This window comes from Pezoporus flaviventris, unplaced genomic scaffold (assembly GCF_033815535.1).
Source record: "Pezoporus flaviventris isolate CSIRO_AGI_PZ_B2104156 unplaced genomic scaffold, CSIRO_AGI_Pfla_v1 ptg000103l, whole genome shotgun sequence".
Classification (NCBI taxonomy): Eukaryota; Metazoa; Chordata; class Aves; order Psittaciformes; family Psittacidae; genus Pezoporus; species Pezoporus flaviventris.
In genome coordinates, this window is record NW_026892651.1 from 102,675 (window position 1) to 173,882 (window position 71,208).

Genomic DNA, 71,208 nt, shown 5'->3' on the forward strand with positions numbered 1-71,208 from the left:
TAACCCATTTTTGCCAATTTCTAGCATTTTATAGCAGGTTTTTTCTTTTTCTAACCCATTTTTCTCAATTCCAACCCTTTTAAAGCCTTTTCTAAACCCATTTTTGTCAACTTTCAACTTTTTCGAAGCCATTTTTTTTTCTTTTCTAACCCATTTTTGTCAATTTCTAACAATGTTGTAGTAGTTTTTTGTTTTTCTAACACATTTTTGCCCATTTCGAATTCCTTTGAATGCTTTTTTAATTTTACTTTTCTAACCCATTTTTCTCAATTTCTAACAATGTTTTAGCAATTTTTTCTTTTTCTAACCCATTTTTGCCCATTTCTCAACACTTTTAAGCCGTGTTTGGCAATTTCTATCCCCTTTTTGCCATTTCTATCCCCTTTTTGCCCATTTGAAACTCATGGAAAGCCATTTTTGGTCATTTCTATCGTATCTTTGGCAAGTTTCAACAGGTTTTAAGCCATTTTTTTCCTTTTCTTACTAGTTTTTGCCCCATTTTTTCCAGTTTTCAGTCATTTTTTGGCCATTTCTAACCCATTTTTGTGACTTTCTCACCCATTTTAAGCCATTTTTCCCTTTTCTAACCCATTTTTGTCAAATTCCAACCCTTTTGAAGACATTTTTTTCATTTTCTAACCCATTTTTGTCAGTTTCTACCAATTTTTAGCAGTTTTTCTCCTTTCTAACCCATTTTTGTCAATTTCTAACAATTTTTTAGCGCTTTTTTTCCTTTTCTAACCCCTTTTTGCCCATTTCTAGGTCGTTTGAAGGCTTTTTAATTTTATTTTTCTAACCCATTTTTTGTCGTCTTCAAAGTCGTTTGAAGCCATTTTCGGATTTCCTTTTCTAACCCATTTTTGTCCATTTCTCAACGCTTTTAAGCCGTGTTTGGCAAATTCAAAACAATTTTTGCCATTTCTATCCCCTTTTTGCCCATTTGAAACTCATGGAAAGCCATTTTTGGTCATTTCTTTCGTATCTTTGGCAAGTTTCAACAGGTTTTAAGCCATTTTTTTCCTTTTCTTACTAGTTTTTGCCCCATTTTTTTCCTGTTTTCACCCATTTTTGTCAATTTCTAACCCATTTTAAGCCATTTTTCCCTTTTCTAACTCATTTTTGTCACATTCCAACCGATTTGAAGCATTTTTTCCTTTTCTCACCCAATATTGTCATTTTCTTGCAATATTTGAGAAGTTTTTTTCTTTTTTCTAACCCTTTTTTGCCAGTTTCTTACAATTTTTTAGGAGGTTTTTTACCTTTTCTAACGCATTTTTTCCCATTTCTAAGTCATTTGAAGCCTTTCTTTCTCTAACCAATTTTTAGCAGTTTTTTTTCTTTTTTCTAACCCATTTTTCTCAAATTCCAACCCTTTTCAAGCCATTTTTCCTTTTCTAAACCTTTTTTGTCAACTTCCAACCCTTTCGAAGCCTTTTTTTTTCCTTTTCTAACCCATTTTTGTCAATTTCTAACAATTCTTAGCAGTTTTTTCCTTTTCTAACCCATTTTTGTCAAGTTTGTCTTTGGCAAGTTTCAACAGGTTTTAAGCCAGGTTTTTCCTTTTCTTACTAGTTTTTGCCCAATTTTTTCTTGTTTTCAGTCATTTTGGGCCATTTCTAACCCATTTTTGTGACTTTCTAACCCATTTTAAGCCATTTTTCCCTTTTCTAGCTTATTTTTGTAAAATTCCAGCCGATTTGAAGCATTTTTTTCCTTTTCTAACCCATTTTTGCCAATTTCTAGCATTTTATAGCAGGTTTTTTCTTTTTCTAACCCATTTTTCTCAATTCCAACCCTTTTAAAGCCTTTTCTAAACCCATTTTTGTCAACTTCCAACCCTTTCGAAGCCATTTTTTTTTCTTTTCTAACCCATTTTTGTCAATTTCTAACAATGTTGTAGTAGTTTTTTGTTTTTCTAACACATTTTTGCCCATTTCGAATTCCTTTGAATGCTTTTTTAATTTTACTTTTCTAACCCATTTTTCTCAATTTCTAACAATGTTTTAGCAATTTTTTCTTTTTCTAACCCATTTTTGCCCATTTCTCAACACTTTTAAGCCGTGTTTGGCAATTTCTATCCCCTTTTTGCCCATTTGAAACTCATGGAAAGCCATTTTTGGTCATTTCTATCGTATCTTTGGCAAGTTTCAACAGGTTTTAAGCCATTTTTTTCCTTTTCTTACTAGTTTTTGCCCCATTTTTTCCAGTTTTCAGTCATTTTTTGGCCATTTCTAACCCATTTTTGTGACTTTCTCACCCATTTTAAGCCATTTTTCCCTTTTCTAACCCATTTTTGTCAAATTCCAACCCTTTTGAAGCCATTTTTCCCTTTTCTAACCCATTTTTGTAAAATTCCAACCCATTTGAAGCATTTTTTTCCTTTTCTAACCCATTTTTGCCAATTTCTAGCATTTTATAGCAGGTTTTTTCTTTTTCTAACCCATTTTTCTCAATTCCAACCCTTTTAAAGCCTTTTCTAAACCCATTTTTGTCAACTTTCAACTTTTTCGAAGCCATTTTTTTTTCTTTTCTAACCCATTTTTGTCAATTTCTAACAATGTTGTAGTAGTTTTTTGTTTTTCTAACACATTTTTGCCCATTTCGAATTCCTTTGAATGCTTTTTTAATTTTACTTTTCTAACCCATTTTTCTCAATTTCTAACAATGTTTTAGCAATTTTTTCTTTTTCTAACCCATTTTTGCCCATTTCTCAACACTTTTAAGCCGTGTTTGTCAATTTCTATCCCCTTTTTGCCATTTCTATCCCCTTTTTGCCCATTTGAAACTCATGGAAAGCCATTTTTGGTCATTTCTATCGTATCTTTGGCAAGTTTCAACAGGTTTTAAGCCATTTTTTTCCTTTTCTTACTAGTTTTTGCCCCATTTTTTCCAGTTTTCAGTCATTTTTTGGCCATTTCTAACCCATTTTTGTGACTTTCTCACCCATTTTAAGCCATTTTTCCCTTTTCTAACCCATTTTTGTCAAATTCCAACCCTTTTGAAGACATTTTTTTCATTTTCTAACCCATTTTTGTCAGTTTCTACCAATTTTTAGCAGTTTTTCTCCTTTCTAACCCATTTTTGTCAATTTCTAACAATTTTTTAGCGCTTTTTTTCCTTTTCTAACCCCTTTTTGCCCATTTCTAGGTCGTTTGAAGGCTTTTTAATTTTATTTTTCTAACCCATTTTTTGTCGTCTTCAAAGTCGTTTGAAGCCATTTTCGGATTTCCTTTTCTAACCCATTTTTGTCCATTTCTCAACGCTTTTAAGCCGTGTTTGGCAAATTCAAAACAATTTTTGCCATTTCTATCCCCTTTTTGCCCATTTGAAACTCATGGAAAGCCATTTTTGGTCATTTCTTTCGTATCTTTGGCAAGTGTCAACAGGTTTTAAGCCAGGTTTTTCCTTTTCTTACTAGTTTTTGCCCCATTTTTTTCCTGTTTTCACCCATTTTTGTCAATTTCTAACCCATTTTTGTCAATTTCTAACCCATTTTAAGCCATTTTTCCCTTTTCTAACTCATTTTTGTCACATTCCAACCGATTTGAAGCATTTTTTTCCTTTTCTCACCCAATATTGTCATTTTCTTGCAATATTTGAGAAGTTTTTTTCTTTTTTCTATCCCTTTTTTGCCAGTTTCTAACAATTTTTTACCTTTTCTAACCCCTTTTTGCCCATTTCTAAGTCATTTGAAGCCTTTTTTTCTTTTCCTTTTCTAACCAATTTTTAGCAGTTTTTTTTTCTTTTTTCTAACCCATTTTTCTCAAATTCCAACCCTTTGAAAGCCATTTTTCCTTTTCTAAACCTTTTTTGTCAACTTCCAACCCTTTTTTTTTCCTTTTCTAACCCATTTTTGTCAATTTCTAAGTTGTTTGATTTCCTTTTCTAACTCATTTTTGCCCATTTCTCAACGCTTTTAAGCCACGTTTGGCAATTTCTATCCCCTTTTTGCCATTTCTATCCCCTTTTTGCCCATTTGAAACTCATGGAAAGCCATTTTTGGTCATTTCTATCGTATCTTTGGCAAGTTTCAACATGTTTTAAGCCATTTTTTTCCTTTTCTTACTAGTTTTTGCCCCATTTTTTCCAGTTTTCAGTCATTTTTTGGCCATTTCTAACCCATTTTTGTGACTTTCTCACCCATTTTAAGCCATTTTTCCCTTTTCTAACCCATTTTTGTCAAATTCCAACCCTTTTGAAGCCATTTTTTTCATTTTCTAACCCATTTTTGTCAGTTTCTACCAATTTTTAGCAGTTTTTCTCCTTTCTAACCCATTTTTGTCAATTTCTAACAATTTTTTAGCGCTTTTTTTCCTTTTCTAACCCCTTTTTGCCCATTTCTAAGTCGTTTGAAGGCTTTTTTAATTTTATTTTTCTAACCCATTTTTTGTCGTCTTCAATGTCGTTTGAAGCCATTTTCGGATTTCCTTTTCTAACCCATTTTTGTCCATTTCTCAACGCTTTTAAGCCGTGTTTGGCAAATTCAAAACAATTTTTGCCATTTCTATCCCCTTTTTGCCCATTTGAAACTCATGGAAAGCCATTTTTGGTCATTTCTTTCGTATCTTTGGCAAGTTTCAACAGGTTTTAAGCCAGGTTTTTCCTTTTCTTACTAGTTTTTGCCCCATTTTTTTCCTGTTTTCACCCATTTTTGTCAATTTCTAACCCATTTTAAGCCATTTTTCCCTTTTCTAACTCATTTTTGTCACATTCCAAACGATTTGAAGCATTTTTTTCCTTTTCTCACCCAATATTGTCATTTTCTTGCAATATTCGAGAAGTTTTTTTCTTTTTTCTATCCCTTTTTTGCCAGTTTCTAACAATTTTTTAGCAGTTTTTTACCGTTTCTAACCCATTTTTTCCCATTTCTAAGTCATTTGAAGCCTTTCTCTCTCTAACCAATTTTTAGCAGTTTTTTTTCTTTTTTCTAACCCATTTTTCTCAAATTCCAACCCTTTTAAAGCCATTTTTCCTTTTCTAAACCTTTTTTGTCAACTTCCAACCCTTTCGAAGCCTTTTTTTTTCCTTTTCTAACCCATTTTTGTCAATTTCTAACAATTCTTAGCAGTTTTTTCCTTTTCTAACACATTTTTGTCAAGTTTGTCTTTGGCAAGTTTCAACAGGTTTTAAGCCAGGTTTTTCCTTTTCTTACGAGTTTTTGCCCATTTTTTTCTTATTTTCAATCATTTTGGGCCATTTCTAACCCATTTTTGTGACTTTCTAACCCATTTTAAGCCATTTTTCCCTTTTCTAACCCATTTTTGTAAAATTCCAACACATTTGAAGCATTTTTTTCCTTTTCTAATCCATTTTTGCCAATTTCTAGCATTTTATAGCAGGTTTTTTCTTTTTCTAACCCATTTTTCTCAATTCCAACCCTTTTAAAGCCTTTTCTAAACCCATTTTTGTCAACTTTCAACTTTTTCGAAGCCATTTTTTTTCTTTTCTAACCCATTTTTGTCAATTTCTAACAATGTTGTAGTAGTTTTTTGTTTTTCTAACACATTTTTGCCCATTTCGAATTCCTTTGAATGCTTTTTTAATTTTACTTTTCTAACCCATTTTTCTCAATTTCTAACAATGTTTTAGCAATTTTTTCTTTTTCTAACCCATTTTTGCCCATTTCTCAACACTTTTAAGCCGTGTTTGGCAATTTCTATCCCCTTTTTGCCATTTCTATCCCCTTTTTGCCCATTTGAAACTCATGGAAAGCCATTTTTGGTCATTTCTATCGTATCTTTGGCAAGTTTCAACAGGTTTTAAGCCATTTTTTTCCTTTTCTTACTAGTTTTTGCCCCATTTTTTCCAGTTTTCAGTCATTTTTTGGCCATTTCTAACCCATTTTTGTGACTTTCTCACCCATTTTAAGCCATTTTTCCCTTTTCTAACCCATTTTTGTCAAATTCCAACCCTTTTGAAGCCATTTTTCTCCTTTCTAACCCATTTTTGTCAATTTCTAACAATTTTTTAGTGCTTTTTTTCCTTTTCTAACCCCTTTTTGCTCATTTCTATGTCGTTTGAAGCCTTTTTTAATTTTATTTTTCTAACCCATTTTTTGTCGTCTTCAAAGTCGTTTGAAGCCATTTTCGGATTTCCTTTTCTAACCCATTTTTGTCCATTTCTCAACGCTTTTAAGCCGTGTTTGGCAAATTCAAAACAATTTTTGCCATTTCTATCCCCTTTTTGCCCATTTGAAACTCATGGAAAGCCATTTTTGGTCATTTCTTTCGTATCTTTGGCAAGTTTCAACAGGTTTTAAGCCAGGTTTTTCCTTTTCTTACTAGTTTTTGCCCCATTTTTTTCCTGTTTTCACCCATTTTTGTCAATTTCTAACCCATTTTAAGCCATTTTTCCCTTTTCTAACTCATTTTTGTCACATTCCAACCGATTTGAAGCATTTTTTTCCTTTTCTATCCCATTATTGTCATTTTCTTGCAATATTCGAGAAGTTTTTTTCTTTTTTCTATCCCTTTTTTGCCAGTTTCTAACAATTTTTTAGCAGTTTTTTACCTTTTCTAACCCATTTTTGCCCATATTCAAGTCATTTGAAGCCTTTCTTTCTCTAACCAATTTTTAGCAGTTTTTTTTTCTTTTTTCTAACCCATTTTTCTCAAATTCCAACCCTTTTAAAGCCATTTTTCCTTTTCTAAACCTTTTTTGTCAACTTCCAACCCTTTCGAAGCCTTTTTTTTTCCTTTTCTAACCCATTTTTGTCAATTTCTAACAATTCTTAGCAGTTTTTTCCTTTTCTAACCCATTTTTGTCAAGTTTGTCTTTGGCAAGTTTCAACAGGTTTTAAGCCAGGTTTTTCCTTTTCTTACGAGTTTTTGCCCAATTTTTTCTTATTTTCAATCATTTTGGGCCATTTCTAACCCATTTTTGTGACTTTCTAACCCATTTTAAGCCATTTTTCCCTTTTCTAACCCATTTTTGTAAAATTCCAACCCATTTGAAGCATTTTTTTCCTTTTCTAACCCATTTTTGCCAATTTCTAGCATTTTATAGCAGGTTTTTTCTTTTTCTAACCCATTTTTCTCAATTCCAACCCTTTTAAAGCCTTTTCTAAACCCATTTTTGTCAACTTTCAACTTTTTCGAAGCCATTTTTTTTTCTTTTCTAACCCATTTTTGTCAATTTCTAACAATGTTGTAGTAGTTTTTTGTTTTTCTAACACATTTTTGCCCATTTCGAATTCCTTTGAATGCTTTTTTAATTTTACTTTTCTAACCCATTTTTCTCAATTTCTAACAATGTTTTAGCAATTTTTTCTTTTTCTAACCCATTTTTGCCCATTTCTCAACACTTTTAAGCCGTGTTTGGCAATTTCTATCCCCTTTTTGCCATTTCTATCCCCTTTTTGCCCATTTGAAACTCATGGAAAGCCATTTTTGGTCATTTCTATCGTATCTTTGGCAAGTTTCAACAGGTTTTAAGCCATTTTTTTCCTTTTCTTACTAGTTTTTGCCCCATTTTTTCCAGTTTTCAGTCATTTTTTGGCCATTTCTAACCCATTTTTGTGACTTTCTCACCCATTTTAAGCCATTTTTCCCTTTTCTAACCCATTTTTGTCAAATTCCAACCCTTTTGAAGCCATTTTTTTCCTTTTCTAACCCATTTTTGTCAGTTTCTACCAATTTTTAGCAGTTTTTCTCCTTTCTAACCCATTTTTGTCAATTTCTAACAATTTTTTAGCGCTTTTTTTCCTTTTCTAACCCCTTTTTGCCCATTTCTAAGTCGTTTGAAGGCTTTTTTAATTTTATTTTTCTAACCCATTTTTTGTCGTCTTCAAAGTCGTTTGAAGCCATTTTCGGATTTCCTTTTCTAACCCATTTTTGTCCATTTCTCAACGCTTTTAAGCCGTGTTTGGCAAATTCAAAACAATTTTTGCCATTTCTATCCCCTTTTTGCCCATTTGAAACTCATGGAAAGCCATTTTTGGTCATTTCTTTCATATCTTTGGCAAGTTTCAACAGGTTTTAAGCCAGGTTTTTCCTTTTCTTACTAGTTTTTGCCCCATTTTTTTCCTGTTTTCACCCATTTTTGTCAATTTCTAACCCATTTTAAGCCATTTTTCCCTTTTCTAACTCATTTTTGTCACATTCCAACCGATTTGAAGCATTTTTTTCCTTTTCTATCCCATTATTGTCATTTTCTTGCAATATTTGAGAAGTTTTTTTCTTTTTTCTATCCCTTTTTTGCCAGTTTCTAACAATTTTTTAGCAGTTTTTTACCTTTTCTAACCCATTTTTGCCCTTATTCAAGTCATTTGAAGCCTTTCTTTCTCTAACCAATTTTTAGCAGTTTTTTTTTCTTTTTTCTAACCCATTTTTCTCAAATTCCAACCCTTTTAAAGCCATTTTTCCTTTTCTAAACCTTTTTTGTCATCTTCCAACCCTTTCGAAGCCTTTTTTTTTCCTTTTCTAACCCATTTTTGTCAATTTCTAACAATTCTTAGCAGTTTTTTCCTTTTCTAACCCATTTTTGTCAAGTTTGTCTTTGGCAAGTTTCAACAGGTTTTAAGCCAGGTTTTTCCTTTTCTTACGAGTTTTTGCCCAATTTTTTCTTATTTTCAATCATTTTGGGCCATTTCTAACCCATTTTTGTGACTTTCTAACCCATTTTAAGCCATTTTTCCCTTTTCTAACCCATTTTTGTAAAATTCCAACCCATTTGAAGCATTTTTTTCCTTTTCTAACCCGTTTTTGCCAATTTCTAGCATTTTATAGCAGGTTTTTTCTTTTTCTAACCCATTTTTCTCAATTCCAACCCTTTTAAAGCCTTTTCTAAACCCATTTTTGTCAACTTTCAACTTTTTCGAAGCCATTTTTTTTTCTTTTCTAACCCATTTTTGTCAATTTCTAACAATGTTGTAGTAGTTTTTTGTTTTTCTAACACATTTTTGCCCATTTCGAATTCCTTTGAATGCTTTTTTAATTTTACTTTTCTAACCCATTTTTCTCAATTTCTAACAATGTTTTAGCAATTTTTTCTTTTTCTAACCCATTTTTGCCCATTTCTCAACACTTTTAAGCCGTGTTTGGCAATTTCTATCCCCTTTTTGCCATTTCTATCCCCTTTTTGCCCATTTGAAACTCATGGAAAGCCATTTTTGGTCATTTCTATCGTATCTTTGGCAAGTTTCAACAGGTTTTAAGCCATTTTTTTCCTTTTCTTACTAGTTTTTGCCCCATTTTTTCCAGTTTTCAGTCATTTTTTGGCCATTTCAAACCCATTTTTGTGACTTTCTCACCCATTTTAAGCCATTTTTCCCTTTTCTAACCCATTTTTGTCAAATTCCAACCCTTTTGAAGCCATTTTTTTCCTTTTCTAACCCATTTTTGTCAATTTCTACCAATTTTTAGCAGTTTTTCTCCTTTCTAACCCATTTTTGTCAATTTCTAACAATTTTTTAGCGCTTTTTTTCCTTTTCTAACCCCTTTTTGCCCATTTCTAAGTCGTTTGAAGGCTTTTTTAATTTTATTTTTCTAACCCATTTTTTGTCGTCTTCAAAGTCGTTTGAAGCCATTTTCGGATTTCCTTTTCTAACCCATTTTTGTCCATTTCTCAACGCTTTTAAGCCGTGTTTGGCAAATTCAAAACAATTTTTGCCATTTCTATCCCCTTTTTGCCCATTTGAAACTCATGGAAAGCCATTTTTGGTCATTTCTTTCGTATCTTTGGCAAGTTTCAACAGGTTTTAAGCCAGGTTTTTCCTTTTCTTACTAGTTTTTGCCCCATTTTTTTCCTGTTTTCACCCATTTTTGTCAATTTCTAACCCATTTTAAGCCATTTTTCCCTTTTCTAACTCATTTTTGTCACATTCCAACCGATTTGAAGCATTTTTTTCCTTTTCTCACCCAATATTGTCATTTTCTTGCAAAATTCGAGAAGTTTTTTTCTTTTTTCTAACCCTTTTTTGCCAGTTTCTAACAATTTTTTAGCAGTTTTTTACCTTTTCTAACCAATTTTTTCCCATTTCTAAGTCATTTGAAGCCTTTCTCTCTCTAACCAATGTTTAGCAGTTTTTTTTTTTTTCTAACCCATTTTTCTCAAATTCCAACCCTTTTAAAGCCATTTTTCCTTTTCTAAACCTTTTTTGTCAACTTCCAACCCTTTCGAAGCCTTTTTTTTTCCTTTTCTAACCCATTTTTGTCAATTTCTAACAATTCTTAGCAGTTTTTTCCTTTTCTAACCCATTTTTGTCAAGTTTGTCTTTGGCAAGTTTCAACAGGTTTTAAGCCAGGTTTTTCCTTTTCTTACGAGTTTTTGCCCAATTTTTTCTTATTTTCAATCATTTTGGGCCATTTCTAACCCATTTTTGTGACTTTCTAACCCATTTTAAGCCATTTTTCCCTTTTCTAACCCATTTTTGTAAAATTCCAACCCATTTGAAGCATTTTTTTCCTTTTCTAATCCATTTTTGCCAATTTCTAGCATTTTATAGCAGGTTTTTTCTTTTTCTAACCCATTTTTCTCAATTCCAACCCTTTTAAAGCCTTTTCTAAACCCATTTTTGTCAACTTTCAACTTTTTCGAAGCCATTTTTTTTTCTTTTCTAACCCATTTTTGTCAATTTCTAACAATGTTGTAGTAGTTTTTTGTTTTTCTAACACATTTTTGCCCATTTCGAATTCCTTTGAATGCTTTTTTAATTTTACTTTTCTAACCCATTTTTCTCAATTTCTAACAATGTTTTAGCAATTTTTTCTTTTTCTAACCCATTTTTGCCCATTTCTCAACACTTTTAAGCCGTGTTTGGCAATTTCTATCCCCTTTTTGCCATTTCTATCCCCTTTTTGCCCATTTGAAACTCATGGAAAGCCATTTTTGGTCATTTCTATCGTATCTTTGGCAAGTTTCAACAGGTTTTAAGCCATTTTTTTCCTTTTCTTACTAGTTTTTGCCCCATTTTTTCCAGTTTTCAGTCATTTTTTGGCCATTTCTAACCCATTTTTGTGACTTTCTCACCCATTTTAAGCCATTTTTCCCTTTTCTAACCCATTTTTGTCAAATTCCAACCCTTTTGAAGCCATTTTTTTCATTTTCTAACCCATTTTTGTCAGTTTCTACCAATTTTTAGCAGTTTTTCTCCTTTCTAACCCATTTTTGTCAATTTCTAACAATTTTTTAGCGCTTTTTTTCCTTTTCTAACCCCTTTTTGCCCATTTCTAAGTCGTTTGAAGGCTTTTTTAATTTTATTTTTCTAACCCATTTTTTGTCGTCTTCAAAGTCGTTTGAAGCCATTTTCGGATTTCCTTTTCTAACCCATTTTTGTCCATTTCTCAACGCTTTTAAGCCGTGTTTGGCAAATTCAAAACAATTTTTGCCATTTCTATCCCCTTTTTGCCCATTTGAAACTCATGGAAAGCCATTTTTGGTCATTTCTTTCGTATCTTTGGCAAGTTTCAACAGGTTTTAAGCCAGGTTTTTCCTTTTCTTACTAGTTTTTGCCCCATTTTTTTCCTGTTTTCACCCATTTTTGTCAATTTCTAACCCATTTTAAGCCATTTTTCCCTTTTCTAACTCATTTTTGTCACATTCCAACCGATTTGAAGCATTTTTTTCCTTTTCTCACCCAATATTGTCATTTTCTTGCAATATTCGAGAAGTTTTTTTCTTTTTTCTAACCCTTTTTTGCCAGTTTCTAACAATTTTTTAGCAGTTTTTTACCTTTTCTAACCAATTTTTTCCCATTTCTAAGTCATTTGAAGCCTTTCTCTCTCTAACCAATGTTTAGCAGTTTTTTTTTTTTCTAACCCATTTTTCTCAAATTCCAACCCTTTTAAAGCCATTTTTCCTTTTCTAAACCTTTTTTGTCAACTTCCAACCCTTTCGAAGCCTTTTTTTTTCCTTTTCTAACCCATTTTTGTCAATTTCTAACAATTCTTAGCAGTTTTTTCCTTTTCTAACCCATTTTTGTCAAGTTTGTCTTTGGCAAGTTTCAACAGGTTTTAAGCCAGGTTTTTCCTTTTCTTACGAGTTTTTGCCCAATTTTTTCTTATTTTCAATCATTTTGGGCCATTTCTAACCCATTTTTGTGACTTTCTAACCCATTTTAAGCCATTTTTCCCTTTTCTAACCCATTTTTGTAAAATTCCAACACATTTGAAGCATTTTTTTCCTTTTCTAATCCATTTTTGCCAATTTCTAGCATTTTATAGCAAGTTTTTTCTTTTTCTAACCCATTTTTCTCAATTCCAACCCTTTTAAAGCCTTTTCTAAACCCATTTTTGTCAACTTTCAACTTTTTCGAAGCCATTTTTTTTCTTTTCTAACCCATTTTTGTCAATTTCTAACAATGTTGTAGTAGTTTTTTGTTTTTCTAACACATTTTTGCCCATTTTGAATTCCTTTGAATGCTTTTTTAATTTTACTTTTCTAACCCATTTTTCTCAATTTCTAACAATGTTTTAGCAATTTTTTCTTTTTCTAACCCATTTTTGCCCATTTCTCAACACTTTTAAGCCGTGTTTGGCAATTTCTATCCCCTTTTTGCCATTTCTATCCCCTTTTTGCCCATTTGAAACTCATGGAAAGCCATTTTTGGTCATTTCTATCGTATCTTTGGCAAGTTTCAACAGGTTTTAAGCCATTTTTTTCCTTTTCTTACTAGTTTTTGCCCCATTTTTTCCAGTTTTCAGTCATTTTTTGGCCATTTCTAACCCATTTTTGTGACTTTCTCACCCATTTTAAGCCATTTTTCCCTTTTCTAACCCATTTTTGTCAAATTCCAACCCTTTTGAAGCCATTTTTTTCCTTTTCTAACCCATTTTTGTCAGTTTCTACCAATTTTTAGCAGTTTTTCTCCTTTCTAACCCATTTTTGTCAATTTCTAACAATTTTTTAGTGCTTTTTTTCCTTTTCTAACCCCTTTTTGCCCATTTCTAAGTCGTTTGAAGGCTTTTTTAATTTTATTTTTCTAACCCATTTTTTGTCGTCTTCAAAGTCGTTTGAAGCCATTTTCGGATTTCCTTTTCTAACCCATTTTTGTCCATTTCTCAACGCTTTTAAGCCGTGTTTGGCAAATTCAAAACAATTTTTGCCATTTCTATCCCCTTTTTGCCCATTTGAAACTCATGGAAAGCCATTTTTGGTCATTTCCTTCGTATCTTTGGCAAGTTTCAACAGGTTTTAAGCCAGGTTTTTCCTTTTCTTACTAGTTTTTGCCCCATTTTTTTCCTGTTTTCACCCATTTTTGTCAATTTCTAACCCATTTTAAGCCATTTTTCCCTTTTCTAACTCATTTTTGTCACATTCCAACCGATTTGAAGCATTTTTTTCCTTTTCTCACCCAATATTGTCATTTTCTTGCAATATTTGAGAAGTTTTTTTCTTTTTTCTAACCCTTTTTTGCCAGTTTCTAACAATTTTTTAGCAGTTTTTTACCTTTTCTAACCCATTTTTTCCCATTTCTAAGTCATTTGAAGCCTTTCTCTCTCTAACCAATTTTTAGCAGTTTTTTTTTTTTCTAACCCATTTTTCTCAAATTCCAACCCTTTTAAAGCCATTTTTCCTTTTCTAAACCTTTTTTGTCAACTTCCAACCCTTTCGAAGCCTTTTTTTTTCCTTTTCTAACCCATTTTTGTCAATTTCTAACAATTCTTAGCAGTTTTTTCCTTTTCTAACCCATTTTTGTCAAGTTTGTCTTTGGCAAGTTTCAACAGGTTTTAAGCCAGGTTTTTCCTTTTCTTACGAGTTTTTGCCCAATTTTTTCTTATTTTCAATCATTTTGGGCCATTTCTAACCCATTTTTGTGACTTTCTAACCCATTTTAAGCCATTTTTCCCTTTTCTAACCCATTTTTGTAAAATTCCAACCCATTTGAAGCATTTTTTTCCTTTTCTAATCCATTTTTGCCAATTTCTAGCATTTTATAGCAGGTTTTTTCTTTTTCTAACCCATTTTTCTCAATTCCAACCCTTTTAAAGCCTTTTCTAAACCCATTTTTGTCAACTTTCAACTTTTTCGAAGCCATTTTTTTTTCTTTTCTAACCCATTTTTGTCAATTTCTAACAATGTTGTATTAGTTTTTTGTTTTTCTAACACATTTTTGCCCATTTCGAATTCCTTTGAATGCTTTTTTAATTTTACTTTTCTAACCCATTTTTCTCAATTTCTAACAATGTTTTAGCAATTTTTTCTTTTTCTAACCCATTTTTGCCCATTTCTCAACACTTTTAAGCCGTGTTTGGCAATTTCTATCCCCTTTTTGCCATTTCTATCCCCTTTTTGCCCATTTGAAACTCATGGAAAGCCATTTTTGGTCATTTCTATCGTATCTTTGGCAAGTTTCAACAGGTTTTAAGCCATTTTTTTCCTTTTCTTACTAGTTTTTGCCCCATTTTTTCCTGTTTTCAGTCATTTTTTGGCCATTTCTAACCCATTTTTGTGACTTTCTCACCCATTTTAAGCCATTTTTCCCTTTTCTAACCCATTTTTGTCAAATTCCAACCCTTTTGAAGCCATTTTTTTCCTTTTCTAACCCATTTTTGTCAGTTTCTACCAATTTTTAGCAGTTTTTCTCCTTTCTAACCCATTTTTGTCAATTTCTAACAATTTTTTAGTGCTTTTTTTCCTTTTCTAACCCCTTTTTGCCCATTTCTAAGTCGTTTGAAGGCTTTTTTAATTTTATTTTTCTAACCCATTTTTTGTCGTCTTCAAAGTCGTTTGAAGCCATTTTCGGATTTCCTTTTCTAACCCATTTTTGTCCATTTCTCAACGCTTTTAAGCCGTGTTTGGCAAATTCAAAACAATTTTTGCCATTTCTATCCCCTTTTTGCCCATTTGAAACTCATGGAAAGCCATTTTTGGTCATTTCTTTCGTATCTTTGGCAAGTTTCAACAGGTTTTAAGCCAGGTTTTTCCTTTTCTTACTAGTTTTTGCCCCATTTTTTTCCTGTTTTCACCCATTTTTGTCAATTTCTAACCCATTTTTGTCAATTTCTAACCCATTTTAAGCCATTTTTCCCTTTTCTAACTCATTTTTGTCACATTCCAACCGATTTGAAGCATTTTTTTCCTTTTCTCACCCAATATTGTCATTTTCTTGCAATATTTGAGAAGTTTTTTTCTTTTTTCTATCCCTTTTTTGCCAGTTTCTAACAATTTTTTACCTTTTCTAACCCATTTTTTGCCCATTTCTAAGTCATTTGAAGCCTTTTTTTCTTTTCCTTTTCTAACCAATTTTTAGCAGTTTTTTTTTCTTTTTTCTAACCCATTTTTCTCAAATTCCAACCCTTTGAAAGCCATTTTTCCTTTTCTAAACCTTTTTTGTCAACTTCCAACCCTTTCGAAGCCTTTTTTTTTCCTTTTCTAACCCTTTTTTGTCAATTTCTAAGTTGTTTGATTTCCTTTTCTAACTCATTTTTGCCCATTTCTCAACGCTTTTAAGCCACGTTTGGCAATTTCTATCCCCTTTTTGCCATTTCTATCCCCTTTTTGCCCATTTGAAACTCATGGAAAGCCATTTTTGGTCATTTCTATCGTATTTTTGGCAAGTTTCAACAGGTTTTAAGCCATTTTTTTCCTTTTCTTACTAGTTTTTGCCCCATTTTTTCCAGTTTTCAGTCATTTTTTGGCCATTTCTAACCCATTTTTGTGACTTTCTCACCCATTTTAAGCCATTTTTCCCTTTTCTAACCCATTTTTGTCAAATTCCAACCCTTTTGAAGCCATTTTTTTCCTTTTCTAACCCATTTTTGTCAGTTTCTACCAATTTTTAGCAGTTTTTCTCCTTTCTAACCCATTTTTGTCAATTTCTAACAATTTTTTAGTGCTTTTTTTCCTTTTCTAACCCCTTTTTGCCCATTTCTAAGTCGTTTGAAGGCTTTTTTAATTTTATTTTTCTAACCCATTTTTTGTCGTCTTCAAAGTCGTTTGAAGCCATTTTTGGATTTCCTTTTCTAACCCATTTTTGTCCATTTCTCAACGCTTTTAAGCCGTGTTTGGCAAATTCAAAACAATTTTTGCCATTTCTATCCCCTTTTTGCCCATTTGAAACTCATGGAAAGCCATTTTTGGTCATTTCTTTCGTATCTTTGGCAAGTTTCAACAGGTTTTAAGCCAGGTTTTTCCTTTTCTTACTAGTTTTTGCCCCATTTTTTTCCTGTTTTCACCCATTTTTGTCAATTTCTAACCCATTTTAAGCCATTTTTCCCTTTTCTAACTCATTTTTGTCACATTCCAACCGATTTGAAGCATTTTTTTCCTTTTCTATCCCATTATTGTCATTTTCTTGCAATATTTGAGAAGTTTTTTTCTTTTTTCTATCCCTTTTTTGCCAGTTTCTAACATTTTTTTAGCAGTTTTTTACCTTTTCTAACCCATTTTTGCCCATATTCAAGTCATTTGAAGCCTTTCTTTCTCTAACCAATTTTTAGCAGTTTTTTTTTCTTTTTTCTAACCCATTTTTCTCAAATTCCAACCCTTTTAAAGCCATTTTTCCTTTTCTAAACCTTTTTTGTCAACTTCCAACCCTTTCGAAGCCTTTTTTTTTCCTTTTCTAACCCATTTTTGTCAATTTCTAACAATTCTTAGCAGTTTTTTCCTTTTCTAACCCATTTTTGTCAAGTTTGTCTTTGGCAAGTTTCAACAGGTTTTAAGCCAGGTTTTTCCTTTTCTTACGAGTTTTTGCCCAATTTTTTCTTATTTTCAATCATTTTGGGCCATTTCTAACCCATTTTTGTGACTTTCTAACCCATTTTAAGCCATTTTTCCCTTTTCTAACCCATTTTTGTAAAATTCCAACCCATTTGAAGCATTTTTTTCCTTTTCTAACCCATTTTTGCCAATTTCTAGCATTTTATAGAAGGTTTTTTCTTTTTCTAACCCATTTTTCTCAATTCCAACCCTTTTAAAGCCTTTTCTAAACCCATTTTTGTCAACTTTCAACTTTTTCGAAGCCATTTTTTTTTCTTTTCTAACCCATTTTTGTCAATTTCTAACAATGTTGTAGTAGTTTTTTGTTTTTCTAACACATTTTTGCCCATTTTGAATTCCTTTGAATGCTTTTTTAATTTTACTTTTCTAACCCATTTTTCTCAATTTCTAACAATGTTTTAGCAATTTTTTCTTTTTCTAACCCATTTTTGCCCATTTCTCAACACTTTTAAGCCGTGTTTGGCAATTTCTATCCCCTTTTTGCCATTTCTATCCCCTTTTTGCCCATTTGAAACTCATGGAAAGCCATTTTTGGTCATTTCTATCGTATCTTTGGCAAGTTTCAACAGGTTTTAAGCCATTTTTTTCCTTTTCTTACTAGTTTTTGCCCCATTTTTTCCAGTTTTCAGTCATTTTTTGGCCATTTCTAACCCATTTTTGTGACTTTCTCACCCATTTTAAGCCATTTTTCCCTTTTCTAACCCATTTTTGTCAAATTCCAACCCTTTTGAAGCCATTTTTTTCCTTTTCTAACCCATTTTTGTCAATTTCTACCAATTTTTAGCAGTTTTTCTCCTTTCTAACCCATTTTTGTCAATTTCTAACAATTTTTTAGTGCTTTTTTTCCTTTTCTGACCCCTTTTTGCCCATTTCTAAGTCGTTTGAAGGCTTTTTTAATTTTATTTTTCTAACCCATTTTTTGTCGTCTTCAAAGTCGTTTGAAGCCATTTTCGGATTTCCTTTTCTAACCCATTTTTGTCCATTTCTCAACGCTTTTAAGCCGTGTTTGGCAAATTCAAAACAATTTTTGCCATTTCTATCCCCTTTTTGCCCATTTGAAACTCATGGAAAGCCATTTTTGGTCATTTCTTTCGTATCTTTGGCAAGTTTCAACAGGTTTTAAGCCAGGTTTTTCCTTTTCTTACTAGTTTTTGCCCCATTTTTTTCCTGTTTTCACCCATTTTTGTCAATTTCTAACCCATTTTAAGCCATTTTTCCCTTTTCTAACTCATTTTTGTCACATTCCAACCGATTTGAAGCATTTTTTTCCTTTTCTCACCCAATATTGTCATTTTCTTGCAAAATTCGATAAGTTTTTTTCTTTTTTCTAACCCTTTTTTGCCAGTTTCTAACAATTTTTTAGCAGTTTTTTACCTTTTCTAACCAATTTTTTCCCATTTCTAAGTCATTTGAAGCCTTTCTCTCTCTAACCAATGTTTAGCAGTTTTTTTTTTTTTCTAACCCATTTTTCTCAAATTCCAACCCTTTTAAAGCCATTTTTCCTTTTCTAAACCTTTTTTGTCAACTTCCAACCCTTTCGAAGCCTTTTTTTTTCCTTTTCTAACCCATTTTTGTCAATTTCTAACAATTCTTAGCAGTTTTTTCCTTTTCTAACCCATTTTTGTCAAGTTTGTCTTTGGCAAGTTTCAACAGGTTTTAAGCCAGGTTTTTCCTTTTCTTACGAGTTTTTGCCCAATTTTTTCTTATTTTCAATCATTTTGGGCCATTTCTAACCCATTTTTGTGACTTTCTAACCCATTTTAAGCCATTTTTCCCTTTTCTAACCCATTTTTGTAAAATTCCAACCCATTTGAAGCATTTTTTTCCTTTTCTAACCCATTTTTGCCAATTTCTAGCATTTTATAGCAGGTTTTTTCTTTTTCTAACCCATTTTTCTCAATTCCAACCCTTTTAAAGCCTTTTCTAAACCCATTTTTGTCAACTTTCAACTTTTTCGAAGCCATTTTTTTTTCTTTTCTAACCCATTTTTGTCAATTTCTAACAATGTTGTAGTAGTTTTTTGTTTTTCTAACACATTTTTGCCCATTTCGAATTCCTTTGAATGCTTTTTTAATTTTACTTTTCTAACCCATTTTTCTCAATTTCTAACAATGTTTTAGCAATTTTTTCTTTTTCTAACCCATTTTTGCCCATTTCTCAACACTTTTAAGCCGTGTTTGGCAATTTCTATCCCCTTTTTGCCATTTCTATCCCCTTTTTGCCCATTTGAAACTCATGGAAAGCCATTTTTGGTCATTTCTATCGTATCTTTGGCAAGTTTCAACAGGTTTTAAGCCATTTTTTTCCTTTTCTTACTAGTTTTTGCCCCATTTTTTCCAGTTTTCAGTCATTTTTTGGCCATTTCTAACCCATTTTTGTGACTTTCTCACCCATTTTAAGCCATTTTTCCCTTTTCTAACCCATTTTTGTCAAATTCCAACCCTTTTGAAGCCATTTTTTTCCTTTTCTAACCCATTTTTGTCAGTTTCTACCAATTTTTAGCAGTTTTTCTCCTTTCTAACCCATTTTTGTCAATTTCTAACAATTTTTTAGTGCTTTTTTTCCTTTTCTAACCCCTTTTTGCCCATTTCTAAGTCGTTTGAAGGCTTTTTTAATTTTATTTTTCTAACCCATTTTTTGTCGTCTTCAAAGTCGTTTGAAGCCATTTTCGGATTTCCTTTTCTAACCCATTTTTGTCCATTTCTCAACGCTTTTAAGCCGTGTTTGGCAAATTCAAAACAATTTTTGCCATTTCTATCCCCTTTTTGCCCATTTGAAACTCATGGAAAGCCATTTTTGGTCATTTCTTTCGTATCTTTGGCAAGTTTCAACAGGTTTTAAGCCAGGTTTTTCCTTTTCTTACTAGTTTTTGCCCCATTTTTTTCCTGTTTTCACCCATTTTTGTCAATTTCTAACCCATTTTAAGCCATTTTTCCCTTTTCTAACTCATTTTTGTCACATTCCAACCGATTTGAAGCATTTTTTTCCTTTTCTCACCCAATATTGTCATTTTCTTGCAAAATTCGAGAAGTTTTTTTCTTTTTTCTAACCCTTTTTTGCCAGTTTCTAACAATTTTTTAGCAGTTTTTTACCTTTTCTAACCAATTTTTTCCCATTTCTAAGTCATTTGAAGCCTTTCTCTCTCTAACCAATGTTTAGCAGTTTTTTTTTTTTTCTAACCCATTTTTCTCAAATTCCAACCCTTTTAAAGCCATTTTTCCTTTTCTAAACCTTTTTTGTCAACTTCCAACCCTTTCGAAGCCTTTTTTTTTCCTTTTCTAACCCATTTTTGTCAATTTCTAACAATTCTTAGCAGTTTTTTCCTTTTCTAACCCATTTTTGTCAAGTTTGTCTTTGGCAAGTTTCAACAGGTTTTAAGCCAGGTTTTTCCTTTTCTTACGAGTTTTTGCCCAATTTTTTCTTATTTTCAATCATTTTGGGCCATTTCTAACCCATTTTTGTGACTTTCTAACCCATTTTAAGCCATTTTTCCCTTTTCTAACCCATTTTTGTAAAATTCCAACCCATTTGAAGCATTTTTTTCCTTTTCTAACCCATTTTTGCCAATTTCTAGCATTTTATAGCAGGTTTTTTCTTTTTCTAACCCATTTTTCTCAATTCCAACCCTTTTAAAGCCTTTTCTAAACCCATTTTTGTCAACTTTCAACTTTTTCGAAGCCATTTTTTTTTCTTTTCTAACCCATTTTTGTCAATTTCTAACAATGTTGTAGTAGTTTTTTGTTTTTCTAACACATTTTTGCCCATTTCGAATTCCTTTGAATGCTTTTTTAATTTTACTTTTCTAACCCATTTTTCTCAATTTCTAACAATGTTTTAGCAATTTTTTCTTTTTCTAACCCATTTTTGCCCATTTCTCAACACTTTTAAGCCGTGTTTGGCAATTTCTATCCCCTTTTTGCCATTTCTATCCCCTTTTTGCCCATTTGAAACTCATGGAAAGCCATTTTTGGTCATTTCTATCGTATCTTTGGCAAGTTTCAACAGGTTTTAAGCCATTTTTTTCCTTTTCTTACTAGTTTTTGCCCCATTTTTTCCAGTTTTCAGTCATTTTTTGGCCATTTCAAACCCATTTTTGTGACTTTCTCACCCATTTTAAGCCATTTTTCCCTTTTCTAACCCATTTTTGTCAAATTCCAACCCTTTTGAAGCCATTTTTTTCCTTTTCTAACCCATTTTTGTCAGTTTCTACCAATTTTTAGCAGTTTTTCTCCTTTCTAACCCATTTTTGTCAATTTCTAACAATTTTTTAGTGCTTTTTTTCCTTTTCTAACCCCTTTTTGCCCATTTCTAAGTCGTTTGAAGGCTTTTTTAATTTTATTTTTCTAACCCATTTTTTGTCGTCTTCAAAGTCGTTTGAAGCCATTTTCGGATTTCCTTTTCTAACCCATTTTTGTCCATTTCTCAACGCTTTTAAGCCGTGTTTGGCAAATTCAAAACAATTTTTGCCATTTCTATCCCCTTTTTGCCCATTTGAAACTCATGGAAAGCCATTTTTGGTCAGTTCTTTCGTATCTTTGGCAAGTTTCAACAGGTTTTAAGCCATTTTTTTCCTTTTCTTACTAGTTTTTGCCCCATTTTTTTCCTGTTTTCACCCATTTTTGTCAATTTCTAACCCATTTTAAGCCATTTTTCCCTTTTCTAACTCATTTTTGTCACATTCCAACCGATTTGAAGCATTTTTTTCCTTTTCTCACCCAATATTGTCATTTTCTTGCAATATTTGAGAAGTTTTTTTCTTTTTTCTATCCCTTTTTTGCCAGTTTCTAACAATTTTTTACCTTTTCTAACCCATTTTTTGCCCATTTCTAAGTCATTTGAAGCCTTTTTTTCTTTTCCTTTTCTAACCAATTTTTAGCAGTTTTTTTTTCTTTTTTCTAAACCATTTTTCTCAAATTCCAGCCCTTTGAAAGCCATTTTTCCTTTTCTAAACCTTTTTTGTCAACTTCCAACCCTTTCGAAGCCTTTGTTTTTCCTCTTCTAACCCATTTTTGTCAATTTCTAACAATATTTTTAGCGCTTTTTTTCCTTTTCTAGCCCCTTTTTGCCCATTTCTAAGGTGTTTGATTTCCTTTTCTAACTCATTTTTGCCCATTTCTCAACGCTTTTAAGCCACGTTTGGCAATTTCTATCCCCTTTTTGCCATTTCTATCCCCTTTTTGCCCATTTGAAACTCATGGAAAGCCATTTTTGGTCATTTCTATCGTATCTTTGGCAAGTTTCAACAGGTTTTAAGCCATTTTTTTCCTTTTCTTACTAGTTTTTGCCCCATTTTTTCCAGTTTTCAGTCATTTTTTGGCCATTTCTAACCCATTTTTGTGACTTTCTCACCCATTTTAAGCCATTTTTCCCTTTTCTAACCCATTTTTGTCAAATTCCAACCCTTTTGAAGCCATTTTTTTCCTTTTCTAACCCATTTTTGTCAGTTTCTACCAATTTTTAGCAGTTTTTCTCCTTTCTAACCCATTTTTGTCAATTTCTAACAATTTTTTAGCGCTTTTTTTCCTTTTCTAACCCCTTTTTGCCCATTTCTAAGTCGTTTGAAGGCTTTTTTAATTTTATTTTTCTAACCCATTTTTTGTCGTCTTCAAAGTCGTTTGAAGCCATTTTCGGATTTCCTTTTCTAACCCATTTTTGTCCATTTCTCAACGCTTTTAAGCCGTGTTTGGCAAATTCAAAACAATTTTTGCCATTTCTATCCCCTTTTTGCCCATTTGAAACTCATGGAAAGCCATTTTTGGTCATTTCTTTCGTATCTTTGGCAAGTTTCAACAGGTTTTAAGCCAGGTTTTTCCTTTTCTTACTAGTTTTTGCCCCATTTTTTTCCTGTTTTCACCCATTTTTGTCAATTTCTAACCCATTTTAAGCCATTTTTCCCTTTTCTAACTCATTTTTGTCACATTCCAACCGATTTGAAGCATTTTTTTCCTTTTCTCACCCAATATTGTCATTTTCTTGCAATATTCGAGAAGTTTTTTTCTTTTTTCTAACCCTTTTTTGCCAGTTTCTAACAATTTTTTAGCAGTTTTTTACCTTTTCTAACCCATTTTTTCCCATTTCTAAGTCATTTGAAGCCTTTCTCTCTCTAACCAATTTTTAGCAGTTTTTTTTTTTCTAACCCATTTTTCTCAAATTCCAACCCTTTTAAAGCCATTTTTCCTTTTCTAAACCTTTTTTGTCAACTTCCAACCCTTTCGAAGCCTTTTTTTTTCCTTTTCTAACCCATTTTTGTCAATTTCTAACAATTCTTAGCAGTTTTTTCCTTTTCTAACCCATTTTTGTCAAGTTTGTCTTTGGCAAGTTTCAACAGGTTTTAAGCCAGGTTTTTCCTTTTCTTACGAGTTTTTGCCCAATTTTTTCTTATTTTCAATCATTTTGGGCCATTTCTAACCCATTTTTGTGACTTTCTAACCCATTTTAAGCCATTTTTCCCTTTTCTAACCCATTTTTGTAAAATTCCAACCCATTTGAAGCATTTTTTTCCTTTTCTAATCCATTTTTGCCAATTTCTAGCATTTTATAGCAGGTTTTTTCTTTTTCTAACCCATTTTTCTCAATTCCAACCCTTTTAAAGCCTTTTCTAAACCCATTTTTGTCAACTTTCAACTTTTTCGAAGCCATTTTTTTTCTTTTCTAACCCATTTTTGTCAATTTCTAACAATGTTGTAGTAGTTTTTTGTTTTTCTAACACATTTTTGCCCATTTCGAATTCCTTTGAATGCTTTTTTAATTTTACTTTTCTAACCCATTTTTCTCAATTTCTAACAATGTTTTAGCAATTTTTTCTTTTTCTAACCCATTTTTGCCCATTTCTCAACACTTTTAAGCCGTGTTTGGCAATTTCTATCCCCTTTTTGCCATTTCTATCCCCTTTTTGCCCATTTGAAACTCATGGAAAGCCATTTTTGGTCATTTCTATCGTATCTTTGGCAAGTTTCAACAGGTTTTAAGCCATTTTTTTCCTTTTCTTACTAGTTTTTGCCCCATTTTTTCCAGTTTTCAGTCATTTTTTGGCCATTTCTAACCCATTTTTGTGACTTTCTCACCCATTTTAAGCCATTTTTCCCTTTTCTAACCCATTTTTGTCAAATTCCAACCCTTTTGAAGACATTTTTTTCATTTTCTAACCCATTTTTGTCAGTTTCTACCAATTTTTAGCAGTTTTTCTCCTTTCTAACCCATTTTTGTCAATTTCTAACAATTTTTTAGCGCTTTTTTTCCTTTTCTAACCCCTTTTTGCCCATTTCTAAGTCGTTTGAAGGCTTTTTTAATTTTATTTTTCTAACCCATTTTTTGTCGTCTTCAAAGTCGTTTGAAGCCATTTTCGGATTTCCTTTTCTAACCCATTTTTGTCCATTTCTCAACGCTTTTAAGCCGTGTTTGGCAAATTCAAAACAATTTTTGCCATTTCTATCCCCTTTTTGCCCATTTGAAACTCATGGAAAGCCATTTTTGGTCATTTCTTTCGTATCTTTGGCAAGTTTCAACAGGTTTTAAGCCAGGTTTTTCCTTTTCTTACTAGTTTTTGCCCCATTTTTTTCCTGTTTTCACCCATTTTTGTCAATTTCTAACCCATTTTTGTCAATTTCTAACCCATTTTAAGCCATTTTTCCCTTTTCTAACTCATTTTTGTCACATTCCAACCGATTTGAAGCATTTTTTTCCTTTTCTCACCCAATATTGTCATTTTCTTGCAATATTTGAGAAGTTTTTTTCTTTTTTCTATCCCTTTTTTGCCAGTTTCTAACAATTTTTTACCTTTTCTAACCCATTTTTTGCCCATTTCTAAGTCATTTGAAGCCTTTTTTTCTTTTCCTTTTCTAACCAATTTTTAGCAGTTTTTTTTTCTTTTTTCTAACCCATTTTTCTCAAATTCCAACCCTTTGAAAGCCATTTTTCCTTTTCTAAACCTTTTTTGTCAACTTCCAACCCTTTCGAAGCCTTTTTTTTTCCTTTTCTAACCCATTTTTGTCAATTTCTAAGTTGTTTGATTTCCTTTTCTAACTCATTTTTGCCCATTTCTCAACGCTTTTAAGCCACGTTTGGCAATTTCTATCCCCTTTTTGCCATTTCTATCCCCTTTTTGCCCATTTGAAACTCATGGAAAGCCATTTTTGGTCATTTCTATCGTATCTTTGGCAAGTTTCAACAGGTTTTAAGCCATTTTTTTCCTTTTCTTACTAGTTTTTGCCCCATTTTTTCCAGTTTTCAGTCATTTTTTGGCCATTTCTAACCCATTTTTGTGACTTTCTCACCCATTTTAAGCCATTTTTCCCTTTTCTAACCCATTTTTGTCAAATTCCAACCCTTTTGAAGCCATTTTTTTCATTTTCTAACCCATTTTTGTCAGTTTCTACCAATTTTTAGCAGTTTTTCTCCTTTCTAACCCATTTTTGTCAATTTCTAACAATTTTTTAGTGCTTTTTTTCCTTTTCTAACCCCTTTTTGCCCATTTCTAAGTCGTTTGAAGGCTTTTTTAATTTTATTTTTCTAACCCATTTTTTGTCGTCTTCAAAGTCGTTTGAAGCCATTTTCGGATTTCCTTTTCTAACCCATTTTTGTCCATTTCTCAACGCTTTTAAGCCGTGTTTGGCAAATTCAAAACAATTTTTGCCATTTCTATCCCCTTTTTGCCCATTTGAAACTCATGGAAAGCCATTTTTGGTCATTTCTTTCGTATCTTTGGCAAGTTTCAACAGGTTTTAAGCCAGGTTTTTCCTTTTCTTACTAGTTTTTGCCCCATTTTTTTCCTGTTTTCACCCATTTTTGTCAATTTCTAACCCATTTTAAGCCATTTTTCCCTTTTCTAACTCATTTTTGTCACATTCCAACCGATTTGAAGCATTTTTTTCCTTTTCTATCCCATTATTGTCATTTTCTTGCAATATTTGAGAAGTTTTTTTCTTTTTTCTATCCCTTTTTTGCCAGTTTCTAACAATTTTTTAGCAGTTTTTTACCTTTTCTAACCCATTTTTGCCCATATTCAAGTCATTTGAAGCCTTTCTTTCTCTAACCAATTTTTAGCAGTTTTTTTTTCTTTTTTCTAACCCATTTTTCTCAAATTCCAACCCTTTTAAAGCCATTTTTCCTTTTCTAAACCTTTTTTGTCAACTTCCAACCCTTTCGAAGCCTTTTTTTTTCCTTTTCTAACCCATTTTTGTCAATTTCTAACAATTCTTAGCAGTTTTTTCCTTTTCTAACCCATTTTTGTCAAGTTTGTCTTTGGCAAGTTTCAACAGGTTTTAAGCCAGGTTTTTCCTTTTCTTACGAGTTTTTGCCCAATTTTTTCTTATTTTCAATCATTTTGGGCCATTTCTAACCCATTTTTGTGACTTTCTAACCCATTTTAAGCCATTTTTCCCTTTTCTAACCCATTTTTGTAAAATTCCAACCCATTTGAAGCATTTTTTTCCTTTTCTAACCCGTTTTTGCCAATTTCTAGCATTTTATAGAAGGTTTTTTCTTTTTCTAACCCATTTTTCTCAATTCCAACCCTTTTAAAGCCTTTTCTAAACCCATTTTTGTCAACTTTCAACTTTTTCGAAGCCATTTTTTTTTCTTTTCTAACCCATTTTTGTCAATTTCTAACAATGTTGTTGTAGTTTTTTGTTTTTCTAACACATTTTTGCCCATTTTGAATTCCTTTGAATGCTTTTTTAATTTTACTTTTCTAACCCATTTTTCTCAATTTCTAACAATGTTTTAGCAATTTTTTCTTTTTCTAACCCATTTTTGCCCATTTCTCAACACTTTTAAGCCGTGTTTGGCAATTTCTATCCCCTTTTTGCCATTTCTATCCCCTTTTTGCCCATTTGAAACTCATGGAAAGCCATTTTTGGTCATTTCTATCGTATCTTTGGCAAGTTTCAACAGGTTTTAAGCCATTTTTTTCCTTTTCTTACTAGTTTTTGCCCCATTTTTTCCAGTTTTCAGTCATTTTTTGGCCATTTCAAACCCATTTTTGTGACTTTCTCACCCATTTTAAGCCATTTTTCCCTTTTCTAACCCATTTTTGTCAAATTCCAACCCTTTTGAAGCCATTTTTTTCCTTTTCTAACCCATTTTTGTCAATTTCTACCAATTTTTAGCAGTTTTTCTCCTTTCTAACCCATTTTTGTCAATTTCTAACAATTTTTTAGTGCTTTTTTTCCTTTTCTAACCCCTTTTTGCCCATTTCTAAGTCGTTTGAAGGCTTTTTTAATTTTATTTTTCTAACCCATTTTTTGTCGTCTTCAAAGTCGTTTGAAGCCATTTTCGGATTTCCTTTTCTAACCCATTTTTGTCCATTTCTCAACGCTTTTAAGCCGTGTTTGGCAAATTCAAAACAATTTTTGCCATTTCTATCCACTTTTTGCCCATTTGAAACTCATGGAAAGCCATTTTTGGTCAGTTCTTTCGTATCTTTGGCAAGTTTCAACAGGTTTTAAGCCATTTTTTTCCTTTTCTTACTAGTTTTTGCCCCATTTTTTTCCTGTTTTCACCCATTTTTGTCAATTTCTAACCCATTTTAAGCCATTTTTCCCTTTTCTAACTCATTTTTGTCACATTCCAACCGATTTGAAGCATTTTTTTCCTTTTCTCACCCAATATTGTCATTTTCTTGCAAAATTCGAGAAGTTTTTTTCTTTTTTCTAACCCTTTTTTGCCAGTTTCTAACAATTTTTTAGCAGTTTTTTACCTTTTCTAACCAATTTTTTCCCATTTCTAAGTCATTTGAAGCCTTTCTCTCTCTAACCAATGTTTAGCAGTTTTTTTTTTTTTCTAACCCATTTTTCTCAAATTCCAACCCTTTTAAAGCCATTTTTCCTTTTCTAAACCTTTTTTGTCAACTTCCAACCCTTTCGAAGCCTTTTTTTTTCCTTTTCTAACCCATTTTTGTCAATTTCTAACAATTCTTAGCAGTTTTTTCCTTTTCTAACCCATTTTTGTCAAGTTTGTCTTTGGCAAGTTTCAACAGGTTTTAAGCCAGGTTTTTCCTTTTCTTACGAGTTTTTGCCCAATTTTTTCTTATTTTCAATCATTTTGGGCCATTTCTAACCCATTTTTGTGACTTTCTAACCCATTTTAAGCCATTTTTCCCTTTTCTAACCCATTTTTGTAAAATTCCAACCCATTTGAAGCATTTTTTTCCTTTTCTAACCCATTTTTGCCAATTTCTAGCATTTTATAGCAGGTTTTTTCTTTTTCTAACCCATTTTTCTCAATTCCAACCCTTTTAAAGCCTTTTCTAAACCCATTTTTGTCAACTTTCAACTTTTTCGAAGCCATTTTTTTTTCTTTTCTAACCCATTTTTGTCAATTTCTAACAATGTTGTAGTAGTTTTTTGTTTTTCTAACACATTTTTGCCCATTTCGAATTCCTTTGAATGCTTTTTTAATTTTACTTTTCTAACCCATTTTTCTCAATTTCTAACAATGTTTTAGCAATTTTTTCTTTTTCTAACCCATTTTTGCCCATTTCTCAACACTTTTAAGCCGTGTTTGGCAATTTCTATCCCCTTTTTGCCATTTCTATCCCCTTTTTGCCCATTTGAAACTCATGGAAAGCCATTTTTGGTCATTTCTATCGTATCTTTGTCAAGTTTCAACAGGTTTTAAGCCATTTTTTTCCTTTTCTTACTAGTTTTTGCCCCATTTTTTCCAGTTTTCAGTCATTTTTTGGCCATTTCAAACCCATTTTTGTGACTTTCTCACCCATTTTAAGCCATTTTTCCCTTTTCTAACCCATTTTTGTCAAATTCCAACCCTTTTGAAGCCATTTTTTTCCTTTTCTAACCCATTTTTGTCAGTTTCTACCAATTTTTAGCAGTTTTTCTCCTTTCTAACCCATTTTTGTCAATTTCTAACAATTTTTTAGTGCTTTTTTTCCTTTTCTAACCCCTTTTTGCCCATTTCTAAGTCGTTTGAAGGCTTTTTTAATTTTATTTTTCTAACCCATTTTTTGTCGTCTTCAAAGTCGTTTGAAGCCATTTTCGGATTTCCTTTTCTAACCCATTTTTGTCCATTTCTCAACGCTTTTAAGCCGTGTTTGGCAAATTCAAAACAATTTTTGCCATTTCTATCCCCTTTTTGCCCATTTGAAACTCATGGAAAGCCATTTTTGGTCATTTCTTTCGTATCTTTGGCAAGTTTCAACAGGTTTTAAGCCAGGTTTTTCCTTTTCTTACTAGTTTTTGCCCCATTTTTTTCCTGTTTTCACCCATTTTTGTCAATTTCTAACCCATTTTAAGCCATTTTTCCCTTTTCTAACTCATTTTTGTCACATTCCAACCGATTTGAAGCATTTTTTTCCTTTTCTCACCCAATATTGTCTTTTTCTTGCAATATTTGAGAAGTTTTTTTCTTTTTTCTATCCCTTTTTTGCCAGTTTCTAACAATTTTTTACCTTTTCTAACCCATTTTTTGCCCATTTCTAAGTCATTTGAAGCCTTTTTTTCTTTTCCTTTTCTAACCAATTTTTAGCAGTTTTTTTTTCTTTTTTCTAAACCATTTTTCTCAAATTCCAGCCCTTTGAAAGCCATTTTTCCTTTTCTAAACCTTTTTTGTCAACTTCCAACCCTTTCGAAGCCTTTGTTTTTCCTCTTCTAACCCATTTTTGTCAATTTCTAACAATATTTTTAGCGCTTTTTTTCCTTTTCTAACCCCTTTTTGCCCATTTCTAAGGTGTTTGATTTCCTTTTCTAACTCATTTTTGCCCATTTCTCAACGCTTTTAAGCCACGTTTGGCAATTTCTATCCCCTTTTTGCCATTTCTATCCCCTTTTTGCCCATTTGAAACTCATGGAAAGCCATTTTTGGTCATTTCTATCGTATCTTTGGCAAGTTTCAACAGGTTTTAAGCCATTTTTTTCCTTTTCTTACTAGTTTTTGCCCCATTTTTTCCAGTTTTCAGTCATTTTTTGGCCATTTCTAACCCATTTTTGTGACTTTCTAACCCATTTTAAGCCATTTTTCCCTTTTCTAACCCATTTTTGTAAAATTCCAACCCATTTGAAGCATTTTTTTCCTTTTCTAACCCATTTTTGCCAATTTCTAGCATTTTATAGCAGGTTTTTTCTTTTTCTAACCCATTTTTCTCAATTCCAACCCTTTTAAAGCCTTTTCTAAACCCATTTTTGTCAACTTTCAACTTTTTCGAAGCCATTTTTTTTTCTTTTCTAACCCATTTTTGTCAATTTCTAACAATGTTGTATTAGTTTTTTGTTTTTCTAACACATTTTTGCCCATTTCGAATTCCTTTGAATGCTTTTTTAATTTTACTTTTCTAACCCATTTTTCTCAATTTCTAACAATGTTTTAGCAATTTTTTCTTTTTCTAACCCATTTTTGCCCATTTCTCAACACTTTTAAGCCGTGTTTGGCAATTTCTATCCCCTTTTTGCCATTTCTATCCCCTTTTTGCCCATTTGAAACTCATGGAAAGCCATTTTTGGTCATTTCTATCGTATCTTTGGCAAGTTTCAACAGGTTTTAAGCCATTTTTTTCCTTTTCTTACTAGTTTTTGCCCCATTTTTTCCAGTTTTCAGTCATTTTTTGGCCATTTCTAACCCATTTTTGTGACTTTCTCACCCATTTTAAGCCATTTTTCCCTTTTCTAACCCATTTTTGTCAAATTCCAACCCTTTTGAAGACATTTTTTTCATTTTCTAACCCATTTTTGTCAGTTTCTACCAATTTTTAGCAGTTTTTCTCCTTTCTAACCCATTTTTGTCAATTTCTAACAATTTTTTAGTGCTTTTTTTCCTTTTCTAACCCCTTTTTGCCCATTTCTAAGTCGTTTGAAGGCTTTTTTAATTTTATTTTTCTAACCCATTTTTTGTCGTCTTCAAAGTCGTTTGAAGCCATTTTCGGATTTCCTTTTCTAACCCATTTTTGTCCATTTCTCAACGCTTTTAAGCCGTGTTTGGCAAATTCAAAACAATTTTTGCCATTTCTATCCCCTTTTTGCCCATTTGAAACTCATGGAAAGCCATTTTTGGTCAGTTCTTTCGTATCTTTGGCAAGTTTCAACAGGTTTTAAGCCAGGTTTTTCCTTTTCTTACTAGTTTTTGCCCCATTTTTTTCCTGTTTTCACCCATTTTTGTCAATTTCTAACCCATTTTAAGCCATTTTTCCCTTTTCTAACTCATTTTTGTCACATTCCAACCGATTTGAAGCATTTTTTTCCTTTTCTCACCCAATATTGTCATTTTCTTGCAAAATTCGAGAAGTTTTTTTCTTTTTTCTAACCCTTTTTTGCCAGTTTCTAACAATTTTTTAGCAGTTTTTTACCTTTTCTAACCCATTTTTTCCCATTTCTAAGTCATTTGAAGCCTTTCTCTCTCTAACCAATGTTTAGCAGTTTTTTTTTTTTTCTAACCCATTTTTCTCAAATTCCAACCCTTTTAAAGCCATTTTTCCTTTTCTAAACCTTTTTTGTCAACTTCCAACCCTTTCGAAGCCTTTTTTTTTCCTTTTCTAACCCATTTTTGTCAATTTCTAACAATTCTTAGCAGTTTTTTCCTTTTCTAACCCATTTTTGTCAAGTTTGTCTTTGGCAAGTTTCAACAGGTTTTAAGCCAGGTTTTTCCTTTTCTTACGAGTTTTTGCCCAATTTTTTCTTATTTTCAATCATTTTGGGCCATTTCTAACCCATTTTTGTGACTTTCTAACCCATTTTAAGCCATTTTTCCCTTTTCTAACCCATTTTTGTAAAATTCCAACCCATTTGAAGCATTTTTTTCCTTTTCTAACCCGTTTTTGCCAATTTCTAGCATTTTATAGCAGGTTTTTTCTTTTTCTAACCCATTTTTCTCAATTCCAACCCTTTTAAAGCCTTTTCTAAACCCATTTTTGTCAACTTTCAACTTTTTCGAAGCCATTTTTTTTTCTTTTCTAACCCATTTTTGTCAATTTCTAACAATGTTGTAGTAGTTTTTTGTTTTTCTAACACATTTTTGCCCATTTCGAATTCCTTTGAATGCTTTTTTAATTTTACTTTTCTAACCCATTTTTCTCAATTTCTAACAATGTTTTAGCAATTTTTTCTTTTTCTAACCCATTTTTGCCCATTTCTCAACACTTTTAAGCCGTGTTTGGCAATTTCTATCCCCTTTTTGCCATTTCTATCCCCTTTTTGCCCATTTGAAACTCATGGAAAGCCATTTTTGGTCATTTCTATCGTATCTTTGGCAAGTTTCAACAGGTTTTAAGCCATTTTTTTCCTTTTCTTACTAGTTTTTGCCCCATTTTTTCCAGTTTTCAGTCATTTTTTGGCCATTTCAAACCCATTTTTGTGACTTTCTCACCCATTTTAAGCCATTTTTCCCTTTTCTAACCCATTTTTGTCAAATTCCAACCCTTTTGAAGCCATTTTTTTCCTTTTCTAACCCATTTTTGTCAATTTCTACCAATTTTTAGCAGTTTTTCTCCTTTCTAACCCATTTTTGTCAATTTCTAACAATTTTTTAGTGCTTTTTTTCCTTTTCTAACCCCTTTTTGCCCATTTCTAAGTCGTTTGAAGGCTTTTTTAATTTTATTTTTCTAACCCATTTTTTGTCGTCTTCAAAGTCGTTTGAAGCCATTTTCGGATTTCCTTTTCTAACCCATTTTTGTCCATTTCTCAACGCTTTTAAGCCGTGTTTGGCAAATTCAAAACAATTTTTGCCATTTCTATCCCCTTTTTGCCCATTTGAAACTCATGGAAAGCCATTTTTGGTCATTTCTTTCGTATCTTTGGCAAGTTTCAACAGGTTTTAAGCCAGGTTTTTCCTTTTCTTACTAGTTTTTGCCCCATTTTTTTCCTGTTTTCACCCATTTTTGTCAATTTCTAACCCATTTTAAGCCATTTTTCCCTTTTCTAACTCATTTTTGTCACATTCCAACCGATTTGAAGCATTTTTTTCCTTTTCTCACCCAATATTGTCATTTTCTTGCAAAATTCGAGAAGTTTTTTTCTTTTTTCTAACCCTTTTTTGCCAGTTTCTAACAATTTTTTAGCAGTTTTTTACCTTTTCTAACCAATTTTTTCCCATTTCTAAGTCATTTGAAGCCTTTCTCTCTCTAACCAATGTTTAGCAGTTTTTTTTTTTTTCTAACCCATTTTTCTCAAATTCCAACCCTTTTAAAGCCATTTTTCCTTTTCTAAACCTTTTTTGTCAACTTCCAACCCTTTCGAAGCCTTTTTTTTTCCTTTTCTAACCCATTTTTGTCAATTTCTAACAATTCTTAGCAGTTTTTTCCTTTTCTAACCCATTTTTGTCAAGTTTGTCTTTGGCAAGTTTCAACAGGTTTTAAGCCAGGTTTTTCCTTTTCTTACGAGTTTTTGCCCAATTTTTTCTTATTTTCAATCATTTTGGGCCATTTCTAACCCATTTTTGTGACTTTCTAACCCATTTTAAGCCATTTTTCCCTTTTCTAACCCATTTTTGTAAAATTCCAACCCATTTGAAGCATTTTTTTCCTTTTCTAACCCATTTTTGCCAATTTCTAGCATTTTATAGCAGGTTTTTTCTTTTTCTAACCCATTTTTCTCAATTCCAACCCTTTTAAAGCCTTTTCTAAACCCATTTTTGTCAACTTTCAACTTTTTCGAAGCCATTTTTTTTTCTTTTCTAACCCATTTTTGTCAATTTCTAACAATGTTGTAGTAGTTTTTTGTTTTTCTAACACATTTTTGCCCATTTCGAATTCCTTTGAATGCTTTTTTAATTTTACTTTTCTAACCCATTTTTCTCAATTTCTAACAATGTTTTAGCAATTTTTTCTTTTTCTAACCCATTTTTGCCCATTTCTCAACACTTTTAAGCCGTGTTTGGCAATTTCTATCCCCTTTTTGCCATTTCTATCCCCTTTTTGCCCATTTGAAACTCATGGAAAGCCATTTTTGGTCATTTCTATCGTATCTTTGTCAAGTTTCAACAGGTTTTAAGCCATTTTTTTCCTTTTCTTACTAGTTTTTGCCCCATTTTTTCCAGTTTTCAGTCATTTTTTGGCCATTTCAAACCCATTTTTGTGACTTTCTCACCCATTTTAAGCCATTTTTCCCTTTTCTAACCCATTTTTGTCAAATTCCAACCCTTTTGAAGCCATTTTTTTCCTTTTCTAACCCATTTTTGTCAGTTTCTACCAATTTTTAGCAGTTTTTCTCCTTTCTAACCCATTTTTGTCAATTTCTAACAATTTTTTAGTGCTTTTTTTCCTTTTCTAACCCCTTTTTGCCCATTTCTAAGTCGTTTGAAGGCTTTTTTAATTTTATTTTTCTAACCCATTTTTTGTCGTCTTCAAAGTCGTTTGAAGCCATTTTCGGATTTCCTTTTCTAACCCATTTTTGTCCATTTCTCAACGCTTTTAAGCCGTGTTTGGCAAATTCAAAACAATTTTTGCCATTTCTATCCCCTTTTTGCCCATTTGAAACTCATGGAAAGCCATTTTTGGTCAGTTCTTTCGTATCTTTGGCAAGTTTCAACAGGTTTTAAGCCAGGTTTTTCCTTTTCTTACTAGTTTTTGCCCCATTTTTTTCCTGTTTTCACCCATTTTTGTCAATTTCTAACCCATTTTAAGCCATTTTTCCCTTTTCTAACTCATTTTTGTCACATTCCAACCGATTTGAAGCATTTTTTTCCTTTTCTCACCCAATATTGTCATTTTCTTGCAAAATTCGAGAAGTTTTTTTCTTTTTTCTATCCCTTTTTTGCCAGTTTCTAACAATTTTTTACCTTTTCTAACCCATTTTTTGCCCATTTCTAAGTCATTTGAAGCCTTTTTTTCTTTTCCTTTTCTAACCAATTTTTAGCAGTTTTTTTTTCTTTTTTCTAAACCATTTTTCTCAAATTCCAGCCCTTTGAAAGCCATTTTTCCTTTTCTAAACCTTTTTTGTCAACTTCCAACCCTTTCGAAGCCTTTGTTTTTCCTCTTCTAACCCATTTTTGTCAATTTCTAACAATATTTTTAGCGCTTTTTTTCCTTTTCTAACCCCTTTTTGCCCATTTCTAAGGTGTTTGATTTCCTTTTCTAACTCATTTTTGCCCATTTCTCAACGCTTTTAAGCCACGTTTGGCAATTTCTATCCCCTTTTTGCCATTTCTATCCCCTTTTTGCCCATTTGAAACTCATGGAAAGCCATTTTTGGTCATTTCTATCGTATCTTTGGCAAGTTTCAACAGGTTTTAAGCCATTTTTTTCCTTTTCTTACTAGTTTTTGCCCCATTTTTTCCAGTTTTCAGTCATTTTTTGGCCATTTCTAACCCATTTTTGTGACTTTCTCACCCATTTTAAGCCATTTTTCCCTTTTCTAACCCATTTTTGTCAAATTCCAACCCTTTTGAAGCCATTTTTTTCCTTTTCTAACCCATTTTTGTCAGTTTCTACCAATTTTTAGCAGTTTTTCTCCTTTCTAACCCATTTTTGTCAATTTCTAACAATTTTTTAGCGCTTTTTTTCCTTTTCTAACCCCTTTTTGCCCATTTCTAAGTCGTTTGAAGGCTTTTTTAATTTTATTTTTCTAACCCATTTTTTGTCGTCTTCAAAGTCGTTTGAAGCCATTTTCGGATTTCCTTTTCTAACCCATTTTTGTCCATTTCTCAACGCTTTTAAGCCGTGTTTGGCAAATTCAAAACAATTTTTGCCATTTCTATCCCCTTTTTGCCCATTTGAAACTCATGGAAAGCCATTTTTGGTCATTTCTTTCGTATCTTTGGCAAGTTTCAACAGGTTTTAAGCCAGGTTTTTCCTTTTCTTACTAGTTTTTGCCCCATTTTTTTCCTGTTTTCACCCATTTTTGTCAATTTCTAACCCATTTTAAGCCATTTTTCCCTTTTCTAACTCATTTTTGTCACATTCCAACCGATTTGAAGCATTTTTTTCCTTTTCTCACCCAATATTGTCATTTTCTTGCAATATTCGAGAAGTTTTTTTCTTTTTTCTAACCCTTTTTTGCCAGTTTCTAACAATTTTTTAGCAGTTTTTTACCTTTTCTAACCAATTTTTTCCCATTTCTAAGTCATTTGAAGCCTTTCTCTCTCTAACCAATGTTTAGCAGTTTTTTTTTTTTTCTAACCCATTTTTCTCAAATTCCAACCCTTTTAAAGCCATTTTTCCTTTTCTAAACCTTTTTTGTCAACTTCCAACCCTTTCGAAGCCTTTTTTTTTCCTTTTCTAACCCATTTTTGTCAATTTCTAACAATTCTTAGCAGTTTTTTCCTTTTCTAACCCATTTTTGTCAAGTTTGTCTTTGGCAAGTTTCAACAGGTTTTAAGCCAGGTTTTTCCTTTTCTTACGAGTTTTTGCCCAATTTTTTCTTATTTTCAATCATTTTGGGCCATTTCTAACCCATTTTTGTGACTTTCTAACCCATTTTAAGCCATTTTTCCCTTTTCTAACCCATTTTTGTAAAATTCCAACACATTTGAAGCATTTTTTTCCTTTTCTAATCCATTTTTGCCAATTTCTAGCATTTTATAGCAAGTTTTTTCTTTTTCTAACCCATTTTTCTCAATTCCAACCCTTTTAAAGCCTTTTCTAAACCCATTTTTGTCAACTTTCAACTTTTTCGAAGCCATTTTTTTTCTTTTCTAACCCATTTTTGTCAATTTCTAACAATGTTGTAGTAGTTTTTTGTTTTTCTAACACATTTTTGCCCATTTTGAATTCCTTTGAATGCTTTTTTAATTTTACTTTTCTAACCCATTTTTCTCAATTTCTAACAATGTTTTAGCAATTTTTTCTTTTTCTAACCCATTTTTGCCCATTTCTCAACACTTTTAAGCCGTGTTTGGCAATTTCTATCCCCTTTTTGCCATTTCTATCCCCTTTTTGCCCATTTGAAACTCATGGAAAGCCATTTTTGGTCATTTCTATCGTATCTTTGGCAAGTTTCAACAGGTTTTAAGCCATTTTTTTCCTTTTCTTACTAGTTTTTGCCCCATTTTTTCCAGTTTTCAGTCATTTTTTGGCCATTTCTAACCCATTTTTGTGACTTTCTCACCCATTTTAAGCCATTTTTCCCTTTTCTAACCCATTTTTGTCAAATTCCAACCCTTTTGAAGCCATTTTTTTCCTTTTCTAACCCATTTTTGTCAGTTTCTACCAATTTTTAGCAGTTTTTCTCCTTTCTAACCCATTTTTGTCAATTTCTAACAATTTTTTAGTGCTTTTTTTCCTTTTCTAACCCCTTTTTGCCCATTTCTAAGTCGTTTGAAGGCTTTTTTAATTTTATTTTTCTAACCCATTTTTTGTCGTCTTCAAAGTCGTTTGAAGCCATTTTCGGATTTCCTTTTCTAACCCATTTTTGTCCATTTCTCAACGCTTTTAAGCCGTGTTTGGCAAATTCAAAACAATTTTTGCCATTTCTATCCCCTTTTTGCCCATTTGAAACTCATGGAAAGCCATTTTTGGTCATTTCCTTCGTATCTTTGGCAAGTTTCAACAGGTTTTAAGCCAGGTTTTTCCTTTTCTTACTAGTTTTTGCCCCATTTTTTTCCTGTTTTCACCCATTTTTGTCAATTTCTAACCCATTTTAAGCCATTTTTCCCTTTTCTAACTCATTTTTGTCACATTCCAACCGATTTGAAGCATTTTTTTCCTTTTCTCACCCAATATTGTCATTTTCTTGCAATATTTGAGAAGTTTTTTTCTTTTTTCTATCCCTTTTTTGCCAGTTTCTAACAATTTTTTAGCAGTTTTTTACCTTTTCTAACCCATTTTTTCCCATTTCTAAGTCATTTGAAGCCTTTCTCTCTCTAACCAATTTTTAGCAGTTTTTTTTTTTTCTAACCCATTTTTCTCAAATTCCAACCCTTTTAAAGCCATTTTTCCTTTTCTAAACCTTTTTTGTCAACTTCCAACCCTTTCGAAGCCTTTTTTTTTCCTTTTCTAACCCATTTTTGTCAATTTCTAACAATTCTTAGCAGTTTTTTCCTTTTCTAACCCATTTTTGTCAAGTTTGTCTTTGGCAAGTTTCAACAGGTTTTAAGCCAGGTTTTTCCTTTTCTTACGAGTTTTTGCCCAATTTTTTCTTATTTTCAATCATTTTGGGCCATTTCTAACCCATTTTTGTGACTTTCTAACCCATTTTAAGCCATTTTTCCCTTTTCTAACCCATTTTTGTAAAATTCCAACCCATTTGAAGCATTTTTTTCCTTTTCTAATCCATTTTTGCCAATTTCTAGCATTTTATAGCAGGTTTTTTCTTTTTCTAACCCATTTTTCTCAATTCCAACCCTTTTAAAGCCTTTTCTAAACCCATTTTTGTCAACTTTCAACTTTTTCGAAGCCATTTTTTTTTCTTTTCTAACCCATTTTTGTCAATTTCTAACAATGTTGTATTAGTTTTTTGTTTTTCTAACACATTTTTGCCCATTTCGAATTCCTTTGAATGCTTTTTTAATTTTACTTTTCTAACCCATTTTTCTCAATTTCTAACAATGTTTTAGCAATTTTTTCTTTTTCTAACCCATTTTTGCCCATTTCTCAACACTTTTAAGCCGTGTTTGGCAATTTCTATCCCCTTTTTGCCATTTCTATCCCCTTTTTGCCCATTTGAAACTCATGGAAAGCCATTTTTGGTCATTTCTATCGTATCTTTGGCAAGTTTCAACAGGTTTTAAGCCATTTTTTTCCTTTTCTTACTAGTTTTTGCCCCATTTTTTCCTGTTTTCAGTCATTTTTTGGCCATTTCTAACCCATTTTTGTGACTTTCTCACCCATTTTAAGCCATTTTTCCCTTTTCTAACCCATTTTTGTCAAATTCCAACCCTTTTGAAGCCATTTTTTTCCTTTTCTAACCCATTTTTGTCAGTTTCTACCAATTTTTAGCAGTTTTTCTCCTTTCTAACCCATTTTTGTCAATTTCTAACAATTTTTTAGTGCTTTTTTTCCTTTTCTAACCCCTTTTTGCCCATTTCTAAGTCGTTTGAAGGCTTTTTTAATTTTATTTTTCTAACCCATTTTTTGTCGTCTTCAAAGTCGTTTGAAGCCATTTTCGGATTTCCTTTTCTAACCCATTTTTGTCCATTTCTCAACGCTTTTAAGCCGTGTTTGGCAAATTCAAAACAATTTTTGCCATTTCTATCCCCTTTTTGCCCATTTGAAACTCATGGAAAGCCATTTTTGGTCATTTCTTTCGTATCTTTGGCAAGTTTCAACAGGTTTTAAGCCAGGTTTTTCCTTTTCTTACTAGTTTTTGCCCCATTTTTTTCCTGTTTTCACCCATTTTTGTCAATTTCTAACCCATTTTTGTCAATTTCTAACCCATTTTAAGCCATTTTTCCCTTTTCTAACTCATTTTTGTCACATTCCAACCGATTTGAAGCATTTTTTTCCTTTTCTCACCCAATATTGTCATTTTCTTGCAATATTTGAGAAGTTTTTTTCTTTTTTCTATCCCTTTTTTGCCAGTTTCTAACAATTTTTTACCTTTTCTAACCCATTTTTTGCCCATTTCTAAGTCATTTGAAGCCTTTTTTTCTTTTCCTTTTCTAACCAATTTTTAGCAGTTTTTTTTTCTTTTTTCTAACCCATTTTTCTCAAATTCCAACCCTTTGAAAGCCATTTTTCCTTTTCTAAACCTTTTTTGTCAACTTCCAACCCTTTCGAAGCCTTTTTTTTTCCTTTTCTAACCCTTTTTTGTCAATTTCTAAGTTGTTTGATTTCCTTTTCTAACTCATTTTTGCCCATTTCTCAACGCTTTTAAGCCACGTTTGGCAATTTCTATCCCCTTTTTGCCATTTCTATCCCCTTTTTGCCCATTTGAAACTCATGGAAAGCCATTTTTGGTCATTTCTATCGTATCTTTGGCAAGTTTCAACAGGTTTTAAGCCATTTTTTTCCTTTTCTTACTAGTTTTTGCCCCATTTTTTCCAGTTTTCAGTCATTTTTTGGCCATTTCTAACCCATTTTTGTGACTTTCTCACCCATTTTAAGCCATTTTTCCCTTTTCTAACCCATTTTTGTCAAATTCCAACCCTTTTGAAGCCATTTTTTTCCTTTTCTAACCCATTTTTGTCAGTTTCTACCAATTTTTAGCAGTTTTTCTCCTTTCTAACCCATTTTTGTCAATTTCTAACAATTTTTTAGTGCTTTTTTTCCTTTTCTAACCCCTTTTTGCCCATTTCTAAGTCGTTTGAAGGCTTTTTTAATTTTATTTTTCTAACCCATTTTTTGTCGTCTTCAAAGTCGTTTGAAGCCATTTTTGGATTTCCTTTTCTAACCCATTTTTGTCCATTTCTCAACGCTTTTAAGCCGTGTTTGGCAAATTCAAAACAATTTTTGCCATTTCTATCCCCTTTTTGCCCATTTGAAACTCATGGAAAGCCATTTTTGGTCATTTCTTTCGTATCTTTGGCAAGTTTCAACAGGTTTTAAGCCAGGTTTTTCCTTTTCTTACTAGTTTTTGCCCCATTTTTTTCCTGTTTTCACCCATTTTTGTCAATTTCTAACCCATTTTAAGCCATTTTTCCCTTTTCTAACTCATTTTTGTCACATTCCAACCGATTTGAAGCATTTTTTTCCTTTTCTATCCCATTATTGTCATTTTCTTGCAATATTTGAGAAGTTTTTTTCTTTTTTCTATCCCTTTTTTGCCAGTTTCTAACATTTTTTTAGCAGTTTTTTACCTTTTCTAACCCATTTTTGCCCATATTCAAGTCATTTGAAGCCTTTCTTTCTCTAACCAATTTTTAGCAGTTTTTTTTTCTTTTTTCTAACCCATTTTTCTCAAATTCCAACCCTTTTAAAGCCATTTTTCCTTTTCTAAACCTTTTTTGTCAACTTCCAACCCTTTCGAAGCCTTTTTTTTTCCTTTTCTAACCCATTTTTGTCAATTTCTAACAATTCTTAGCAGTTTTTTCCTTTTCTAACCCATTTTTGTCAAGTTTGTCTTTGGCAAGTTTCAACAGGTTTTAAGCCAGGTTTTTCCTTTTCTTACGAGTTTTTGCCCAATTTTTTCTTATTTTCAATCATTTTGGGCCATTTCTAACCCATTTTTGTGACTTTCTAACCCATTTTAAGCCATTTTTCCCTTTTCTAACCCATTTTTGTAAAATTCCAACCCATTTGAAGCATTTTTTTCCTTTTCTAACCCATTTTTGCCAATTTCTAGCATTTTATAGAAGGTTTTTTCTTTTTCTAACCCATTTTTCTCAATTCCAACCCTTTTAAAGCCTTTTCTAAACCCATTTTTGTCAACTTTCAACTTTTTCGAAGCCATTTTTTTTTCTTTTCTAACCCATTTTTGTCAATTTCTAACAATGTTGTAGTAGTTTTTTGTTTTTCTAACACATTTTTGCCCATTTTGAATTCCTTTGAATGCTTTTTTAATTTTACTTTTCTAACCCATTTTTCTCAATTTCTAACAATGTTTTAGCAATTTTTTCTTTTTCTAACCCATTTTTGCCCATTTCTCAACACTTTTAAGCCGTGTTTGGCAATTTCTATCCCCTTTTTGCCATTTCTATCCCCTTTTTGCCCATTTGAAACTCATGGAAAGCCATTTTTGGTCATTTCTATCGTATCTTTGGCAAGTTTCAACAGGTTTTAAGCCATTTTTTTCCTTTTCTTACTAGTTTTTGCCCCATTTTTTCCAGTTTTCAGTCATTTTTTGGCCATTTCTAACCCATTTTTGTGACTTTCTCACCCATTTTAAGCCATTTTTCCCTTTTCTAACCCATTTTTGTCAAATTCCAACCCTTTTGAAGCCATTTTTTTCCTTTTCTAACCCATTTTTGTCAATTTCTACCAATTTTTAGCAGTTTTTCTCCTTTCTAACCCATTTTTGTCAATTTCTAACAATTTTTTAGTGCTTTTTTTCCTTTTCTGACCCCTTTTTGCCCATTTCTAAGTCGTTTGAAGGCTTTTTTAATTTTATTTTTCTAACCCATTTTTTGTCGTCTTCAAAGTCGTTTGAAGCCATTTTCGGATTTCCTTTTCTAACCCATTTTTGTCCATTTCTCAACGCTTTTAAGCCGTGTTTGGCAAATTCAAAACAATTTTTGCCATTTCTATCCCCTTTTTGCCCATTTGAAACTCATGGAAAGCCATTTTTGGTCATTTCTTTCGTATCTTTGGCAAGTTTCAACAGGTTTTAAGCCAGGTTTTTCCTTTTCTTACTAGTTTTTGCCCCATTTTTTTCCTGTTTTCACCCATTTTTGTCAATTTCTAACCCATTTTAAGCCATTTTTCCCTTTTCTAACTCATTTTTGTCACATTCCAACCGATTTGAAGCATTTTTTTCCTTTTCTCACCCAATATTGTCATTTTCTTGCAAAATTCGATAAGTTTTTTTCTTTTTTCTAACCCTTTTTTGCCAGTTTCTAACAATTTTTTAGCAGTTTTTTACCTTTTCTAACCAATTTTTTCCCATTTCTAAGTCATTTGAAGCCTTTCTCTCTCTAACCAATGTTTAGCAGTTTTTTTTTTTTTCTAACCCATTTTTCTCAAATTCCAACCCTTTTAAAGCCATTTTTCCTTTTCTAAACCTTTTTTGTCAACTTCCAACCCTTTCGAAGCCTTTTTTTTTCCTTTTCTAACCCATTTTTGTCAATTTCTAACAATTCTTAGCAGTTTTTTCCTTTTCTAACCCATTTTTGTCAAGTTTGTCTTTGGCAAGTTTCAACAGGTTTTAAGCCAGGTTTTTCCTTTTCTTACGAGTTTTTGCCCAATTTTTTCTTATTTTCAATCATTTTGGGCCATTTCTAACCCATTTTTGTGACTTTCTAACCCATTTTAAGCCATTTTTCCCTTTTCTAACCCATTTTTGTAAAATTCCAACCCATTTGAAGCATTTTTTTCCTTTTCTAACCCATTTTTGCCAATTTCTAGCATTTTATAGCAGGTTTTTTCTTTTTCTAACCCATTTTTCTCAATTCCAACCCTTTTAAAGCCTTTTCTAAACCCATTTTTGTCAACTTTCAACTTTTTCGAAGCCATTTTTTTTTCTTTTCTAACCCATTTTTGTCAATTTCTAACAATGTTGTAGTAGTTTTTTGTTTTTCTAACACATTTTTGCCCATTTCGAATTCCTTTGAATGCTTTTTTAATTTTACTTTTCTAACCCATTTTTCTCAATTTCTAACAATGTTTTAGCAATTTTTTCTTTTTCTAACCCATTTTTGCCCATTTCTCAACACTTTTAAGCCGTGTTTGGCAATTTCTATCCCCTTTTTGCCATTTCTATCCCCTTTTTGCCCATTTGAAACTCATGGAAAGCCATTTTTGGTCATTTCTATCGTATCTTTGTCAAGTTTCAACAGGTTTTAAGCCATTTTTTTCCTTTTCTTACTAGTTTTTGCCCCATTTTTTCCAGTTTTCAGTCATTTTTTGGCCATTTCAAACCCATTTTTGTGACTTTCTCACCCATTTTAAGCCATTTTTCCCTTTTCTAACCCATTTTTGTCAAATTCCAACCCTTTTGAAGCCATTTTTTTCCTTTTCTAACCCATTTTTGTCAGTTTCTACCAATTTTTAGCAGTTTTTCTCCTTTCTAACCCATTTTTGTCAATTTCTAACAATTTTTTAGTGCTTTTTTTCCTTTTCTAACCCCTTTTTGCCCATTTCTAAGTCGTTTGAAGGCTTTTTTAATTTTATTTTTCTAACCCATTTTTTGTCGTCTTCAAAGTCGTTTGAAGCCATTTTCGGATTTCCTTTTCTAACCCATTTTTGTCCATTTCTCAACGCTTTTAAGCCGTGTTTGGCAAATTCAAAACAATTTTTGCCATTTCTATCCCCTTTTTGCCCATTTGAAACTCATGGAAAGCCATTTTTGGTCATTTCTTTCGTATCTTTGGCAAGTTTCAACAGGTTTTAAGCCAGGTTTTTCCTTTTCTTACTAGTTTTTGCCCCATTTTTTTCCTGTTTTCACCCATTTTTGTCAATTTCTAACCCATTTTAAGCCATTTTTCCCTTTTCTAACTCATTTTTGTCACATTCCAACCGATTTGAAGCATTTTTTTCCTTTTCTCACCCAATATTGTCATTTTCTTGCAAAATTCGAGAAGTTTTTTTCTTTTTTCTAACCCTTTTTTGCCAGTTTCTAACAATTTTTTAGCAGTTTTTTACCTTTTCTAACCAATTTTTTCCCATTTCTAAGTCATTTGAAGCCTTTCTCTCTCTAACCAATGTTTAGCAGTTTTTTTTTTTTTCTAACCCATTTTTCTCAAATTCCAACCCTTTTAAAGCCATTTTTCCTTTTCTAAACCTTTTTTGTCAACTTCCAACCCTTTCGAAGCCTTTTTTTTTCCTTTTCTAACCCATTTTTGTCAATTTCTAACAATTCTTAGCAGTTTTTTCCTTTTCTAACCCATTTTTGTCAAGTTTGTCTTTGGCAAGTTTCAACAGGTTTTAAGCCAGGTTTTTCCTTTTCTTACGAGTTTTTGCCCAATTTTTTCTTATTTTCAATCATTTTGGGCCATTTCTAACCCATTTTTGTGACTTTCTAACCCATTTTAAGCCATTTTTCCCTTTTCTAACCCATTTTTGTAAAATTCCAACCCATTTGAAGCATTTTTTTCCTTTTCTAACCCATTTTTGCCAATTTCTAGCATTTTATAGCAGGTTTTTTCTTTTTCTAACCCATTTTTCTCAATTCCAACCCTTTTAAAGCCTTTTCTAAACCCATTTTTGTCAACTTTCAACTTTTTCGAAGCCATTTTTTTTTCTTTTCTAACCCATTTTTGTCAATTTCTAACAATGTTGTAGTAGTTTTTTGTTTTTCTAACACATTTTTGCCCATTTCGAATTCCTTTGAATGCTTTTTTAATTTTACTTTTCTAACCCATTTTTCTCAATTTCTAACAATGTTTTAGCAATTTTTTCTTTTTCTAACCCATTTTTGCCCATTTCTCAACACTTTTAAGCCGTGTTTGGCAATTTCTATCCCCTTTTTGCCATTTCTATCCCCTTTTTGCCCATTTGAAACTCATGGAAAGCCATTTTTGGTCATTTCTATCGTATCTTTGTCAAGTTTCAACAGGTTTTAAGCCATTTTTTTCCTTTTCTTACTAGTTTTTGCCCCATTTTTTCCAGTTTTCAGTCATTTTTTGGCCATTTCAAACCCATTTTTGTGACTTTCTCACCCATTTTAAGCCATTTTTCCCTTTTCTAACCCATTTTTGTCAAATTCCAACCCTTTTGAAGACATTTTTTTCCTTTTCTAACCCATTTTTGTCAGTTTCTACCAATTTTTAGCAGTTTTTCTCCTTTCTAACCCATTTTTGTCAATTTCTAACAATTTTTTAGTGCTTTTTTTCCTTTTCTAACCCCTTTTTGCCCATTTCTAAGTCGTTTGAAGGCTTTTTTAATTTTATTTTTCTAACCCATTTTTTGTCGTCTTCAAAGTCGTTTGAAGCCATTTTCGGATTTCCTTTTCTAACCCATTTTTGTCCATTTCTCAACGCTTTTAAGCCGTGTTTGGCAAATTCAAAACAATTTTTGCCATTTCTATCCCCTTTTTGCCCATTTGAAACTCATGGAAAGCCATTTTTGGTCAGTTCTTTCGTATCTTTGGCAAGTTTCAACAGGTTTTAAGCCATTTTTTTCCTTTTCTTACTAGTTTTTGCCCCATTTTTTTCCTGTTTTCACCCATTTTTGTCAATTTCTAACCCATTTTAAGCCATTTTTCCCTTTTCTAACTCATTTTTGTCACATTCCAACCGATTTGAAGCATTTTTTTCCTTTTCTCACCCAATATTGTCATTTTCTTGCAATATTTGAGAAGTTTTTTTCTTTTTTCTATCCCTTTTTTGCCAGTTTCTAACAATTTTTTACCTTTTCTAACCCATTTTTTGCCCATTTCTAAGTCATTTGAAGCCTTTTTTTCTTTTCCTTTTCTAACCAATTTTTAGCAGTTTTTTTTTCTTTTTTCTAAACCATTTTTCTCAAATTCCAGCCCTTTGAAAGCCATTTTTCCTTTTCTAAACCTTTTTTGTCAACTTCCAACCCTTTCGAAGCCTTTGTTTTTCCTCTTCTAACCCATTTTTGTCAATTTCTAACAATATTTTTAGCGCTTTTTTTCCTTTTCTAACCCCTTTTTGCCCATTTCTAAGGTGTTTGATTTCCTTTTCTAACTCATTTTTGCCCATTTCTCAACGCTTTTAAGCCACGTTTGGCAATTTCTATCCCCTTTTTGCCATTTCTATCCCCTTTTTGCCCATTTGAAACTCATGGAAAGCCATTTTTGGTCATTTCTATCGTATCTTTGGCAAGTTTCAACAGGTTTTAAGCCATTTTTTTCCTTTTCTTACTAGTTTTTGCCCCATTTTTTCCAGTTTTCAGTCATTTTTTGGCCATTTCTAACCCATTTTTGTGACTTTCTCACCCATTTTAAGCCATTTTTCCCTTTTCTAACCCATTTTTGTCAAATTCCAACCCTTTTGAAGCCATTTTTTTCCTTTTCTAACCCATTTTTGTCAGTTTCTACCAATTTTTAGCAGTTTTTCTCCTTTCTAACCCATTTTTGTCAATTTCTAACAATTTTTTAGCGCTTTTTTTCCTTTTCTAACCCCTTTTTGCCCATTTCTAAGTCGTTTGAAGGCTTTTTTAATTTTATTTTTCTAACCCATTTTTTGTCGTCTTCAAAGTCGTTTGAAGCCATTTTCGGATTTCCTTTTCTAACCCATTTTTGTCCATTTCTCAACGCTTTTAAGCCGTGTTTGGCAAATTCAAAACAATTTTTGCCATTTCTATCCCCTTTTTGCCCATTTGAAACTCATGGAAAGCCATTTTTGGTCATTTCTTTCGTATCTTTGGCAAGTTTCAACAGGTTTTAAGCCAGGTTTTTCCTTTTCTTACTAGTTTTTGCCCCATTTTTTTCCTGTTTTCACCCATTTTTGTCAATTTCTAACCCATTTTTGTCAATTTCTAACCCATTTTAAGCCATTTTTCCCTTTTCTAACTCATTTTTGTCACATTCCAACCGATTTGAAGCATTTTTTTCCTTTTCTCACCCAATATTGTCATTTTCTTGCAATATTTGAGAAGTTTTTTTCTTTTTTCTATCCCTTTTTTGCCAGTTTCTAACAATTTTTTACCTTTTCTAACCCATTTTTTGCCCATTTCTAAGTCATTTGAAGCCTTTTTTTCTTTTCCTTTTCTAACCAATTTTTAGCAGTTTTTTTTTCTTTTTTCTAACCCATTTTTCTCAAATTCCAACCCTTTGAAAGCCATTTTTCCTTTTCTAAACCTTTTTTGTCAACTTCCAACCCTTTCGAAGCCTTTTTTTTTCCTTTTCTAACCCATTTTTGTCAATTTCTAAGTTGTTTGATTTCCTTTTCTAACTCATTTTTGCCCATTTCTCAACGCTTTTAAGCCACGTTTGGCAATTTCTATCCCCTTTTTGCCATTTCTATCCCCTTTTTGCCCATTTGAAACTCATGGAAAGCCATTTTTGGTCATTTCTATCGTATCTTTGGCAAGTTTCAACAGGTTTTAAGCCATTTTTTTCCTTTTCTTACTAGTTTTTGCCCCATTTTTTCCAGTTTTCAGTCATTTTTTGGCCATTTCTAACCCATTTTTGTGACTTTCTCACCCATTTTAAGCCATTTTTCCCTTTTCTAACCCATTTTTGTCAAATTCCAACCCTTTTGAAGCCATTTTTTTCATTTTCTAACCCATTTTTGTCAGTTTCTACCAATTTTTAGCAGTTTTTCTCCTTTCTAACCCATTTTTGTCAATTTCTAACAATTTTTTAGTGCTTTTTTTCCTTTTCTAACCCCTTTTTGCCCATTTCTAAGTCGTTTGAAGGCTTTTTTAATTTTATTTTTCTAACCCATTTTTTGTCGTCTTCAAAGTCGTTTGAAGCCATTTTCGGATTTCCTTTTCTAACCCATTTTTGTCCATTTCTCAACGCTTTTAAGCCGTGTTTGGCAAATTCAAAACAATTTTTGCCATTTCTATCCCCTTTTTGCCCATTTGAAACTCATGGAAAGCCATTTTTGGTCATTTCTTTCGTATCTTTGGCAAGTTTCAACAGGTTTTAAGCCAGGTTTTTCCTTTTCTTACTAGTTTTTGCCCCATTTTTTTCCTGTTTTCACCCATTTTTGTCAATTTCTAACCCATTTTAAGCCATTTTTCCCTTTTCTAACTCATTTTTGTCACATTCCAACCGATTTGAAGCATTTTTTTCCTTTTCTATCCCATTATTGTCATTTTCTTGCAATATTTGAGAAGTTTTTTTCTTTTTTCTATCCCTTTTTTGCCAGTTTCTAACAATTTTTTAGCAGTTTTTTACCTTTTCTAACCCATTTTTGCCCATATTCAAGTCATTTGAAGCCTTTCTTTCTCTAACCAATTTTTAGCAGTTTTTTTTTCTTTTTTCTAACCCATTTTTCTCAAATTCCAACCCTTTTAAAGCCATTTTTCCTTTTCTAAACCTTTTTTGTCAACTTCCAACCCTTTCGAAGCCTTTTTTTTTCCTTTTCTAACCCATTTTTGTCAATTTCTAACAATTCTTAGCAGTTTTTTCCTTTTCTAACCCATTTTTGTCAAGTTTGTCTTTGGCAAGTTTCAACAGGTTTTAAGCCAGGTTTTTCCTTTTCTTACGAGTTTTTGCCCAATTTTTTCTTATTTTCAATCATTTTGGGCCATTTCTAACCCATTTTTGTGACTTTCTAACCCATTTTAAGCCATTTTTCCCTTTTCTAACCCATTTTTGTAAAATTCCAACCCATTTGAAGCATTTTTTTCCTTTTCTAACCCGTTTTTGCCAATTTCTAGCATTTTATAGAAGGTTTTTTCTTTTTCTAACCCATTTTTCTCAATTCCAACCCTTTTAAAGCCTTTTCTAAACCCATTTTTGTCAACTTTCAACTTTTTCGAAGCCATTTTTTTTTCTTTTCTAACCCATTTTTGTCAATTTCTAACAATGTTGTTGTAGTTTTTTGTTTTTCTAACACATTTTTGCCCATTTTGAATTCCTTTGAATGCTTTTTTAATTTTACTTTTCTAACCCATTTTTCTCAATTTCTAACAATGTTTTAGCAATTTTTTCTTTTTCTAACCCATTTTTGCCCATTTCTCAACACTTTTAAGCCGTGTTTGGCAATTTCTATCCCCTTTTTGCCATTTCTATCCCCTTTTTGCCCATTTGAAACTCATGGAAAGCCATTTTTGGTCATTTCTATCGTATCTTTGGCAAGTTTCAACAGGTTTTAAGCCATTTTTTTCCTTTTCTTACTAGTTTTTGCCCCATTTTTTCCAGTTTTCAGTCATTTTTTGGCCATTTCAAACCCATTTTTGTGACTTTCTCACCCATTTTAAGCCATTTTTCCCTTTTCTAACCCATTTTTGTCAAATTCCAACCCTTTTGAAGCCATTTTTTTCCTTTTCTAACCCATTTTTGTCAATTTCTACCAATTTTTAGCAGTTTTTCTCCTTTCTAACCCATTTTTGTCAATTTCTAACAATTTTTTAGTGCTTTTTTTCCTTTTCTAACCCCTTTTTGCCCATTTCTAAGTCGTTTGAAGGCTTTTTTAATTTTATTTTTCTAACCCATTTTTTGTCGTCTTCAAAGTCGTTTGAAGCCATTTTCGGATTTCCTTTTCTAACCCATTTTTGTCCATTTCTCAACGCTTTTAAGCCGTGTTTGGCAAATTCAAAACAATTTTTGCCATTTCTATCCACTTTTTGCCCATTTGAAACTCATGGAAAGCCATTTTTGGTCAGTTCTTTCGTATCTTTGGCAAGTTTCAACAGGTTTTAAGCCATTTTTTTCCTTTTCTTACTAGTTTTTGCCCCATTTTTTTCCTGTTTTCACCCATTTTTGTCAATTTCTAACCCATTTTAAGCCATTTTTCCCTTTTCTAACTCATTTTTGTCACATTCCAACCGATTTGAAGCATTTTTTTCCTTTTCTCACCCAATATTGTCATTTTCTTGCAAAATTCGAGAAGTTTTTTTCTTTTTTCTAACCCTTTTTTGCCAGTTTCTAACAATTTTTTAGCAGTTTTTTACCTTTTCTAACCAATTTTTTCCCATTTCTAAGTCATTTGAAGCCTTTCTCTCTCTAACCAATGTTTAGCAGTTTTTTTTTTTTTCTAACCCATTTTTCTCAAATTCCAACCCTTTTAAAGCCATTTTTCCTTTTCTAAACCTTTTTTGTCAACTTCCAACCCTTTCGAAGCCTTTTTTTTTCCTTTTCTAACCCATTTTTGTCAATTTCTAACAATTCTTAGCAGTTTTTTCCTTTTCTAACCCATTTTTGTCAAGTTTGTCTTTGGCAAGTTTCAACAGGTTTTAAGCCAGGTTTTTCCTTTTCTTACGAGTTTTTGCCCAATTTTTTCTTATTTTCAATCATTTTGGGCCATTTCTAACCCATTTTTGTGACTTTCTAACCCATTTTAAGCCATTTTTCCCTTTTCTAACCCATTTTTGTAAAATTCCAACCCATTTGAAGCATTTTTTTCCTTTTCTAACCCATTTTTGCCAATTTCTAGCATTTTATAGCAGGTTTTTTCTTTTTCTAACCCATTTTTCTCAATTCCAACCCTTTTAAAGCCTTTTCTAAACCCATTTTTGTCAACTTTCAACTTTTTCGAAGCCATTTTTTTTTCTTTTCTAACCCATTTTTGTCAATTTCTAACAATGTTGTAGTAGTTTTTTGTTTTTCTAACACATTTTTGCCCATTTTGAATTCCTTTGAATGCTTTTTTAATTTTACTTTTCTAACCCATTTTTCTCAATTTCTAACAATGTTTTAGCAATTTTTTCTTTTTCTAACCCATTTTTGCCCATTTCTCAACACTTTTAAGCCGTGTTTGGCAATTTCTATCCCCTTTTTGCCATTTCTATCCCCTTTTTGCCCATTTGAAACTCATGGAAAGCCATTTTGGGTCATTTCTATCGTATCTTTGGCAAGTTTCAACAGGTTTTAAGCCATTTTTTTCCTTTTCTTACTAGTTTTTGCCCCATTTTTTCCAGTTTTCAGTCATTTTTTGGCCATTTCAAACCCATTTTTGTGACTTTCTCACCCATTTTAAGCCATTTTTCCCTTTTCTAACCCATTTTTGTCAAATTCCAACCCTTTTGAAGCCATTTTTTTCCTTTTCTAACCCATTTTTGTCAGTTTCTACCAATTTTTAGCAGTTTTTCTCCTTTCTAACCCATTTTTGTCAATTTCTAACAATTTTTTAGTGCTTTTTTTCCTTTTCTAACCCCTTTTTGCCCATTTCTAAGTCGTTTGAAGGCTTTTTTAATTTTATTTTTCTAACCCATTTTTTGTCGTCTTCAAAGTCGTTTGAAGCCATTTTCGGATTTCCTTTTCTAACCCATTTTTGTCCATTTCTCAACGCTTTTAAGCCGTGTTTGGCAAATTCAAAACAATTTTTGCCATTTCTATCCCCTTTTTGCCCATTTGAAACTCATGGAAAGCCATTTTTGGTCATTTCTTTCGTATCTTTGGCAAGTTTCAACAGGTTTTAAGCCATTTTTTTCCTTTTCTTACTAGTTTTTGCCCCATTTTTTTCCTGTTTTCACCCATTTTTGTCAATTTCTAACCCATTTTAAGCCATTTTTCCCTTTTCTAACTCATTTTTGTCACATTCCAACCGATTTGAAGCATTTTTTTCCTTTTCTCACCCAATATTGTCATTTTCTTGCAATATTTGAGAAGTTTTTTTCTTTTTTCTATCCCTTTTTTGCCAGTTTCTAACAATTTTTTACCTTTTCTAACCCATTTTTTGCCCATTTCTAAGTCATTTGAAGCCTTTTTTTCTTTTCCTTTTCTAACCAATTTTTAGCAGTTTTTTTTTCTTTTTTCTAAACCATTTTTCTCAAATTCCAGCCCTTTGAAAGCCATTTTTCCTTTTCTAAACCTTTTTTGTCAACTTCCAACCCTTTCGAAGCCTTTGTTTTTCCTCTTCTAACCCATTTTTGTCAATTTCTAACAATATTTTTAGCGCTTTTTTTCCTTTTCTAACCCCTTTTTGCCCATTTCTAAGGTGTTTGATTTCCTTTTCTAACTCATTTTTGCCCATTTCTCAACGCTTTTAAGCCACGTTTGGCAATTTCTATCCCCTTTTTGCCATTTCTATCCCCTTTTTGCCCATTTGAAACTCATGGAAAGCCATTTTTGGTCATTTCTATCGTATCTTTGGCAAGTTTCAACAGGTTTTAAGCCATTTTTTTCCTTTTCTTACTAGTTTTTGCCCCATTTTTTCCAGTTTTCAGTCATTTTTTGGCCATTTCTAACCCATTTTTGTGACTTTCTCACCCATTTTAAGCCATTTTTCCCTTTTCTAACCCATTTTTGTCAAATTCCAACCCTTTTGAAGCCATTTTTTTCCTTTTCTAACCCATTTTTGTCAGTTTCTACCAATTTTTAGCAGTTTTTCTCCTTTCTAACCCATTTTTGTCAATTTCTAACAATTTTTTAGCGCTTTTTTTCCTTTTCTAACCCCTTTTTGCCCATTTCTAAGTCGTTTGAAGGCTTTTTTAATTTTATTTTTCTAACCCATTTTTTGTCGTCTTCAAAGTCGTTTGAAGCCATTTTCGGATTTCCTTTTCTAACCCATTTTTGTCCATTTCTCAACGCTTTTAAGCCGTGTTTGGCAAATTCAAAACAATTTTTGCCATTTCTATCCCCTTTTTGCCCATTTGAAACTCATGGAAAGCCATTTTTGGTCATTTCTTTCGTATCTTTGGCAAGTTTCAACAGGTTTTAAGCCAGGTTTTTCCTTTTCTTACTAGTTTTTGCCCCATTTTTTTCCTGTTTTCACCCATTTTTGTCAATTTCTAACCCATTTTAAGCCATTTTTCCCTTTTCTAACTCATTTTTGTCACATTCCAACCGATTTGAAGCATTTTTTTCCTTTTCTCACCCAATATTGTCATTTTCTTGCAATATTCGAGAAGTTTTTTTCTTTTTTCTAACCCTTTTTTGCCAGTTTCTAACAATTTTTTAGCAGTTTTTTACCTTTTCTAACCCATTTTTTCCCATTTCTAAGTCATTTGAAGCCTTTCTCTCTCTAACCAATGTTTAGCAGTTTTTTTTTTTTCTAACCCATTTTTCTCAAATTCCAACCCTTTTAAAGCCATTTTTCCTTTTCTAAACCTTTTTTGTCAACTTCCAACCCTTTCGAAGCCTTTTTTTTTCCTTTTCTAACCCATTTTTGTCAATTTCTAACAATTCTTAGCAGTTTTTTCCTTTTCTAACCCATTTTTGTCAAGTTTGTCTTTGGCAAGTTTCAACAGGTTTTAAGCCAGGTTTTTCCTTTTCTTACGAGTTTTTGCCCAATTTTTTCCAGTTTTCAGTCATTTTTTGGCCATTTCTAACCCATTTTTGTGACTTTCTCACCCATTTTAAGCCATTTTTCCCTTTTCTAACCCATTTTTGTCAAATTCCAACCCTTTTGAAGCCATTTTTTTCCTTTTCTAACCCATTTTTGTCAGTTTCTACCAATTTTTAGCAGTTTTTCTCCTTTCTAACCCATTTTTGTCAATTTCTAACAATTTTTTAGCGCTTTTTTTCCTTTTCTAACCCCTTTTTGCCCATTTCTAAGTCGTTTGAAGGCTTTTTTAATTTTATTTTTCTAACCCATTTTTTGTCGTCTTCAAAGTCGTTTGAAGCCATTTTCGGATTTCCTTTTCTAACCCATTTTTGTCCATTTCTCAACGCTTTTAAGCCGTGTTTGGCAAATTCAAAACAATTTTTGCCATTTCTATCCCCTTTTTGCCCATTTGAAACTCATGGAAAGCCATTTTTGGTCATTTCTTTCGTATCTTTGGCAAGTTTCAACAGGTTTTAAGCCATTTTTTTCCTTTTCTTACTAGTTTTTGCCCCATTTTTTTCCTGTTTTCACCCATTTTTGTCAATTTCTAACCCATTTTAAGCCATTTTTCCCTTTTCTAACTCATTTTTGTCACATTCCAACCGATTTGAAGCATTTTTTTCCTTTTCTCACCCAATATTGTCATTTTCTTGCAATATTTGAGAAGTTTTTTTCTTTTTTCTATCCCTTTTTTGCCAGTTTCTAACAATTTTTTACCTTTTCTAACCCATTTTTTGCCCATTTCTAAGTCATTTGAAGCCTTTTTTTCTTTTCCTTTTCTAACCAATTTTTAGCAGTTTTTTTTTCTTTTTTCTAAACCATTTTTCTCAAATTCCAGCCCTTTGAAAGCCATTTTTCCTTTTCTAAACCTTTTTTGTCAACTTCCAACCCTTTCGAAGCCTTTGTTTTTCCTCTTCTAACCCATTTTTGTCAATTTCTAACAATATTTTTAGCGCTTTTTTTCCTTTTCTAACCCCTTTTTGCCCATTTCTAAGGTGTTTGATTTCCTTTTCTAACTCATTTTTGCCCATTTCTCAACGCTTTTAAGCCACGTTTGGCAATTTCTATCCCCTTTTTGCCATTTCTATCCCCTTTTTGCCCATTTGAAACTCATGGAAAGCCATTTTTGGTCATTTCTATCGTATCTTTGGCAAGTTTCAACAGGTTTTAAGCCATTTTTTTCCTTTTCTTACTAGTTTTTGCCCCATTTTTTCCAGTTTTCAGTCATTTTTTGGCCATTTCTAACCCATTTTTGTGACTTTCTCACCCATTTTAAGCCATTTTTCCCTTTTCTAACCCATTTTTGTCAAATTCCAACCCTTTTGAAGCCATTTTTTTCCTTTTCTAACCCATTTTTGTCAGTTTCTACCAATTTTTAGCAGTTTTTCTCCTTTCTAACCCATTTTTGTCAATTTCTAACAATTTTTTAGCGCTTTTTTTCCTTTTCTAACCCCTTTTTGCCCATTTCTAAGTCGTTTGAAGGCTTTTTTAATTTTATTTTTCTAACCCATTTTTTGTCGTCTTCAAAGTCGTTTGAAGCCATTTTCGGATTTCCTTTTCTAACCCATTTTTGTCCATTTCTCAATGCTTTTAAGCCGTGTTTGGCAAATTCAAAACAATTTTTGCCATTTCTATCCCCTTTTTGCCCATTTGAAACTCATGGAAAGCCATTTTTGGTCATTTCTTTCGTATCTTTGGCAAGTTTCAACAGGTTTTAAGCCAGGTTTTTCCTTTTCTTACTAGTTTTTGCCCCATTTTTTTCCTGTTTTCACCCATTTTTGTCAATTTCTAACCCATTTTAAGCCATTTTTCCCTTTTCTAACTCATTTTTGTCACATTCCAACCGATTTGAAGCATTTTTTTCCTTTTCTCACCCAATATTGTCATTTTCTTGCAATATTCGAGAAGTTTTTTTCTTTTTTCTAACCCTTTTTTGCCAGTTTCTAACAATTTTTTAGCAGTTTTTTACATTTTCTAACCCATTTTTTCCCATTTCTAAGTCATTTGAAGCCTTTCTCTCTCTAACCAATTTTTAGCAGTTTTTTTTTTTCTAACCCATTTTTCTCAAATTCCAACCCTTTTAAAGCCATTTTTCCTTTTCTAAACCTTTTTTGTCAACTTCCAACCCTTTCGAAGCCTTTTTTTTTCCTTTTCTAACCCATTTTTGTCAATTTCTAACAATTCTTAGCAGTTTTTTCCTTTTCTAACCCATTTTTGTCAAGTTTGTCTTTGGCAAGTTTCAACAGGTTTTAAGCCAGGTTTTTCCTTTTCTTACGAGTTTTTGCCCAATTTTTTCTTATTTTCAATCATTTGGGGCCATTTCTAACCCATTTTTGTGACTTTCTAACCCATTTTAAGCCATTTTTCCCTTTTCTAACCCATTTTTGTAAAATTCCAACCCATTTGAAGCATTTTTTTCCTTTTCTAATCCATTTTTGCCAATTTCTAGCATTTTATAGCAGGTTTTTTCTTTTTCTAACCCATTTTTCTCAATTCCAACCCTTTTAAAGCCTTTTCTAAACCCATTTTTGTCAACTTTCAACTTTTTCGAAGCCATTTTTTTTTCTTTTCTAACCCATTTTTGTCAATTTCTAACAATGTTGTAGTAGTTTTTTGTTTTTCTAACACATTTTTGCCCATTTCGAATTCCTTTGAATGCTTTTTTAATTTTACTTTTCTAACCCATTTTTCTCAATTTCTAACAATGTTTTAGCAATTTTTTCTTTTTCTAACCCATTTTTGCCCATTTCTCAACACTTTTAAGCCGTGTTTGGCAATTTCTATCCCCTTTTTGCCATTTCTATCCCCTTTTTGCCCATTTGAAACTCATGGAAAGCCATTTTGGGTCATTTCTATCGTATCTTTGGCAAGTTTCAACAGGTTTTAAGCCATTTTTTTCCTTTTCTTACTAGTTTTTGCCCCATTTTTTCCAGTTTTCAGTCATTTTTTGGCCATTTCTAACCCATTTTTGTGACTTTCTCACCCATTTTAAGCCATTTTTCCCTTTTCTAACCCATTTTTGTCAAATTCCAACCCTTTTGAAGCCATTTTTTTCCTTTTCTAACCCATTTTTGTCAATTTCTACCAATTTTTAGCAGTTTTTCTCCTTTCTAACCCATTTTTGTCAATTTCTAACAATTTTTTAGTGCTTTTTTTCCTTTTCTAACCCCTTTTTGCCCATTTCTAAGTCGTTTGAAGGCTTTTTTAATTTTATTTTTCTAACCCATTTTTTGTCGTCTTCAAAGTCGTTTGAAGCCATTTTCGGATTTCCTTTTCTAACCCATTTTTGTCCATTTCTCAACGCTTTTAAGCCGTGTTTGGCAAATTCAAAACAATTTTTGCCATTTCTATCCCCTTTTTGCCCATTTGAAACTCATGGAAAGCCATTTTTGGTCATTTCTTTCGTATCTTTGGCAAGTTTCAACAGGTTTTAAGCCAGGTTTTTCCTTTTCTTACTAGTTTTTGCCCCATTTTTTTCCTGTTTTCACCCATTTTTGTCAATTTCTAACCCATTTTAAGCCATTTTTCCCTTTTCTAACTCATTTTTGTCACATTCCAATTGATTTGAAGCATTTTTTTCCTTTTCTCACCCAATATTGTCATTTTCTTGCAAAATTCGAGAAGTTTTTTTCTTTTTTCTAACCCTTTTTTGCCAGTTTCTAACAATTTTTTAGCAGTTTTTTACCTTTTCTAACCAATTTTTTCCCATTTCTAAGTCATTTGAAGCCTTTCTCTCTCTAACCAATGTTTAGCAGTTTTTTTTTTTTTCTAACCCATTTTTCTCAAATTCCAACCCTTTTAAAGCCATTTTTCCTTTTCTAAACCTTTTTTGTCAACTTCCAACCCTTTCGAAGCCTTTTTTTTTCCTTTTCTAACCCATTTTTGTCAATTTCTAACAATTCTTAGCAGTTTTTTCCTTTTCTAACCCATTTTTGTCAAGTTTGTCTTTGGCAAGTTTCAACAGGTTTTAAGCCAGGTTTTTCCTTTTCTTACGAGTTTTTGCCCAATTTTTTCTTATTTTCAATCATTTTGGGCCATTTCTAACCCATTTTTGTGACTTTCTAACCCATTTTAAGCCATTTTTCCCTTTTCTAACCCATTTTTGTAAAATTCCAACCCATTTGAAGCATTTTTTTCCTTTTCTAACCCATTTTTGCCAATTTCTAGCATTTTATAGCAGGTTTTTTCTTTTTCTAACCCATTTTTCTCAATTCCAACCCTTTTAAAGCCTTTTCTAAACCCATTTTTGTCAACTTTCAACTTTTTCGAAGCCATTTTTTTTTCTTTTCTAACCCATTTTTGTCAATTTCTAACAATGTTGTAGTAGTTTTTTGTTTTTCTAACACATTTTTGCCCATTTCGAATTCCTTTGAATGCTTTTTTAATTTTACTTTTCTAACCCATTTTTCTCAATTTCTAACAATGTTTTAGCAATTTTTTCTTTTTCTAACCCATTTTTGCCCATTTCTCAACACTTTTAAGCCGTGTTTGGCAATTTCTATCCCCTTTTTGCCATTTCTATCCCCTTTTTGCCCATTTGAAACTCATGGAAAGCCATTTTTGGTCATTTCTATCGTATCTTTGGCAAGTTTCAACAGGTTTTAAGCCATTTTTTTCCTTTTCTTACTAGTTTTTGCCCCATTTTTTCCAGTTTTCAGTCATTTTTTGGCCATTTCTAACCCATTTTTGTGACTTTCTCACCCATTTTAAGCCATTTTTCCCTTTTCTAACCCATTTTTGTCAAATTCCAACCCTTTTGAAGCCATTTTTTTCCTTTTCTAACCCATTTTTGTCAGTTTCTACCAATTTTTAGCAGTTTTTCTCCTTTCTAACCCATTTTTGTCAATTTCTAACAATTTTTTAGCGCTTTTTTTCCTTTTCTAACCCCTTTTTGCCCATTTCTAAGTCGTTTGAAGGCTTTTTTAATTTTATTTTTCTAACCCATTTTTTGTCGTCTTCAAAGTCGTTTGAAGCCATTTTCGGATTTCCTTTTCTAACCCATTTTTGTCCATTTCTCAACGCTTTTAAGCCGTGTTTGGCAAATTCAAAACAATTTTTGCCATTTCTATCCCCTTTTTGCCCATTTGAAACTCATGGAAAGCCATTTTTGGTCATTTCTTTCGTATCTTTGGCAAGTTTCAACAGGTTTTAAGCCAGGTTTTTCCTTTTCTTACTAGTTTTTGCCCCATTTTTTTCCTGTTTTCACCCATTTTTGTCAATTTCTAACCCATTTTAAGCCATTTTTCCCTTTTCTAACTCATTTTTGTCACATTCCAACCGATTTGAAGCATTTTTTTCCTTTTCTCACCCAATATTGTCATTTTCTTGCAATATTCGAGAAGTTTTTTTCTTTTTTCTAACCCTTTTTTGCCAGTTTCTAACAATTTTTTAGCAGTTTTTTACATTTTCTAACCCATTTTTTCCCATTTCTAAGTCATTTGAAGCCTTTCTCTCTCTAACCAATTTTTAGCAGTTTTTTTTTTTCTAACCCATTTTTCTCAAATTCCAACCCTTTTAAAGCCATTTTTCCTTTTCTAAACCTTTTTTGTCAACTTCCAACCCTTTCGAAGCCTTTTTTTTTCCTTTTCTAACCCATTTTTGTCAATTTCTAACAATTCTTAGCAGTTTTTTCCTTTTCTAACCCATTTTTGTCAAGTTTGTCTTTGGCAAGTTTCAACAGGTTTTAAGCCAGGTTTTTCCTTTTCTTACGAGTTTTTGCCCAATTTTTTCTTATTTTCAATCATTTGGGGCCATTTCTAACCCATTTTTGTGACTTTCTAACCCATTTTAAGCCATTTTTCCCTTTTCTAACCCATTTTTGTAAAATTCCAACCCATTTGAAGCATTTTTTTCCTTTTCTAATCCATTTTTGCCAATTTCTAGCATTTTATAGCAGGTTTTTTCTTTTTCTAACCCATTTTTCTCAATTCCAACCCTTTTAAAGCCTTTTCTAAACCCATTTTTGTCAACTTTCAACTTTTTCGAAGCCATTTTTTTTTCTTTTCTAACCCATTTTTGTCAATTTCTAACAATGTTGTAGTAGTTTTTTGTTTTTCTAACACATTTTTGCCCATTTCGAATTCCTTTGAATGCTTTTTTAATTTTACTTTTCTAACCCATTTTTCTCAATTTCTAACAATGTTTTAGCAATTTTTTCTTTTTCTAACCCATTTTTGCCCATTTCTCAACACTTTTAAGCCGTGTTTGGCAATTTCTATCCCCTTTTTGCCATTTCTATCCCCTTTTTGCCCATTTGAAACTCATGGAAAGCCATTTTGGGTCATTTCTATCGTATCTTTGGCAAGTTTCAACAGGTTTTAAGCCATTTTTTTCCTTTTCTTACTAGTTTTTGCCCCATTTTTTCCAGTTTTCAGTCATTTTTTGGCCATTTCTAACCCATTTTTGTGACTTTCTCACCCATTTTAAGCCATTTTTCCCTTTTCTAACCCATTTTTGTCAAATTCCAACCCTTTTGAAGCCATTTTTTTCCTTTTCTAACCCATTTTTGTCAATTTCTACCAATTTTTAGCAGTTTTTCTCCTTTCTAACCCATTTTTGTCAATTTCTAACAATTTTTTAGTGCTTTTTTTCCTTTTCTAACCCCTTTTTGCCCATTTCTAAGTCGTTTGAAGGCTTTTTTAATTTTATTTTTCTAACCCATTTTTTGTCGTCTTCAAAGTCGTTTGAAGCCATTTTCGGATTTCCTTTTCTAACCCATTTTTGTCCATTTCTCAACGCTTTTAAGCCGTGTTTGGCAAATTCAAAACAATTTTTGCCATTTCTATCCCCTTTTTGCCCATTTGAAACTCATGGAAAGCCATTTTTGGTCATTTCTTTCGTATCTTTGGCAAGTTTCAACAGGTTTTAAGCCAGGTTTTTCCTTTTCTTACTAGTTTTTGCCCCATTTTTTTCCTGTTTTCACCCATTTTTGTCAATTTCTAACCCATTTTTGTCAATTTCTAACCCATTTTAAGCCATTTTTCCCTTTTCTAACTCATTTTTGTCACATTCCAACCGATTTGAAGCATTTTTTTCCTTTTCTCACCCAATATTGTCATTTTCTTGCAATATTTGAGAAGTTTTTTTCTTTTTTCTATCCCTTTTTTGCCAGTTTCTAACAATTTTTTACCTTTTCTAACCCATTTTTTGCCCATTTCTAAGTCATTTGAAGCCTTTTTTTCTTTTCCTTTTCTAACCAATTTTTAGCAGTTTTTTTTTCTTTTTTCTAACCCATTTTTCTCAAATTCCAACCCTTTGAAAGCCATTTTTCCTTTTCTAAACCTTTTTTGTCAACTTCCAACCCTTTCGAAGCCTTTTTTTTTCCTTTTCTAACCCATTTTTGTCAATTTCTAAGTTGTTTGATTTCCTTTTCTAACTCATTTTTGCCCATTTCTCAACGCTTTTAAGCCACGTTTGGCAATTTCTATCCCCTTTTTGCCATTTCTATCCCCTTTTTGCCCATTTGAAACTCATGGAAAGCCATTTTTGGTCATTTCTATCGTATCTTTGGCAAGTTTCAACAGGTTTTAAGCCATTTTTTTCCTTTTCTTACTAGTTTTTGCCCCATTTTTTCCAGTTTTCAGTCATTTTTTGGCCATTTCTAACCCATTTTTGTGACTTTCTCACCCATTTTAAGCCATTTTTCCCTTTTCTAACCCATTTTTGTCAAATTCCAACCCTTTTGAAGCCATTTTTTTCATTTTCTAACCCATTTTTGTCAGTTTCTACCAATTTTTAGCAGTTTTTCTCCTTTCTAACCCATTTTTGTCAATTTCTAACAATTTTTTAGTGCTTTTTTTCCTTTTCTAACCCCTTTTTGCCCATTTCTAAGTCGTTTGAAGGCTTTTTTAATTTTATTTTTCTAACCCATTTTTTGTCGTCTTCAAAGTCGTTTGAAGCCATTTTCGGATTTCCTTTTCTAACCCATTTTTGTCCATTTCTCAACGCTTTTAAGCCGTGTTTGGCAAATTCAAAACAATTTTTGCCATTTCTATCCCCTTTTTGCCCATTTGAAACTCATGGAAAGCCATTTTTGGTCATTTCTTTCGTATCTTTGGCAAGTTTCAACAGGTTTTAAGCCAGGTTTTTCCTTTTCTTACTAGTTTTTGCCCCATTTTTTTCCTGTTTTCACCCATTTTTGTCAATTTCTAACCCATTTTAAGCCATTTTTCCCTTTTCTAACTCATTTTTGTCACATTCCAACCGATTTGAAGCATTTTTTTCCTTTTCTATCCCATTATTGTCATTTTCTTGCAATATTTGAGAAGTTTTTTTCTTTTTTCTATCCCTTTTTTGCCAGTTTCTAACAATTTTTTAGCAGTTTTTTACCTTTTCTAACCCATTTTTGCCCATATTCAAGTCATTTGAAGCCTTTCTTTCTCTAACCAATTTTTAGCAGTTTTTTTTTCTTTTTTCTAACCCATTTTTCTCAAATTCCAACCCTTTTAAAGCCATTTTTCCTTTTCTAAACCTTTTTTGTCAACTTCCAACCCTTTCGAAGCCTTTTTTTTTCCTTTTCTAACCCATTTTTGTCAATTTCTAACAATTCTTAGCAGTTTTTTCCTTTTCTAACCCATTTTTGTCAAGTTTGTCTTTGGCAAGTTTCAACAGGTTTTAAGCCAGGTTTTTCCTTTTCTTACGAGTTTTTGCCCAATTTTTTCTTATTTTCAATCATTTTGGGCCATTTCTAACCCATTTTTGTGACTTTCTAACCCATTTTAAGCCATTTTTCCCTTTTCTAACCCATTTTTGTAAAATTCCAACCCATTTGAAGCATTTTTTTCCTTTTCTAACCCGTTTTTGCCAATTTCTAGCATTTTATAGAAGGTTTTTTCTTTTTCTAACCCATTTTTCTCAATTCCAACCCTTTTAAAGCCTTTTCTAAACCCATTTTTGTCAACTTTCAACTTTTTCGAAGCCATTTTTTTTTCTTTTCTAACCCATTTTTGTCAATTTCTAACAATGTTGTTGTAGTTTTTTGTTTTTCTAACACATTTTTGCCCATTTTGAATTCCTTTGAATGCTTTTTTAATTTTACTTTTCTAACCCATTTTTCTCAATTTCTAACAATGTTTTAGCAATTTTTTCTTTTTCTAACCCATTTTTGCCCATTTCTCAACACTTTTAAGCCGTGTTTGGCAATTTCTATCCCCTTTTTGCCATTTCTATCCCCTTTTTGCCCATTTGAAACTCATGGAAAGCCATTTTTGGTCATTTCTATCGTATCTTTGGCAAGTTTCAACAGGTTTTAAGCCATTTTTTTCCTTTTCTTACTAGTTTTTGCCCCATTTTTTCCAGTTTTCAGTCATTTTTTGGCCATTTCAAACCCATTTTTGTGACTTTCTCACCCATTTTAAGCCATTTTTCCCTTTTCTAACCCATTTTTGTCAAATTCCAACCCTTTTGAAGCCATTTTTTTCCTTTTCTAACCCATTTTTGTCAATTTCTACCAATTTTTAGCAGTTTTTCTCCTTTCTAACCCATTTTTGTCAATTTCTAACAATTTTTTAGTGCTTTTTTTCCTTTTCTAACCCCTTTTTGCCCATTTCTAAGTCGTTTGAAGGCTTTTTTAATTTTATTTTTCTAACCCATTTTTTGTCGTCTTCAAAGTCGTTTGAAGCCATTTTCGGATTTCCTTTTCTAACCCATTTTTGTCCATTTCTCAACGCTTTTAAGCCGTGTTTGGCAAATTCAAAACAATTTTTGCCATTTCTATCCACTTTTTGCCCATTTGAAACTCATGGAAAGCCATTTTTGGTCAGTTCTTTCGTATCTTTGGCAAGTTTCAACAGGTTTTAAGCCATTTTTTTCCTTTTCTTACTAGTTTTTGCCCCATTTTTTTCCTGTTTTCACCCATTTTTGTCAATTTCTAACCCATTTTAAGCCATTTTTCCCTTTTCTAACTCATTTTTGTCACATTCCAACCGATTTGAAGCATTTTTTTCCTTTTCTCACCCAATATTGTCATTTTCTTGCAAAATTCGAGAAGTTTTTTTCTTTTTTCTAACCCTTTTTTGCCAGTTTCTAACAATTTTTTAGCAGTTTTTTACCTTTTCTAACCAATTTTTTCCCATTTCTAAGTCATTTGAAGCCTTTCTCTCTCTAACCAATGTTTAGCAGTTTTTTTTTTTTTCTAACCCATTTTTCTCAAATTCCAACCCTTTTAAAGCCATTTTTCCTTTTCTAAACCTTTTTTGTCAACTTCCAACCCTTTCGAAGCCTTTTTTTTTCCTTTTCTAACCCATTTTTGTCAATTTCTAACAATTCTTAGCAGTTTTTTCCTTTTCTAACCCATTTTTGTCAAGTTTGTCTTTGGCAAGTTTCAACAGGTTTTAAGCCAGGTTTTTCCTTTTCTTACGAGTTTTTGCCCAATTTTTTCTTATTTTCAATCATTTTGGGCCATTTCTAACCCATTTTTGTGACTTTCTAACCCATTTTAAGCCATTTTTCCCTTTTCTAACCCATTTTTGTAAAATTCCAACCCATTTGAAGCATTTTTTTCCTTTTCTAACCCATTTTTGCCAATTTCTAGCATTTTATAGCAGGTTTTTTCTTTTTCTAACCCATTTTTCTCAATTCCAACCCTTTTAAAGCCTTTTCTAAACCCATTTTTGTCAACTTTCAACTTTTTCGAAGCCATTTTTTTTTCTTTTCTAACCCATTTTTGTCAATTTCTAACAATGTTGTAGTAGTTTTTTGTTTTTCTAACACATTTTTGCCCATTTCGAATTCCTTTGAATGCTTTTTTAATTTTACTTTTCTAACCCATTTTTCTCAATTTCTAACAATGTTTTAGCAATTTTTTCTTTTTCTAACCCATTTTTGCCCATTTCTCAACACTTTTAAGCCGTGTTTGGCAATTTCTATCCCCTTTTTGCCATTTCTATCCCCTTTTTGCCCATTTGAAACTCATGGAAAGCCATTTTTGGTCATTTCTATCGTATCTTTGTCAAGTTTCAACAGGTTTTAAGCCATTTTTTTCCTTTTCTTACTAGTTTTTGCCCCATTTTTTCCAGTTTTCAGTCATTTTTTGGCCATTTCAAACCCATTTTTGTGACTTTCTCACCCATTTTAAGCCATTTTTCCCTTTTCTAACCCATTTTTGTCAAATTCCAACCCTTTTGAAGCCATTTTTTTCCTTTTCTAACCCATTTTTGTCAGTTTCTACCAATTTTTAGCAGTTTTTCTCCTTTCTAACCCATTTTTGTCAATTTCTAACAATTTTTTAGTGCTTTTTTTCCTTTTCTAACCCCTTTTTGCCCATTTCTAAGTCGTTTGAAGGCTTTTTTAATTTTATTTTTCTAACCCATTTTTTGTCGTCTTCAAAGTCGTTTGAAGCCATTTTCGGATTTCCTTTTCTAACCCATTTTTGTCCATTTCTCAACGCTTTTAAGCCGTGTTTGGCAAATTCAAAACAATTTTTGCCATTTCTATCCCCTTTTTGCCCATTTGAAACTCATGGAAAGCCATTTTTGGTCATTTCTTTCGTATCTTTGGCAAGTTTCAACAGGTTTTAAGCCAGGTTTTTCCTTTTCTTACTAGTTTTTGCCCCATTTTTTTCCTGTTTTCACCCATTTTTGTCAATTTCTAACCCATTTTAAGCCATTTTTCCCTTTTCTAACTCATTTTTGTCACATTCCAACCGATTTGAAGCATTTTTTTCCTTTTCTCACCCAATATTGTCTTTTTCTTGCAATATTTGAGAAGTTTTTTTCTTTTTTCTATCCCTTTTTTGCCAGTTTCTAACAATTTTTTACCTTTTCTAACCCATTTTTTGCCCATTTCTAAGTCATTTGAAGCCTTTTTTTCTTTTCCTTTTCTAACCAATTTTTAGCAGTTTTTTTTTCTTTTTTCTAAACCATTTTTCTCAAATTCCAGCCCTTTGAAAGCCATTTTTCCTTTTCTAAACCTTTTTTGTCAACTTCCAACCCTTTCGAAGCCTTTGTTTTTCCTCTTCTAACCCATTTTTGTCAATTTCTAACAATATTTTTAGCGCTTTTTTTCCTTTTCTAACCCCTTTTTGCCCATTTCTAAGGTGTTTGATTTCCTTTTCTAACTCATTTTTGCCCATTTCTCAACGCTTTTAAGCCACGTTTGGCAATTTCTATCCCCTTTTTGCCATTTCTATCCCCTTTTTGCCCATTTGAAACTCATGGAAAGCCATTTTTGGTCATTTCTATCGTATCTTTGGCAAGTTTCAACAGGTTTTAAGCCATTTTTTTCCTTTTCTTACTAGTTTTTGCCCCATTTTTTCCAGTTTTCAGTCATTTTTTGGCCATTTCTAACCCATTTTTGTGACTTTCTAACCCATTTTAAGCCATTTTTCCCTTTTCTAACCCATTTTTGTAAAATTCCAACCCATTTGAAGCATTTTTTTCCTTTTCTAACCCATTTTTGCCAATTTCTAGCATTTTATAGCAGGTTTTTTCTTTTTCTAACCCATTTTTCTCAATTCCAACCCTTTTAAAGCCTTTTCTAAACCCATTTTTGTCAACTTTCAACTTTTTCGAAGCCATTTTTTTTTCTTTTCTAACCCATTTTTGTCAATTTCTAACAATGTTGTATTAGTTTTTTGTTTTTCTAACACATTTTTGCCCATTTCGAATTCCTTTGAATGCTTTTTTAATTTTACTTTTCTAACCCATTTTTCTCAATTTCTAACAATGTTTTAGCAATTTTTTCTTTTTCTAACCCATTTTTGCCCATTTCTCAACACTTTTAAGCCGTGTTTGGCAATTTCTATCCCCTTTTTGCCATTTCTATCCCCTTTTTGCCCATTTGAAACTCATGGAAAGCCATTTTTGGTCATTTCTATCGTATCTTTGGCAAGTTTCAACAGGTTTTAAGCCATTTTTTTCCTTTTCTTACTAGTTTTTGCCCCATTTTTTCCAGTTTTCAGTCATTTTTTGGCCATTTCTAACCCATTTTTGTGACTTTCTCACCCATTTTAAGCCATTTTTCCCTTTTCTAACCCATTTTTGTCAAATTCCAACCCTTTTGAAGACATTTTTTTCATTTTCTAACCCATTTTTGTCAGTTTCTACCAATTTTTAGCAGTTTTTCTCCTTTCTAACCCATTTTTGTCAATTTCTAACAATTTTTTAGTGCTTTTTTTCCTTTTCTAACCCCTTTTTGCCCATTTCTAAGTCGTTTGAAGGCTTTTTTAATTTTATTTTTCTAACCCATTTTTTGTCGTCTTCAAAGTCGTTTGAAGCCATTTTCGGATTTCCTTTTCTAACCCATTTTTGTCCATTTCTCAACGCTTTTAAGCCGTGTTTGGCAAATTCAAAACAATTTTTGCCATTTCTATCCCCTTTTTGCCCATTTGAAACTCATGGAAAGCCATTTTTGGTCAGTTCTTTCGTATCTTTGGCAAGTTTCAACAGGTTTTAAGCCAGGTTTTTCCTTTTCTTACTAGTTTTTGCCCCATTTTTTTCCTGTTTTCACCCATTTTTGTCAATTTCTAACCCATTTTAAGCCATTTTTCCCTTTTCTAACTCATTTTTGTCACATTCCAACCGATTTGAAGCATTTTTTTCCTTTTCTCACCCAATATTGTCATTTTCTTGCAAAATTCGAGAAGTTTTTTTCTTTTTTCTAACCCTTTTTTGCCAGTTTCTAACAATTTTTTAGCAGTTTTTTACCTTTTCTAACCCATTTTTTCCCATTTCTAAGTCATTTGAAGCCTTTCTCTCTCTAACCAATGTTTAGCAGTTTTTTTTTTTTTCTAACCCATTTTTCTCAAATTCCAACCCTTTTAAAGCCATTTTTCCTTTTCTAAACCTTTTTTGTCAACTTCCAACCCTTTCGAAGCCTTTTTTTTTTCCTTTTCTAACCCATTTTTGTCAATTTCTAACAATTCTTAGCAGTTTTTTCCTTTTCTAACCCATTTTTGTCAAGTTTGTCTTTGGCAAGTTTCAACAGGTTTTAAGCCAGGTTTTTCCTTTTCTTACGAGTTTTTGCCCAATTTTTTCTTATTTTCAATCATTTTGGGCCATTTCTAACCCATTTTTGTGACTTTCTAACCCATTTTAAGCCATTTTTCCCTTTTCTAACCCATTTTTGTAAAATTCCAACCCATTTGAAGCATTTTTTTCCTTTTCTAACCCGTTTTTGCCAATTTCTAGCATTTTATAGCAGGTTTTTTCTTTTTCTAACCCATTTTTCTCAATTCCAACCCTTTTAAAGCCTTTTCTAAACCCATTTTTGTCAACTTTCAACTTTTTCGAAGCCATTTTTTTTTCTTTTCTAACCCATTTTTGTCAATTTCTAACAATGTTGTAGTAGTTTTTTGTTTTTCTAACACATTTTTGCCCATTTCGAATTCCTTTGAATGCTTTTTTATTATTTTACTTTTCTAACCCATTTTTCTCAATTTCTAACAATGTTTTAGCAATTTTTTCTTTTTCTAACCCATTTTTGCCCATTTCTCAACACTTTTAAGCCGTGTTTGGCAATTTCTATCCCCTTTTTGCCATTTCTATCCCCTTTTTGCCCATTTGAAACTCATGGAAAGCCATTTTTGGTCATTTCTATCGTATCTTTGGCAAGTTTCAACAGGTTTTAAGCCATTTTTTTCCTTTTCTTACTAGTTTTTGCCCCATTTTTTCCAGTTTTCAGTCATTTTTTGGCCATTTCAAACCCATTTTTGTGACTTTCTCACCCATTTTAAGCCATTTTTCCCTTTTCTAACCCATTTTTGTCAAATTCCAACCCTTTTGAAGCCATTTTTTTCCTTTTCTAACCCATTTTTGTCAATTTCTACCAATTTTTAGCAGTTTTTCTCCTTTCTAACCCATTTTTGTCAATTTCTAACAATTTTTTAGTGCTTTTTTTCCTTTTCTAACCCCTTTTTGCCCATTTCTAAGTCGTTTGAAGGCTTTTTTAATTTTATTTTTCTAACCCATTTTTTGTCGTCTTCAAAGTCGTTTGAAGCCATTTTCGGATTTCCTTTTCTAACCCATTTTTGTCCATTTCTCAACGCTTTTAAGCCGTGTTTGGCAAATTCAAAACAATTTTTGCCATTTCTATCCCCTTTTTGCCCATTTGAAACTCATGGAAAGCCATTTTTGGTCATTTCTTTCGTATCTTTGGCAAGTTTCAACAGGTTTTAAGCCAGGTTTTTCCTTTTCTTACTAGTTTTTGCCCCATTTTTTTCCTGTTTTCACCCATTTTTGTCAATTTCTAACCCATTTTAAGCCATTTTTCCCTTTTCTAACTCATTTTTGTCACATTCCAACCGATTTGAAGCATTTTTTTCCTTTTCTCACCCAATATTGTCATTTTCTTGCAAAATTCGAGAAGTTTTTTTCTTTTTTCTAACCCTTTTTTGCCAGTTTCTAACAATTTTTTAGCAGTTTTTTACCTTTTCTAACCCATTTTTTCCCATTTCTAAGTCATTTGAAGCCTTTCTCTCTCTAACCAATGTTTAGCAGTTTTTTTTTTTTTCTAACCCATTTTTCTCAAATTCCAACCCTTTTAAAGCCATTTTTCCTTTTCTAAACCTTTTTTGTCAACTTCCAACCCTTTCGAAGCCTTTTTTTTTCCTTTTCTAACCCATTTTTGTCAATTTCTAACAATTCTTAGCAGTTTTTTCCTTTTCTAACCCATTTTTGTCAAGTTTGTCTTTGGCAAGTTTCAACAGGTTTTAAGCCAGGTTTTTCCTTTTCTTACGAGTTTTTGCCCAATTTTTTCTTATTTTCAATCATTTTGGGCCATTTCTAACCCATTTTTGTGACTTTCTAACCCATTTTAAGCCATTTTTCCCTTTTCTAACCCATTTTTGTAAAATTCCAACCCATTTGAAGCATTTTTTTCCTTTTCTAACCCGTTTTTGCCAATTTCTAGCATTTTATAGCAGGTTTTTTCTTTTTCTAACCCATTTTTCTCAATTCCAACCCTTTTAAAGCCTTTTCTAAACCCATTTTTGTCAACTTTCAACTTTTTCGAAGCCATTTTTTTTTCTTTTCTAACCCATTTTTGTCAATTTCTAACAATGTTGTAGTAGTTTTTTGTTTTTCTAACACATTTTTGCCCATTTCGAATTCCTTTGAATGCTTTTTTAATTTTACTTTTCTAACCCATTTTTCTCAATTTCTAACAATGTTTTAGCAATTTTTTCTTTTTCTAACCCATTTTTGCCCATTTCTCAACACTTTTAAGCCGTGTTTGGCAATTTCTATCCCCTTTTTGCCATTTCTATCCCCTTTTTGCCCATTTGAAACTCATGGAAAGCCATTTTTGGTCATTTCTATCGTATCTTTGGCAAGTTTCAACAGGTTTTAAGCCATTTTTTTCCTTTTCTTACTAGTTTTTGCCCCATTTTTTCCAGTTTTCAGTCATTTTTTGGCCATTTCAAACCCATTTTTGTGACTTTCTCACCCATTTTAAGCCATTTTTCCCTTTTCTAACCCATTTTTGTCAAATTCCAACCCTTTTGAAGCCATTTTTTTCCTTTTCTAACCCATTTTTGTCAATTTCTACCAATTTTTAGCAGTTTTTCTCCTTTCTAACCCATTTTTGTCAATTTCTAACAATTTTTTAGTGCTTTTTTTCCTTTTCTAACCCCTTTTTGCCCATTTCTAAGTCGTTTGAAGGCTTTTTTAATTTTATTTTTCTAACCCATTTTTTGTCGTCTTCAAAGTCGTTTGAAGCCATTTTCGGATTTCCTTTTCTAACCCATTTTTGTCCATTTCTCAACGCTTTTAAGCCGTGTTTGGCAAATTCAAAACAATTTTTGCCATTTCTATCCCCTTTTTGCCCATTTGAAACTCATGGAAAGCCATTTTTGGTCATTTCTTTCGTATCTTTGGCAAGTTTCAACAGGTTTTAAGCCAGGTTTTTCCTTTTCTTACTAGTTTTTGCCCCATTTTTTTCCTGTTTTCACCCATTTTTGTCAATTTCTAACCCATTTTAAGCCATTTTTCCCTTTTCTAACTCATTTTTGTCACATTCCAACCGATTTGAAGCATTTTTTTCCTTTTCTCACCCAATATTGTCATTTTCTTGCAAAATTCGAGAAGTTTTTTTCTTTTTTCTAACCCTTTTTTGCCAGTTTCTAACAATTTTTTAGCAGTTTTTTACCTTTTCTAACCAATTTTTTCCCATTTCTAAGTCATTTGAAGCCTTTCTCTCTCTAACCAATGTTTAGCAGTTTTTTTTTTTTTCTAACCCATTTTTCTCAAATTCCAACCCTTTTAAAGCCATTTTTCCTTTTCTAAACCTTTTTTGTCAACTTCCAACCCTTTCGAAGCCTTTTTTTTTCCTTTTCTAACCCATTTTTGTCAATTTCTAACAATTCTTAGCAGTTTTTTCCTTTTCTAACCCATTTTTGTCAAGTTTGTCTTTGGCAAGTTTCAACAGGTTTTAAGCCAGGTTTTTCCTTTTCTTACGAGTTTTTGCCCAATTTTTTCTTATTTTCAATCATTTTGGGCCATTTCTAACCCATTTTTGTGACTTTCTAACCCATTTTAAGCCATTTTTCCCTTTTCTAACCCATTTTTGTAAAATTCCAACCCATTTGAAGCATTTTTTTCCTTTTCTAACCCATTTTTGCCAATTTCTAGCATTTTATAGCAGGTTTTTTCTTTTTCTAACCCATTTTTCTCAATTCCAACCCTTTTAAAGCCTTTTCTAAACCCATTTTTGTCAACTTTCAACTTTTTCGAAGCCATTTTTTTTTCTTTTCTAACCCATTTTTGTCAATTTCTAACAATGTTGTAGTAGTTTTTTGTTTTTCTAACACATTTTTGCCCATTTCGAATTCCTTTGAATGCTTTTTTAATTTTACTTTTCTAACCCATTTTTCTCAATTTCTAACAATGTTTTAGCAATTTTTTCTTTTTCTAACCCATTTTTGCCCATTTCTCAACACTTTTAAGCCGTGTTTGGCAATTTCTATCCCCTTTTTGCCATTTCTATCCCCTTTTTGCCCATTTGAAACTCATGGAAAGCCATTTTTGGTCATTTCTATCGTATCTTTGTCAAGTTTCAACAGGTTTTAAGCCATTTTTTTCCTTTTCTTACTAGTTTTTGCCCCATTTTTTCCAGTTTTCAGTCATTTTTTGGCCATTTCAAACCCATTTTTGTGACTTTCTCACCCATTTTAAGCCATTTTTCCCTTTTCTAACCCATTTTTGTCAAATTCCAACCCTTTTGAAGCCATTTTTTTCCTTTTCTAACCCATTTTTGTCAGTTTCTACCAATTTTTAGCAGTTTTTCTCCTTTCTAACCCATTTTTGTCAATTTCTAACAATTTTTTAGTGCTTTTTTTCCTTTTCTAACCCCTTTTTGCCCATT